General features: G+C 45.4%; 2 long non-coding RNA genes across 2 annotated transcripts; one reads left to right on the top strand and one right to left on the bottom strand.

Annotated features, from left to right (window-relative positions):
- Positions 1-34,441: 34,441 nt before the first annotated feature.
- LOC141096727 (uncharacterized) lies at positions 34,442-35,282 on the bottom strand. The gene is made up of 2 exons (XR_012233764.1): positions 35,202-35,282; positions 34,442-35,123 (listed from the first exon to the last, which is right to left on the bottom strand). It is a non-coding gene; the product is annotated as an uncharacterized lncRNA (long non-coding RNA).
- Positions 35,283-38,803: 3,521 nt separating this feature from the next.
- On the top strand, positions 38,804-40,823 carry LOC141096726 (uncharacterized). The gene is made up of 2 exons (XR_012233763.1): positions 38,804-40,063; positions 40,142-40,823. It is a non-coding gene; the product is annotated as an uncharacterized lncRNA (long non-coding RNA).
- Positions 40,824-72,089: the final 31,266 nt, after the last annotated feature.

Raw genomic sequence — 72,089 nt, 5'->3', positions numbered from 1 at the left:
CTCTATGCCTTGGAGGTCCTAGCGTTTTGTCAGGGCGTGTTTTTAGTGCCGCCGATGGAATTATAACTGATAAGTGCATCCACCTGTCAACTGAAAATGCTGACAGGCTGACTCATAAAAATGAACAAGGGCTGGATTGGGCCAGACTTCTCTACACCACCGAATGACAACAGCGAATCATAACCTCCAATACAGTATCTTTTTTTGGGAGGTGTATTCCCATGCACCTCTTCACACCCACACATGGATATACACTTCCTGAATTTGGCTAGTTGGTGTTATCCTCCTCTTTCTCCTCATCCTCATCATCCACCACCACTAGATCACCATGGTGACCGTGGTCCGTGATGCATCAGCCAACTTATTGTGCAAAAGAGTGTTTTTGATGCCCTTTAAAAAATAGTTTACACAGTATGTTGATGTGTACCCCTTTAAACTGAGAAAACAATTTTAGGAGGCTATCCTCCACATTTCTTCCTTGGGGGATTGGAGTGTGTGCAAATTTTGGGCAAGCCTTGGATTCACTTCTTAGGCAAAATGTAGGTGACTTAAAAAATTATAACAATGGGAACTTTGGTTTCATGTGGCCATCCAGTACGTCGGTTCAAAGGGTTATTGGGGTGCTTGTAACTTTGGATCAAGGCAGGCCTTGCATTCAATGCATAGTCTAACAGTATGGCAGTACCAAATGAAAAAAATGGCAACTTTGGTTTCATGTGGCCATCCAGGACCTCTCTTCCAAGTGTTATTGGGGTGCGTGTAACTTTGGGGCAGGGCAGGCCTTGCATTCACTTCATGGGCAATCTTTATGGGAGTTCAAAAATCATAATAATGGGAACTTTGGTTTCATGTGGCCATCCAGTACATCGGTTCAAAGGGTTATTGGGGTGTGTGTAACATTGGGACAAATCCTTAATGGAATAAAATTCTTGGACTTATGTGCACTGCTTGACAAAGTATCACATCCAGGTTATATGAAGAGTTTAACCATTTAGGGAAATAAATGGTTAAACTCTTCATATAACCTGGATGTGATACTTTGTCAAGCAGTGCACATAAGTTCAAGAATTTTATTCTATTAAGGATTTATACTGGTGGTCACGGAGTGGACCTTTGGACGTGCAGCAAGCTGACAGTTGATCTATATGCCTTAATCTCTCCTGGAAAGGGTGAGTAAATTTCTTTTATTTCTTCCAATAGTTACCCGGATAAGACCCTATTGCGCTCTCTCTTTCCTATAGTCTGTACATAACATTGGGGCAAGGCAGACCTTGCATTCAATGCATAGGCAAACTGCATGGGAGTAAAACAAAAAAAGAATAATTGGAACTTTGGTTTCATGTGGCCATCCAGGACATCTGTTGCAAGTGTTATTGGGGTGCTTGTAACTTTGGTGCAGGGCAGGCCTTGCATTCAGTGCATAAGTAAACAGTATGGGAGTACCAAATGAATAATGTGATCTTGGTTTTCATGTGGCCATCTAGTGTGTTCAAAGGCTTATTGGGGTGCGTGTAACTTTGGTCCAGGGCAGGCCTTGCATTCAATGCTTTAGCTAACAGTATGGCAGTACCAAATAAAAAAAAAATAAAAAAATGTCAACTTTGGTTTCATGTGGCCATCCAGGAAGACTGTTCCAAGTGTTATTGGGGTGCATGTAACTTTGTTACAGGTCAGGCCTTGCATTCAATGCATAGGCTAACAGTATGGCAGTACCAAATGAAAAAATACAGGAACTTTGGTTTCATGTGGCCATCCAGGACATCTGTTCTAAGTGTTATTGGGGTGTGTATAACTTTTTGGGGCAAGGCAGACCTTGCATTAAATGCATAGGCAAACACTATGGGAGACCCATTTTTTTATAATGGGAACATTTTTTTCATTTTTTCACAAAGCTCTCCTGTACGTCTTGTCAAAGGGGTATTGGGGTGTGTCCTAATTTTTGGCAACCCAGCCACTCACTGCATAGGCAATAATAGTATAGGAGACCCACTGTTTAATAATGGGAACAACAAAATATAGCCGACTGATGGCTCTTTAAGAAGATTAATGCCGCCTGATGTCCCTATAACAATAAGCTTTGTGACTTTCAGAGTTCCTCCTTCATAAATGAAACAGTATGTGTCTGATGATGTGTCACACTCCAAACAGGTAAGGTTGTTAAATGTTAAAATGACATTTCCCAGTGAAAGTATTGGTTGAAAGCAATGCTATAGTTGAAAATCGCATCAAAAACGCTATGTGTAAACATGGCCAAAGTGGTGGAGGTACATTTCTTGGGGGGGGTTATTTATTTTGCCTTATATACAAATAATTACCCTGGAAAAGATGTTCCTTAACATATTTCCCAGGAAAATTCATTTTCATTTTTGCATGTTTTAGTGTGCGCCTGTAAATGTGGCGCAAGACTCTGACAACATTGTTCACAGTTGTGACCTGGGAGTCAGAAATGCTTCCAGGGGTATTCCCCATGATGTTTCCATGTCATTTGAGCACTATTCCCATCGATTTCAGACATTTTTAGACCCTAAAAGGACCTCAGGGGTGATCGCGGCAAAATTGCTTGGTTTTCCCAAAGACTTATATTTGGCTCATTGCTCGTGTCGAGCACCCCAGCATTCCAATTTGCTCGACCCGAGCATTTTAGTGCTTGCTCATCACTAGTTAGGAAGCCTTTGCAGGTATTTTATGTTAATTATTCTAATTCACTTAGATAATTACTTTTGGGTTTTCATTGGCTACAAGCCATAATCATCATTAACAGAAATAAACACTTGCAATACATCACTCTGTTTGTAATGACTCTATATAATATATGAGTTTCACTTTTTGTATTGAAGATCTGAAATAAATTAACTTTTTAATGATATGCTAATTTCGTGAGAAGCACCTGTATATACAGTGCCTTGCGAAAGTATTCGACCTCCTGGAAGTTTTCAACATTTTCCCATATATCATGCTTCAAACATACAGACACCAAATGTAAATTTTTGGTGAAGAATCAGCAACAAGTGGAACACAATTGTGAAGTTGAACAAATGTATTGGTTATTTTAAAGTTTGGTGGAAATTCAAAAACTGAAAAGTGAGGCGTGCAATATTATTCGGCCCTTTTAACTTAATACTTTGTTGCGCCATCTTTTGATGCGATTACAGCTGCAAGTTGCTTGGGGTGTGTCTCTATCAGTTTTGTACATCGAGAGACTGAAATTCTTGCCCTTTCTTCCTTGGCAAACAGCTTGAGCCCAGTGAGGTTTGATGGAGATCGTTTGTGAACAGCAGTTTTCAGCTCTTTCCGCAAATTCTCGATTGGATTCAGATCTCTACTTTGACTTTGCCATTCTAACACCTGGATATGTTTATTTGTGAACCATTCCATTGTAGATTTTGCTTTATGTTTGGGATCATTGTCTTGTTGGAAGACAAATCTTCGTCCCAGTCTCAGGTCTTTTGCAGACTCCAACAGGTTTTCTTCAAGAATGGTCCTGTATTTGGCTCCATCCAGCTTCCCATCAATTTTAGCCATCTTCCCTATCCCTACTGAAGAAAAGCAGGCCCAAATCATGATGCTGCCACCACCATGTTTGACAGTGGGGATGGTGTGTTCAGGGTGATGAGCTGTGTTGCCTTTATGCCAAACATATCGTTTGGCATTGTTGCCAAAAAGTATGATTTTGGTTTCATCTGACCAGAGTTCCTTCTTGGTGATCTCCCAGGTGGCTTGTTGCAAACTTTAAACAACACTTTTTATGGATAGCTTTGAGAAATGGTTTTCTTCTTGCCACTCTTCCATAAAGGCCAGATTTGTGCAGTGTATGACTGATTGTTGTCCTATGGACAGACTGTCCCACCTCAGCTGTAGATCTCTGCAGTTCATCCAGAATGATCATGGACATCTTGGCTGCATCTCTGATCAGTTTTCTCCTTGTTTGAGATGAAAGTTTAGAGGTACGGCTGGGTCTTGGTAGACTTGCAGTGGTATGATACTCCTTCCATGTCGATATGATAGTGCTCCTTGGGATGTTTAAAGTTTTGGAAATCATTTTGTATCCAACTCTGGCTTTAAACTTCTCCACAACAGAATCACGAACCTGCCTGTTGTGTTCCTTGGTCTTCATGATGCTCTCTGAGCTTCAAACAGAACCCTGAGACTATCACAGAACAGGTGCATTTATACGGAGGCTTGATTAAACACAGGTGGATTATATTTATCATCATTTGTCATTTAGGACAACATTGGATCATTCAGAGATCCACAATGAACTTCTGGAGTGAGTTTGCTGCACTGAAAGTAAAGGGGACGAATGATATTGCATGCCCCACTTTTTTTTTACATTTGGTATCTTTATGTTTGAAACATGATATGTGGGAAAAGGTTGAAAAGTTCCAGGTAGCCGAATACTTTTGCAAGGCACTGTATGTATATATCTGTAGCTTTGTTGCCATAGAAGGGGAGGGCAGACACATTTCTTGCACAGGGTCTCCAAGCTGTCCATGTCCACCCCTGAGAGAAGTGTTGTAATGCATTTTAATCTATGGTACAACATACCTTCAATCATAATGACTTCCTACCAACCACACAAAAAGGTCACCTTAGAAAAATACAAACTTTATTATTTTCAAAAAAGACTGTGCAGAAAGTTAGGTATGTTACAGTTTGGAGTAGGTTAAACATTCCTCAATAATCAAAAATATATAATGCCCAAGATTTAAAAATTGAAAAACTATAAATAAGAATGAAGTGCAAGTATTAAATAAATATCAAATATTAAAATATGTACTAGTGAGTGGCACATAGAGGTACTAATCCTAGGAGATTAGATTAGTGATGGGCGAACCTTAACTGTAAAGTTCGGGGTCCGTACCGCACACCCAGTGTTCGTGCAAGGACCCTGAACATGGCCTTCTCCAGGAAGTCCTTGTTACTGTTTGGGTCATCTGTGCGAGAAACACCGGCTGCTCTGGTCTGCAGTAAGTGAGTTACCTCCAGTCAGAAAGCTGCAGTACTGTGCTGTCAGATGACAGCATGTGAGCCAACAGCTGGTTGCAAAATGTTTACCGCCTGTCACAGGCGTTGGATGATGAGAATATTCATCATCCAGTGCCTGTGCTTTAAATAAATAAATAAGATATGGGGTCTCTTCTATTTTTGATAACCAGGGTAGATGAAACCAACAGCTGTGGGCTGAAATCTTCAGCTGTCAGCTTTATCATGGCTGGTTATCGAGAATAGAGGGTCCCATGCCGTTTTTTAATTATTTAAATAAATAATTAAAAAAACGGTGTGGGGTCCTCCCCCATTTTTGACAACCAACCAAGCTAAAGCAGACAGCTAGGGGCTGGTATTCTCAGACTGGTAAAAGGCCATGGATATTGACTCTACCCAGCCTAAAATAGCAAAAAAAATAGCAAAAATAGTAGCCTGCGGCCGCCTCAGAAATGGCGCATTTATTAGATGCGCCAATTCTGGCAATTTGTCTGGCCCTTCCACCTTGTCCTGGTGTGTTGGCAAGTGGGGTAATAGGTTTGTGTTTGATGTCAGCTGTTTTATGGCTGCTGACATCAAGCCCAGGGGTTAGTAATGGAGAGGCATCTATAAGACACCCTAATTACTAATCCCATAGTTAGATTCTAAAAAAAAGCCCAGCCAGAAAAAAAGTGATTTAATTAAAGTAAATATACTGACACCTTTATTTGAAGTGAAAATAGAAAAGCAAAGTTATACCTAATCCATTGATGTACATGTCCCCTGTAAAAGACAAAAAATAATAAAACACCATATTCCTCACCTGTTCAACAAGAAGATAATCCACTGAAGCCCATGTCCCCTTGTAGTGCAGTGGGGTTGGTGCATTGTGACAAATAGGCAGAGACCACAGAAAAGTTCACAGCAAATGTGTTTAAATGTCCAAACAACTCACACAGTGCACAGCACACGGTATCCTCCGGATCGCAGCCGGGATGTCACAACATGAGATCGTACATGAGATCAGTTGGCGAGGGTGACTGAACCACCATATCATGCTGCGGGGTTCCAAGCATTCTCTGCTCTTGGCTCTGTGTTACCTCACATAGACCGGCCGCGGCAGAGCCACCGGCTCTGCTACTTGCTAACACTGACGTGCCCAAACCCTATACTGCAGGGTTTTTAACTGAAATCTGTGGCCATGGGCCATTTGTAAGACCCGGCTTGGAGGAAGCGGACAGCCCCACTACCATGCTGTAGTCCACTTCAAAAATAAAAGCCCTTCCCAGACTTTCCTGAACTTTGCCTTGGCCAAATAACCTGACAAGGTCCACATTTACTTTTACTTTGCCTTGTGACTCACAGGCGTACTGCTGTGAATACAAGGCACTCCAGTGGGTCTAATAGGACTCCGTCCACATCCTGGGGGATGCATATCGACCCTCGCATATGATTACACTCACTGCCTCATATACCCCCCTGTTCAAACTTGTGGGGTTGAACACTTGTCACCATACAGGGGGCCCGTAACAGAACATCCGCACTTTTCCTGTGACTTCCCCACCCGATGTTCAATGATGAAATTAAAATTTGGCAGGGATAAAAACCGTCTGGTGACCGAAGCATTCCTTTCCTTTGTATTCCTCATCCACACCAAGGGTGAATGATATGTCACCAAGCGAAACGGTTGACCGAGTAAATAATAGTGTAAGGACTCCAAGGTCCACTTAATGGCAAGGCACTCCTTCTCCACTAAGCTATAATTTTTCTCGGCCAGAGTGAGTTTCCTACTTAGGTAGGTAACTGGATGTTCCTCCCCTTTCACCTTCTGCGACAAGACGACTCCTAGGTTCACATTGGAGGCATCCATCTGTATGAATAAATGATTCTGGAAGTTGGGGCTAATGAGGATGGGCTGTCCGCACAGCACCACCATCATGGATTGTTATGCTTCCTCTGCCTGGGGGTTCCACTGAGCCATGACTGATTTCTTTCCCTTGAGATCAGTTAGGGATGTCCGCCTTGAAAAATAAGGTATTAACTTCCGGTAATACCCCACGATGCCTAGAAACGCTCTCACCTGTTTGGTGGTAACAGGTCGGGACCAGTTCTGAATAGCCTTGATTATATTTATTTGGAGTTTGATAACCCCACAGCCGATCATGTATCAGGCTTCCTCGAGCTCTACCGCACATTTCTTGGGATTTGCCATCAAACCCGCAGTTCTGAGGGATTCTACTACCACTTACACCTTTGTCACATGATGTCATCCAAGTACACTGATGCATGGGTTTCCAGCACTATGTACATCAGCCTCTGGAACATGGCTGGGACCCCATGTAGTCCAAAGGTCAGGACGACATAGTGATACAGACCCTCCAGTGTTATGAAGGCGGTCTTTTCCTTTGCTGACTCCGTAAGAGGCTCCTGCCAATAACCCATGGTCTTAAGCTTGTTAAATTACTGGGCCTGACCCAGTCGCTCGATCAGCTTGTCCACCTGGGGCATTGGGTACAGGTCGAACTTCGAGAACTCATTTAATTTATGGAAGTCATTACAGAATCATAATGATCCGTCTGGCTTCAGGATTAGCACAATTGGGCTAACCTAGTCTCTCCGTGATTCCTTGATTACTTTTGTTGAAGCATTTGTTTTACCTCACTTGTGATGGCTCGTCTCTGGGCCTCGGGCACATGGTATGGTTTCATTCGTACCCTTATGTGAGGCTCGATGACAATGTCATGCTGGATGACAGATGTACGACCAAATAATCCCGAGAATACATCCGTATTCTCCTGTACCAATTTCCGCACCTCTCGCTGCTGCTTTTTCAAGAGGATGTCTCCTATCTTTACCTCTCCCTCAGCCTCTGACCAGACTGATGTTGGAGGGTCCCCAGATAACATTTCGGGAGTCACCTCCGTAAGCATACACTCCCGGTCCTTCCATGCTTTCAATAAATTAACGTGATACAACTGTTCGGGTTTCCTTTTCCTGGGCTGGTAAACTTGGTGGTTTACTTCCTCCACTATTTCCTGAACTTCGCATGGCCCTTACCACTTGGCCATAAGCTTGATTTCAGTGGTGCGCACCAAAAACAATACCCAAACTCCTGCTTTAAAGGAGCGGGCCATGGCCTTTTTGTTATGTACGCAGCCCTGTGCTGCCTGAGCCCCCACCAAATGCTCTTTTACAGTAGGCATGACTGCTGCAATTCTGTCCTGCATATTGGCCACGTGCTCAATGACACTCTTATGTGACGTAGGTTCCTGCTCCCACATCTCTTTGGCTACGTCCAGCAGACCCCTAGTTAGCTCAAAGGGTGAAAATCCCATGGAAACCTGTGGTACCTTGCGAATGGCGAACATCAAGTAGGGCAACAACATATCCCAATCTCTTCCATCATTGGAGACTACTTTCTTCAACATGGATTTGAAGGTTTTGTTGAAGCGCTCATTAGTTTGTCGGTCTGAGGGTGGTACACTGACATGCGAAACTGTTTAGATTGAGGAACCTGCTCAGTTCCTTCATGATCTTGGACATGAAAAAAGTCCCCTATTCAGTGAGGATCACTTTCGGTAGCCCAAAGCAACAGAACATGGCAAACAACTCCCGGGCAATAAGCTTAGCCGAGGTGTGCCGAATAGTGATGATCGAGTATCCTCGTTGCTTGGGTCTCCCCGAGCATGCTTGGGTGGTCTCTGAGTATTTTGGCGTGCTCGGAGATTTAGTTTTTGTCGCCTCAGTTACATTATTTGTGACTGCTAGATAGCTTGAATACATGTGTGCCTACAAGTCGCAAATCATGCAGCTGAGATGAGGAAAACTAAATCTCCAAGCATGCCAAAATACTCGGAGACCACCCGAGCATGCTTGGGGAGACCCAAGCAACGATGCTACTTGCTCATCTCTAGTGCTGAAGCGGAATGGCCTCCGGGTACTGGATGACATAGTCTTCGACTACTAATATGTGTTGGTGGCCCAGGGCAGATTTTACTATTGGCCCAACCAGATCCATCGCAAGACATTCAAAAGGTACCTCTATAATGGGCAGAGGCACCAATGGACTTCAGTAATTCACAGTGGGTGAGGTTAGTTGGAACTCCAGACATGCATCACAATAACTCTGGACCTCAGCGTAGACCGCAGGCCAATAAAAAGCCGCAGTATGCATTCCTGCATCTTTTTGGCCCCCAAATCCCTCCCGGCATATGGGTGTGAGCCATGTCGAGGACTGCCCGACTTTAGGATTAGGGCACCACCAGTTGTTCTACCACCTCATCCCAGATTTTATCAACCCTTTATCAACTCCTGGTTAATTGCCATACGTGGAAACACCGTCTCCGCACTCAGTTGCTGTGCCACCGCATTTACATCAATTGCTCTTTCCTGTGCCTGGGTCAGAGTGGGATCCTGGAGCTCTGCTGTCCGGAACTTACCAGGGGACAATTCCAGTTTGGGGATCGGTGGGGTCTCCTGGACCTCTCCTGCCAATACCTCTAGGGGGAACCTATCGGGGTTACACTCTGTCCCTAGGTTGGCAACCCCTACGGCAGGTATCCCTGACTCAGGATCTTCGGGTTCCGCACCTGGAATAAGATTTACTCTGGGAGGGTTAACCCTGGTCTACCACAGCGACCAGAACCAGGGAAAGTCTCTTCCCAATACAGTTCCATGTGAAAGTGTCTTCACCACTCCCACCACGTGTTTTTTTTTCTCCACATGTTGTGGAAAATATAACATCCGCTGTCGGGTACTCTCAGAGTTCCCCATGTATACATATCACCCCTCACCTTCCATCCATAGGGGTTGTCCCCGGCAGCAAGAGACCCATGAACCAGAGTCACTAAGCTCCCCGAGTCCAAGAGAGCCTCCATTTGGTGCCCGTTGATAAGTACCTGGCACAGTTGGGGTTCGCTGCTGTCAGTGCCTGTAGTTGTGGTGCAGATGTGCTGGGCGTACATAGTCACTCAGCATGTATACCCGCAGTCCATGGGTTCAGCTGTTAGGGGGCAGTTGGCATCCACATGTCTGGGCCCTTGGCACTGACAATACTTAATAACTGTGGCACAACAGGACCTTGGGGCCGATTTAGGGGAAGCGGGACTTTTGCTACCCTCACTCTGGGTTTCCCCCTCAGTACGGGCTTGGTTCAGATTATCCCCAACATAGGGTTGTGGACCTTTCCCAGGGTTGGCAGGGTGCATCATGAGAGCCAAAGTGAAGCAGGGTCCCATATAAAGTCCTGAGTGGCCGTATACCACTCAACTAGTCCAACCACCTGGTCCAGAGTGTCTGGGTCCCCTTGTCCCACCCAACACTGTATAGCTGCTGGCTAAGTGCTCACCAGACAGCAAACCACCACACTCTCTACCATCTGGAAAGGAGTTAAGGTCTCTGTCTGGAACCATTTTTTTACCAGCTGCAGCAAGTCATGCCTGAGACCTGGCGGGACAAGACTCCACAGAAGACCAATGGAATACCCGTTGTGCACGTGCATATGTGTTAACCCACAGTCATGCAAAGATCTCACCTTTGAATTTCCCATAGTCCAGGGTTATGATTCGGTCACTGAGGAGGATTGCGGGAAATTAGCTAAGCAACCAGGAAACCAGAAAGGTTGGCAACTTAGTGGATTGCAGACCCCTAAACCTAACAACACAACTAGCAATAGCCGTGGGACGTGCCTAAGGTTCCACTAGATGCCTCGGCACAGCCAAAGAGTTAACTAAGCCTAAAGCAAGATAGGGGAAAGATAAACTGCTCCAGAGTAGAACCCCAAAGAATTAGATAGCCCCCAAACATATATTGCCGGTGAGACAAGATGAGGCACAAACGCAGGCAGAAAATAGAGTGAGCAAATGATGGGACCCAAGCGGTCTAGATAGGACAGGACAGAAAAGATACTGTCTGCAATCACACAAAAACCCTAAAAAATCCAACACGTCTGATATGCAAAAACCTGAGGCCACACGATCTCTCCCCCGCAAGATCAGCATTCTGGTGTGGACTGGAAGCAAAGCAAAAGATACTAATATAACAGGGGATTAGCAATACTGAACAGAATGACATAAGCTGTGACATATGAGCGGGGTCCAGCACAAATCCCAGCAGGGAATAATGCTGAAGCCACACAGCAACGCAAAAAGCAGATAAAGGCAAAAACTATATCAAATGCAAAAGATTCCAGCAAACAAAAAACTTATCTGAATGATGCAAGACCAAGGAGGGAAAAAGCAGACTTCACAATGCACAGGAAGACAAACAAATCACCAGCAGCAACTGAGGGAAGCTTGCTCACTTAAATCCTCCCAGTCAGTAACCCCTGACTTCCAATCATCGTCTTCAGGTGATAGACTTCTGTCAATACGACCAGCTCCACTACCCGTGGCAACCACTAGAGGGAGCCCCGACTCAGAAGTCAGATCAAGAGAGTTCACAACAGTCCAGGGCATCGTCCCAACTGAGGTCCAGGTAGACTTTCTGGGCATCTCCCGTCAGGAAGGGGGCCACCACTTCAGCCCACTGGGAATACGCCAAGCTCTCCCGCTCTGCAGTGCGCTCAAAGATGGTGAGAAATGCCTCCATGTCGTCCTCAGGACCCATCTTCCTCAGCACTGACCAGACTCTGTACCGTGCCTCCAAACGGACCATTGTCATTGGGAAAACATCTCACGCAGAGCCGCAATCTGCTGCAGACTCAAATTGTTGGTTTGCTGCTGTGGTGGAGAATGCAGGCAGTGTGAACTGAGGCATGCCCCAAAGCATGCAGCATTCTTTGGAGTATGCCTAATTTCACGCTGCCTGCATTCTCCACCATATGTAATGCAGTGGGGTTGGTGCAATGTGACAGATGGTAACATAGTAACATAGTTAGCAAGGCCAAAGAAATACATTTGTCCATCTAGTTAAGCCTATATTCCGTCAGAATAAATCCCCAGATCTATGTCCTTATAAAGAACCTAATAACTGTAACATACAATAATATTATGCTCCAGGAAGACATCCAGGCCTCGCTTGAACCCCTCGACTGAGTTCCCCATCACCACCTCCTCAGGCAAGAAATTCCAGATTCTCACTGCCCTAACAGTAAAGAATCCTCTTCTATGTTTGTGGAAAAACCTTCTCTCCTCCAGACGCAGAGAATGCCCTCTTGTGACCATCACATTCCTTGGTATAAACAGATCCTCGGAGAGATATTTGTATTGTCCACTTTTACACTTATACATGGTTATTAGATTGCCCCTCAGTCATCTTTTTTGTAGACTAAATAATCCTAATTTTGCTAATCTCTCTGGGTATTGTAGTTCTCCCATCCCCTTTATTAAATTTGTTACCCTTTTATGTAGTTGCTCTAATTCTATTATGTCTTTTCTGAGCACCCGTTCCCAAAACTCTACACAGTACTCCATGTGCGGTCTAACCAGGGATTTGTACAGAGGCAGTATAATGCTCTCATCATGTGTATCCAGACCTCTTTTAATGCACCCCATGATCCTGTTTGCCTTGGCACTGCCTGGCACTGGTTGCTCCAGGTAAGTTTATCATTAACTAGGATTCCCCAGTCCTTCTCCATGTCAGATTTACCCAGTTGTTTCCCGTTCAGTGTGTAATGGTGATATTGATTCCTTCTTCCTATGTGTATAACCTTACATTTATCATTGTTAAACCGCATTTCCAACTTTCGGCCCAAGTTTCCAACTTATCCAGATGCATCTATAGCATAATACTATCTTCTCTGGTATTGACTGCTTTACATAGTTTTGTATCATCTGTAAATATCAATATTTTACTGTGTAAACCTTCTATCAAATTTTTATATATTGAAGAGAGTAAGTCCCAACACCGACCCCTATGGTACTCCACTAGTCACTGCGACCCAGCTAGAGAAGATGCCATTTATAACCACCTTCTGCTTTCTATCACTAAGCCAGTTATTTACCCATTTACACACGTTTTCCCCCAGACCCAGCATTCTCATTTTGTGTACCAACCTCTTGTGTGGCACAGTATCATTCGCTTTGGAAGAATCAAGATATACCAAGTCCAATGACTCACATTGGTCCAGTCTATAGCTTACCTCTTCAAAAAAACGATTAGATTAGATTGGTTTGACAGGAGCGATTCCTCATAAACCCATGCTGATATGGCATTAAACATCTATTCTCATTGAGATTATCCAGAATAACATCCCTCAGAAACCCTTCAAATATTTTACTAACAATAGAGGTTAGACTTACTGGCCTATAATTTAAAGGTTCACTTTTAGAGCCCTTTTTGAATATTGATACCACATTCGCTATGCACCAGTCCTGTGGAACAGACCCCGTCGCTATAGAGTCACTAAATATAAGAAATAATGATTTGTCTATTACATTACTTAGTTCTCTTAGTACTCAAGGGTGTATGTCATCAGGACCCGGAGATTTATCTATTTAATCTTATTTAGCCGGTTTTGCACCTCTTCTTGTGTTAGATTGGTGACTCTTAATATAGGGTTTAGTTTTCTGGCATTTCACCTAGCATTTTATTTTCCACCGTGAATATTGTGGAGAAGAAGGAGTTTAATAAATTAGATTTTTCCTCGTCATCTACAACCATTCTTTCCTCACAATTTTTTAAGGGGCCTATGCTTTCACTTTTGATTCTTTTACTATTGATATGGCTGAAGAACAGTTTTTGATTAGTTTTACTCTCCTTAGCAATGTGCTTCTCTGTTTTCTTTTCAGCAGCTTTAATTAGTTTTTTCTAGATAAAGTATTTTTCTCCCTATAGTTTTTTAGAGCTTCAACGGTGCCATCCTGATTTAGTAGTTTAAATGCTTTTCTTTTACTGTTAATTGCCCCTCTTTCTTCTTTGTTTAGCCACATTGGGTTTTTCCTATTTCTTGTCTTTTATTCCCACAAGGTATAAACCACTTACAATGCCTATTTAGGAAGTTCTTAAACATTTCCCATTTATAATCTGTATTCTTATTTCTGAGGACATTGTCCCAGTCAACCAGATGAAGAGCATCTCTAAGCTGGTCAAAATTTGTCTTCCTAAAGCTCAGTGTTTTTGTGACTCCCTGACAATCACCCTAGCGATAGACAAGTGAAACTGTACAATATTGTGGTCGCTATTTCATAGATGCCCAACGACCTGCAGATTTGTTATTCTGTAAGGTCTATTAGATAGTATTAGGTCTAAAAGTGCTGCTCCTCTGGTTGGATTCTGCACCAATTGTGAAAGATAATTATTCTTGGCTATTAGCAGAAACCTGTTGCCCTTACGGGTTTCGCAGGTCTCTGTTTCCCAGTTAATATCTGAGTAATTAAAGTCCCCCATAACAAGGACCTCATTATGGGTTGCAGCTTCATATATCTGCTTTAGTAATAGGCTGTCCATGATTTCTGTTACATTTGGGGGTTTGTAACAGACCCCAATGAGAATTTTGATACTACACTGTGTGCATAATTATTAGGCAAGTTGTATTTGAGCGGATTCTTTTTATTATTGAATAACAACTATGTTCTCAATCAACCCAAAAGACTCATAGATATCAAAGCTTAATATTTTTGGAAATTGGAGTGGGTTTTTTGGGGATTTGGCTATCTTAGGAGGATATCTGTTTGTGCAGGTAACGATTACTGAGCAGATTTATTAGGCAACTTAATAAAAACCAAATATATACCCATCTCACTTGTTTATTTTCAACAGGTAAACCAATAGAGCGACACAAAATTTAGAAATAAACATTTCTGACATTCAAAACCAAAACAAAAAACATCAGTGACCAATATAGCCACCTTACTTTACGATGACACTCAAAAGCCTTCCATCCATAGATTCTGTCAGTTGCTTGATCTCTTTAGGATCAACATTGTGTGCCGCAGCCACCACAGCCTCCCAGACACTGCTCGGAGACGTGTACCTTTTTCTCTCCCTGTAGATCTCACATTTTATGAGGGACCACAGGTTCTCTATGGGGTTGAGATCAGGTGAACAAGGGGGCCATGTCATTATTTTTCTTTTAGACCTTTACTGGCCAGCCACGCTGTGGAGTATTTGGATGCATGTGATGGAGCATTGTCCTGCATGAAAATCATGTTTTTCTTGAATGATACCGACTTCTTCCTGTACCACTGCTTGAAGAAGGTGTCTTCCAGAAATGCCAGTAGGTCTGGGAGTTGAGCTTCACTCCATCCTCAACCCGAAAAGGTCCCACAAGTTCATCTTTGATGATACCAGCCCATACCAGCACCCCACCTCCACCTTGTTGGTGTCCGAGTCGGAGTGGAACTCTCTGCCCTTTACTGATCCAACCTCGGGCCCATCCATCTGACCAATCAAGAGTCGCTCTCATTTCATCAGTCCATAAAACCTTAGAAAAATCAGTCTTAAGATATTTCTTGGCCCAGTCTTGACATTTTATCTTATGTTTCTTGTTGAAAGGTGGTCATTTTTCAACCTTCCTTACCTTGGCCAAGTCCCTGAGTATGGCACACCTTAAGCTTTTTGATACTCCAATAACATTGCCGCTCTGAAATATGGCAAAACTGGTGGCAAATGGCATCTTGGCAGCTTCACGCTTGATTTTCCTAAATTCATGGGGAGTTATTTTGTGCCTTTTTTTTATCAACACGCTTCTTGCGACCCTGTTGGATATTTGCCATGAAACACTTGATTGTTCGGTGATCATGCTTCAAAAGTTTGGCAATTTCAAGACTGCTGCATCCCTCTGCAAGACATCTCACAATTTTTGACTTTTCAGAGTCGGTCAAATCTCTCTTCTGACCCATTTTGCCAAAGGAAAGGAAGTTGCCTAATAATTAAGCACACCTTATATAGAGTTTTGATGTCATTAGACCACACCCCTCCTCATTACAGAGATGCAAATCACCTGATTTACATAATTGGCAGTTGGCTTTCAAGCCTATACAGCTTGGAGTAGGACAACATGTATAAAAAGGATGATGTGATCAAAATACTCATTTGACTAATAATTCAGCACCCAGTGTATTTTTCCCTTCATGTATTTCGACCCATAAGGACTCGACATCCTCATTTCCTTTGCTAATATCTTCCCTTAAAGTGGACTTTAGACAAGACTCTACATAAAGACAAACCCCTCCTCCTTTCCAATTTTTACAATCCTTTCTTAAAAGACTGTAACCCGGTAAGTTAACTGCCCATTTATAGCTTTTATCTAACCATGTCTTGGTTATTCCCACTATGGCATAGTTACCTGCTTATAGTTCTTCTATTTTGTTTGTCAGGCTTCTGGCATTTGCAAGTACAGTATGCAGTTTATACGATTTTGTTTTGTTCCAATCTCCTCCCTGTGGATGGTTTTAGAAATTTTCTTACCTCCCTTCCGAGTATGTTGTCTTGGGTCTTCTTTACTGCACCTCACATCTTTCATGTTTAAGTCTAATGTTTTTCTTTCCATCCTCTCTTCTTCTATTTTAACGCCCTCCTGATTAGTGTAGCGAGTCTTCTGGCGAATGTGTGTTTCCCAGGTTTGCTGAGGTGTAGACCGTCTCTGGACAGGAGTCCGTCGTACAGGTAATTCACACCGTGGTCCAGGAATGCGAATCCTTGTTGTCTGCACCATCATCTTAGCCAGTTATTCGCATCAAGGATCCTGTTCCATCTCCTGGTGCCATGCCCGTCTACAGGAATTTTTTCAACCTGTGCATCCAGTTCCTTTACTTTCTTCCCCAACTCTTCAAAGTCCTTGCAGATTGTTGGTAGGTCCTTCCTTGAGGTGTCATTGATGCCAACATGTATCATAAGAAATGGGTGGACGTCCTTGGTACTGATGAGCTATGGTATCCTATCGGTCACATCCTTGATCTTTGCACCTGGGAGGCAGCATACTTCTTTTGCGGTTATGTCCGGTCTGCAGATGGCTGCTTTTGTGCCTTTCAGTAGTGAGTCTCCCACCACTACCATTCTTCTTAGATTCTTGGCTGTAATTTTTTTTGTTTTCACTTCTGGGTATTGCTTTGTGCCCTTTTCTTGCTTGTTGGTCATGCCTGATCTTTAGGTGTGCCACCTTCATCTTCCACAAGGCTTTGATATCGGTTTCTCAGTTGTGTGTTTGGTGATGTCTCCATGGTCTGCTTGCTTCTTTTGGTCACATGCATCCACTCATCTAGTTTTGGAGGTTCTCTGACACTTTCTCCAACTTCTGTGACCAGTAGAGATGCTTCATTTTCTTTGATAAGTTTTAAAGTTGCAATCATTTCTTCTAGACCCAGCACCTTGTCTTCTAAAAGGGCCAGTAGGCTATACTTCCAGCAGGTGAAGTTGGATTGTTCTGGTCGATCTGTGAACATGTAGCACATGTTGCAGCTCACCATGTAGGTTGTCACATCTGCCATGTTGCTCCTAGATCCTGCTGACTTGCTGTGTGTCTTCCTGCTTGTGTAATCTACTGTGTGTATCCATCTTGTATAATCTGCTGTGTTTTTTCCTTCTTGGGTAATCTACTCAATCAGCCAAGCTTTTTTGCAGTAATGTCCTAGAGGCCTTACAGCGTGCAATTTGGCGATGCTTCCCAAGCAGCTGGTGCCGGCTGTACCCAACGATCTTCTTGCTGAGTGAGACTCTTCGATTTTCCCAGAAGGCACCTGTAATATGCAAATTATCCTCATCAAGCTTCAATCCCTGGTTTGATAGGCAGGGACCACAGGAAAGCTCAGAGCAAACGTGTTTAATATCCAAACAACTCATACAGTGGACAGCACACAGTATCCTCCGGATCACAGCGTCACAACAGTCCGCAACGTGACTGGTTGCTGAAGGTGAATGCACCACCGTATCACACTGTGGAGTGCCAGGCGTTCGCTGCTCAATGCTCTGTGTTACCTCACACAGGCTGGATGCTGCAGAGCGACCTGCTCTGCTACTTGCAAACAAACACTGACACACCCAAACCCTAAACTGGAATCTGTGGCCATGGGCATCTTGGAAGACCTGGCTTGGAGGAAGCGGACTGCCCCACTACCATCCTGTAGTCCGCCTCAAAAATAAAAGTCCTTACTGGGTTTTCCTGAACATTGCTTTGGCCAAATAGCTTGACCAGGTCCACACTTATTTTTACTTTGCCTTGTGACTCACAGGCATCCTGCTGTGAATACAAGGCACTCCAGCGGGTCTAATAGGACTCCGTCAGCATCTTGGGGGATACATATCGATCCTCGCATATGAACACACTCACTGCCTTACACCCCTTTAAAAGACAAAAATAATAAAACACCATATTTCTTACCTGATTAAAATAACAATATACATTATTCTTACTTCACTTATTTTAGTCCCTCACCTACTTTAATGTCACCTTAGCCACTGCAGTTCTGTGGTCCCCCATGCCGGACTTGTGCTGAGGCCAGTGATTGGTTCATGGACTTACATGTGGGAACATGTGTCATTGAAATTGAAATCGTGAGTCACCTCACCCCTCCAATATGACAGTGTTACACCCGGTCCCCGTCATGGCGCTGCGCCCAGGTCTGCCACTGTTATACCAGGCCCCCATCCTGGCGCTGCGTCCAGGCCTGCCGCTGCTCTCCATTCTTGGCACACACCTCAAGCCTCACACGCTGCCCTTAGGCAGCAGCCGGTCTCCTCTGGATCTCATGCTGCTGTTCAGCGTTCTGGTCTCCCTGCTGCCTCCTCCTCCTGGTGTCCTGTGAGGAGATCTGTAGCTAAGGCTATTAGGGCACGCCCGCTTGCGCTCTTGCCTTCTTAAAGGGGCGGCGTGCATTATTCAAAAAGTGCAATTAACCAATGGCAGCACACTGGCTGCTATTTCTGGCCTCTCCTCCAGAGGGAGAGCACCGGAGCAACGAGTATCTATCATTGCTACATCCGGTTCTCATGCTAACCTGTCTGCGCTGCGTCTGCAGTCTCTGTGCATTGTCTAATGCTCTCTGTCTCCACAGCATATCAGTATCCTGTGTTACCTGGTTATATCTGCAACCATCTGGGCCTAAGCCCTCCCATTCCGCCTACAGCCATCCGAGTCCAAGGACTGGTTGAAGGTTTCTGGAACCGACTCCTTAACAACTACCCGGATCCAGGACCCAGCTCATTACGGACTCTGATGTAACTTTTGCTATCATTTTTGGTCCCGCTGGGACAGCTGCCACGTGTTCGGGGTCTAACTGGAGGTAGCACCTGTGTCCTCCGTGTATTCCATTCTGGCCCTGCCTGAGGGGCTTTACTACGGGTACCCGGGGCTCACCAGTCACGCCCCCTTCGGAGCCCCTCGGACCGTGGTCCCGAGGTTCCACTTAAAAAATAAAAATGAATGTGAACTTTACCATCTCTGCCTCCACTTCCATTCGTTACAGACACCATGAGTCCAATCACTGGCTTCAGCACTAGAACGAAGTGCTTTAAAAACTGAAGATTGACACTGACAAGGGAGCTGCAACAGCGGTGGAAGGCCAAAGGAGAGCTTAGGACAGGTGAATATACTGAATTTTATTCCTTTTAACACCTTCCCGCCCCATCTTTTATTATGCTTTGAGATTTGCAGAGACATCGGAGCATAATAAATATCTTTCCACAACAATTAGGGCACTTATAATGTTGACTCACCTTGAATCTAATCTAATGGTCAATTATAGGGAATTTGCCTGAAAGGAATTTTAGTAAATTTTCTCATTTCTTGATCGTATCCTCTGGACTGATATACTGTATTGTGATGGTTAGTGTTGAGCATTCCGATACCGCAAGTATCGGGTATCGGCCGATACTTGCTGTATCGGAATTCCGATACCGACTTCCGATATTTTTTCAATATCGGAAGTCGGCATCGGAATCGGAAGTTCAAAGTTGATTGACAGCCGAAATGACGTCATCATGATGCGCGGTGTGTGCGCATCATGATGCGCTGTCATTTTGGGCCTTCCGGGGGTCTCTGCCGGCCTGCCGGGGGGCTGTGTGGACTGCCCGGGGTCTGTACCGGCCTGCCGGGGGGCTGTGCCGGCCTGCCGGTGGTCTGTGCACCCTGTGGGGGTCTGTACCGGCCTGACGGGGGGCTGTGCCGGCCTGCCGGTGGTCTGTGCACCCTGTGGGGGTCTGTACCGGCCTGCCGGGGGGCTGTGCCGGCCTGCCGGTGGTCTGTGCACCCTGTGGGGGTCTGTACCGGCCTGCCGGGGGGCTGTGCTGATGTCCGGGGGTCTGTGCAAGCATCGTCCGATGGGACTATAAGTCCCATCTGGCGATGCCTGCTACCATGACAGTGATTGACACATTAGCCAACGATGGGACAGTAGTAGTCCCATCATCCGGCTAATGTGTTAAATGTTAAAAAAAAAAAAAATACTACATACATACTACATACATACTACATGCATGCTACATGCTACATACATACTACATATATACTACATGCATGCTACATACATACTACATGCATGCTACATACATACTACATGCTACATACATACTACATACATACCACATATATACTACATACATACTACATGCTACATACATACTACATACATACTACATGCATGCTACATACATAACACATATATACTACATGCATGCTACATGCTACATACATACTACATATATACTACATACATGCTACATACATACTACATACATACTACATACATAACACATATATACTACATGCATGCTACATACATACTACATGCTACATACATACCACATACATACTACATACATACTACATGAATGCTACATACATACCACATACATACTACATACATACTACATGCATGCTACATACATACTACATGCTACATACATACTACATATATACTACATGCATGCTACATACATACTACATACATACTACATGCATGCTACATACATACTACATGCTACATACATACCACATACATAGTACATATATACTACATGCATGCTACATACATACTGCATGCTACATGCATGCTACATACATACTACATACATACTACATGCTACATACATAACACATATATACTACATACATACTACATACAATACATTCATACAATACATACATAGACATACAGTACATATAACATAGAGTAACATACTTACCAATACTTGTCACATTGTTCCCCGAAGCCATTGTCTTTTACGGAATAAATATTAACATAACAAACCACAAAAATACTCACCCACGATCCGAAGCAGTCCACGAGTGTGTCCCACGACGATCTTGGGTAGAGAACTGCAGCATCAGCTGATGCTGCCGTTCTCTACGGGCTGCAGGAATCCAATGACGGAAGGTAGGTATCCTTCCGCACTGTATTCCTCCGCCACTTAAAAAAAAAAAGTCCCTAGTCTCACTTTATGCCATTGCTGCGTGGGAAATTAAGTGGCGGAGGAATACAGTGCGGAAGGATACCTACCTTCCTTCATTGGATTCCTGCAGCCCGTAGAGAACGGCAGCATCAGCTGATGCTGCAGTTCTCTACCCAAGATCGTCATGGGACACACTCGTGGACTGCTTCGGATCGTGGGTGAGTATTTTTGTGGTTTGTTATGTTAATATTTATTCCGTAAAAGACAATGGCTTTGGGGAACAATGTGACAAGTATTGGTAAGTATGTTACTCTATGTTATATGTACTGTATGTCTATGTATGTATTGTATGAATGTATTGTATGTAGTATGTATGTAGTATATATGTGGTATGTATGTAGCATGTAGTATGTATGTAGTATGTATGTAGCATGCATGTAGCATGCAGTATGTATGTAGTATGTATGTGGTATGTATGTAGCATGTATGTAGCATGCATGTAGTATGTATGTAGTATGTATGTAGCATGCATGTAGTATATATGTAGTATGCATGTAGTATGTATGTAGTATGTATGTAGCATGTAGTATGTATGTAGCATGCATGTAGTATATATGTGTTATGTATGTAGCATGTAGCATGCATGTAGCATGCATGTAGTATGTATGTAGTATGTATGTAGTATGTATGTAGTATGTATGTAGCATGCATGTAGTATGCATGTAGTATGTATGTAGTATATATGTGGTATGTATGTAGCATGTAGTATGTATGTAGCATGCAGTATGTATGTAGCATGCAGTATGTATGTAGCATGCAGTATGTATGTAGCATGCAGTATGTATGTAGCATGCATGTAGTATATATGTAGTATGTATGTAGCATGCAGTATGTATGTAGCATGCATGTAGTATATATGTAGTATGTATGTAGCATGTAGTATGTATGTAGCGTGCAGTATGTATGTAGCATGCATGTAGTATATATGTAGCATATATGTAGTATATATGTAGCATGTAGTATATATGTAGTATGCATGTTGCATGCATGTAGTATATATGTAGTATGTATGTTGCATGTAGTATATATGTAGTATGCATGTTGCATGCATGTAGTATATATGTAGTATGTATGTTGCATGTAGTATATATGTAGTATGAATGTAGCATGTATGTAGTATGTAGTATGAATGTAGCATGTATGTAGCATGTAATTTTTTTTTTTTTTTTACATTCAACACATTAGCCGGATGATGGGACTACTACTGTCCCATCATTGGCTAATGTGTCAATCACTGTCATAGTAGCAGGCATCGCCCGATGGGACTTGTAGTCCCATCGGACGATGCCTGCACAGACCCCCCAAAGCCTGCACAGACCACCGGCAGGCCGGCACAGCCCCCCGGCAGGCCGGCACTGCCCACCGGAGCCTGCACAGACCACCGGCAGGCCGGCACAGCCCCCCGGCAGGCCGGCACAGCCCACTGGAGCCTGCACAGACCACCGGCAGGCCGGCACAGCCCCCCGGCAGGCTGGCACAGCCCACCGGAGCCTGCACAGACCCCCCGGCAGGCCGGCACAGCCCCCCGGCAGGCCGGCACAGACCACCGGAGCCTGCACAGACCCCCTGGCAGGCCGGCACAGCCCCCCGAAAGGCCCGTACAGACCCCAGAGAGGCTGTACAAGGCAAAAACAGGGTTTTTCTTATTCCGATACCGGAAGTCCCATAGACTTGAATGGGACTTCCGGTATCGGAATCGGCGATACCGATACTTTTTTTTAAGATCGGCCGATCCATTCCGATCCGATACTTTGAAGTATCGGACGGTATCGCTCAACTCTAGTGATGGTATGTCATTGTCATTGAAGAGAGAGCATCAACAGTGCCCTAGTATTTGGACTATATATCAGAAACTCAATTAAACTATATTAAATTAGTCAATCTAGCAAACCATAATTAATTTGAGTGGAATGAAATTCTGCTCAAATTTGACTAAAATCCATATGCTCCAGAATGTAGATTTTTGACCTCTCTGGCCATCTCCACATTCCATACCAAAATAAAAAGCATTCAATTTGCGGAGAATACATTTGTGGCAAATTTCCTGGTAAAATCTGCACAATTTGGTGAATTTTAATGGTGTCAGATCCAATTTTCTCTAGTTAAAGTCTAATCCAACAACCTTGCCTACTGTCAGCACACACTATATGATATAGTCACTTGCTTTACTGGGATCATTTTATAAATACTGTTGAACAATTTTTCTATACAAAGGATTTTTTCAGATCACTGCATAGCTTGTTCAATAGTTCAATGTACTTTATACTTCAAATACGTCACATTAACTGAAAGTTGATTTATGAAGTGCCTAGAGCAAATGTTAGACTCTGTTTCAAAATGTTAATACAGCAAGAAAAACAAGTTTTTTTCCGCTATTTAATGCAACATTTCTTCTGTTAAAGACAAAACATTATTTGTTTAGCCTTCATCTGATTAATGCGCTGATCACCAGCTTGACAATAATATTATTACTGCAGCAAACATGTTCACCTAGGTTAATAGATTATATAGAGATAATCATTTATCACAATCCTGTGAAACCTTGAATTAAAATATATAGAAAGAAACTGTTTTCTACATTGTTTCTGGTCATGTTTTTCGATTTTTCATACATTAAATTTAATCCTCTATAAGTTTGATATGTAAAACACACTCATTTCTGATTTAGGTAAACATTTTTATCACAGGGTTAAGGTACCGTCACACTTAACTATGCACCAGTGATCCCGACAATGATATGACGCGGTCAGGATCGCTGGTGCATCGCTAAGTGGTCGCTAGTGAGCTGCCAAACAGGCAGATCTCACCAGCGACATAGCAACGTTCGGTGGTCACTACTTACCTGTCAGACGAGGCGATCCTGACATCCTCCCGCCCTCATCCACGCGTCGCTCGTCGCCACAGCAGGAAGCTGACGACGAGAAATGGCCCAGGCCGTTCTCGCGCGATCACCGATAATCAGCTGGGGAGCCGGTCGGAGGTAAGTATCAGACATAGCGATATCGCTAGCGATATCGATGCTGCATCACAAAACCAGTGACGTTATAGTGATATTGCTAGCGATATCGCTTAGTGTGACGGGGCCTTTAGACTTTATTTTAGAAAGGCCCAAATAATTTGTTTTATGGAGGCTGCTTGACTTGAGTTTATGTCCACAAACTAGAAAAATGACTTCAGTAACTTGGCCAGTTACAATTTACATGCTACATTTTTGACAAAGACAGATTGATGCTGAGAAAACATCATTTCATGGGCGCATGCAAAAGCCAATTTGGTTCCATACTGCTAACTGCTGTTACCATTATGTACCTTTTTTAAACTGTTTCAGAAATTATTATTATTACAATCACAATTTTTTTTGGTAAAAGGTAAATCAACTAGGGGGTTTTGAGAGCCTAAATATTTTTCAAAATGTTAACTATGGCAGGGTTCCCCAACTCCAGTCCTCAAGGCCCACCAACAGGTCATGTTTTCAGGAGTTCCCTTGTATTCTACAGGTGTTGCAATTATCACCTGTGCAATAATAAGGAAATCTTGAAAACATGACCTGTTGGTGGGCCTTGAGGACTGGAGTTGGGGAAACCTGAACTATGGTATTGTAAACCTTGTTAGGCTATCTTTTGCTGCCCATCTAACTTTAATCCATGTGTTTCCTGGTGTGAGAACTTAAACCAGAACAAATATAATAGGGAAAACAAATATTTGATACACTGTTGATCTTGCAAGTTTTCCCACCTACAAATAATTGAAAAGTCTGTAATTTTTATCATAGTTGTATTTCAAATGTGACAGAATGTTAAAAAAATCACATTGTTTGATTTTTACATACTTAATTTGAATTTTATTGCATGGAATAAGTGTTTGATACAATAGAAAAACAGAACTTAATATTTGATACAGAAACTTTGTTTGCCATTATAGAAGTCATATGTTTCCTGTAGTTTTTGAACCCCGTTTGCACACACTGCAGCAAGGATTTTGGCCCAATCCTCCATACAGATCACCAACATATTTTTGAGGTTTTGGGACTGCTGCTGGGTAACATTGAGTTTCAGCACCCTCCAAAGATTTTCCATTGGGTTCAGGACTGGAGACTGAATAGGCCTCTCCAGAACTTTTAAATGCTTCTTATGGAGCTATCCCTTAGTTGCCCTGGCTGTGTGTTTTAAGTCATTATCATGGTGGAAGCCAAAAAACCACTTCAATCCTCTTACTGAGGGAAGGAGGTTGTTGGCCAAAATCTCACAATGCATTACCCCATCCATCTTCCCTTCAATACAGTGCACTCACTCTGTCCTCTTTGCAGAAAATCACCCTCAAAGTATGATGCTTCCTCCACCATGCTTCATGGTTAGGACAGTGTTCTTGGGGCTGTTCTCATCCTTCTACTTCCTCCAAGCATGCCGAGTGTAGTTGATACCAAAAAGTTCTTGTCAGGAACACCACACTGAACTTGCTCACTGAGCCAGTGCACGTGTCCTGAGTAAAACAAACTGTGCTCAGAGATACCTGTGGAGCGGGCAGCAGCAGAGAAGTTGTGTACTTCAGAACAGCAGGACCTGAAGCACGTGACTGCTGGGGGCGTGGCCTAAACCTCAAAGAGCTAGGAGCTGCAGGAAAACTAGCATGGTAACTACGGGACAAAGTTACCAAGGGGCATAGACAGGGATGAAAAATCCTCTGTTAGGACGGAAGTCTATATCTCTGTGGAGGGGAAATGGCCCTGGTTTGATTAAAAACGCCTGCAGCTAACAGGTGGAGTGCTCAGAGAGAAGGTAAATGAATACAAATTTGAAAAACTGACTGACACATCCAAGCATAAGCATAGTGTTAACAGGTGCTTAACCTAGAGTCACCAACTCATATACATTCAAGCTAAAAAGCACACTGTAGCACCAAACATGCAAACATGAAAAATGAATAATGAATTGCACTACTGCATTAGAAGTATGAAAAATAGAGAAAGTTTAGCGCATAAAATGGTCAAGTTATGTGTACCTGGAAGCCACGTTAAGGCATTTCTCGTTTTCCAGGTCCCTATTCTATGCCAATCCTTACTAAGACTGTAGTAAGACCATCTTTCTTATTCAAAAAGAAGGATCCTGCTGCCACAGGTGACACAGAAGGCCTGATATGCCCTTTGCGGAGACTCTCAGCTATGTACTCCTTCATGGGTTGGCGCTCAGGCCCGGACAAATTGAACAATCGAGCCTTAGGTAACTTGGCTCGGGGTACTTACTCAATGGCACAATCGTAGGGTCTATGTGGTGGCAGCGCCTCAGCCTCACTTTTGGAAAAAACATCTTCAAAATCATTCAGGTACTCCGGAATACCTTCCAGACCGACAGATGACACAGATATGGTTTTAACAGAGTTAACAAGATGTCACAGGTTACAACATTTATCCTTGCATCCCCATTGAGTGATCTCCCCTGTTACCCAATCAATGGTGGGATTATGGCGTTGAAGCCAAGGCATTCCCAGTACTAGTCCTGCAGGCAAGTTATCTAACACAAGACAGCTTAATTTTTCCACATGAGTGGGACCCACTTTTAGAGAAAAAAGTTCAGACCTGAAACAGATACCGTCCTGGGTAAGAGGGGATGAGTCAATTGCCACAAGTTTAACAGGATCCTGAAGCCTGACTGTCCCTATCTTATTAAGAGTCATAATTCGGGTATCAATCAGGTTCACAGCAGAACCACAGTCAACAAAAGCAGTAGTCTGAACCGGGCCATTACCAAGTTCCAGTTCCACCTGCAGCACAATTTTTGTATGTGAGGAAAATTGTACCTGAAGGTCTGGGTAGCCTCCTCGACTACTACCCAGACCTTGTCGCTTCCCGCCATCTTGGAGGATGATGGACAGGAGGGGCAGTCCTTCTTCCAATGTTCAGATTCCCCACAATAGAAGCACAACTGCTTCTCCCGGTGGCGTCTTCTTTCCTTCTCCTCACAGGTGACAGCACTCACCTCCATAGCCACAGGAAGAGTCCGGGTCTCAGCTCCACTAGAGAATAATGGTGTTTCAAGTTGCATAACCTCTCTTGCCTGCAGTCTGCGATCCATGCGAACCGCTTGGGTCATGGCATCCTCCAGGGAGTCAGATGGAGGATGAAGTGCCAAGGCATTCTTCAGACGTTCACACAGGCCTCTACGGCCCAGCCCCTGAAGGCGGAATCACTCCAAGAGATCTCGGCTGCCCAATGTCTGAATTCAGAACAGAACCACTCTTCCGAGTGCTTCCCCGGACAGACACTCATCACCTTGTCCTCAGTCAAACGCACTTTATCAGGCTCATTGTAAATAAGCCCTAAGGCCTCACAAAACGCATCCACAGTCATTCTCTCAGGGGCAGTAGAGGAAAGCAAAAATGCCCAGGTTTGTGAGGACCCCCTAAGCAGGGACATAACCACCTCCACCCTCTGTTTCTCATCCCCAGGGAGTGGGGTCTCAAGGAGAAAAAAAGCTTACAGCCCTCCTTAAATGATCTAAATTCATTTTTGTTACCAGCAAATGTATCTGGCAATTTAACCGGGGATTCGGGTGGGACTAAAATGACATCTCTATTCCCCACCTGGTGAAAGCCTGCGGAAAGCACCCCCTGAACCGAGTCTGCAACCTGCCATTGGGACTGGGCCAGAGCTTGGTGTTCCAAACTTAGCTTCTGCAGCGACAGAGTCAAGCATTTCACCTGCTCAGATAAAGCACACATTGGGTCCATGCTGCAGAAGTGAGGAGAGAAAAAAAAGTTCACGGTCAGTTATAATGTCAGGAACACCGCACTGAACTTGCTCACTGAGCCAGTGTGCGTGTCCTGAAAAAAGATTTAAATTTTGTTCCCACCAACAAATATGATTGTTTTGGCTGGACCAAAGATATTAATTTATTCTGAAGAAAGCTGAAATGGAAAATTTTTTTTGCATGCAATGATCAGATTGAATGTGAAAAATTGGTACTAAAAGAGGACGAACTAGAAGGCTATAGGGCCTTGGTGGGTCTATTGGAGGAAAATATCGTAGGGGAGGGAAGGGGTCATTTCTAGAGTTGAGCGACTTTGCCTTTTTTTGGGTCGAGTCGGGTTTCATTAAACCCGACTTTCGCAAAAGTCGGGTGGAACAAAATCGGCCGATTTTTGTGAAAAGTCGAAGGCCGACTGAAACACGAAACCCAATGCAAGTCAATGGGGAAGCAAAGTAGGCAGGGAGTGGAGGCCAGGAAACACACCTACAGTGCCCTTTTGAATGGCAAAAACATAAAATCTTATTACTAGAGTTGAGCGATACCGTCCGATACTTCAAAGTATCGGATCGGAATGGATCGGCCGATCTTAAAAAAAAAGTATCGGTATCGCCGATTCCGATACCGGAAGTCCCATTCAAGTCTATGGGACTGCCGGTATCGGAATAAGAAAAACCCTGTTTTTGCCTTGTACAGCCTCTCTGGGGTCTGTACGGGCCTTTCGGGGGGCTGTGCCGGCCTGCCAGGGGGTCTGTGCAGGCTCCGGTGGTCTGTGCCGGCCTGCCGGGGGGCTGTGCTGGCCTGCCGGTGGTCTGTGCAGGCTCCGGTGGGCTGTGCCGGCGTGCCGGGGGGCTGTGCCGGCGTGCCGGGGGGCTGTGCCGGCTCCGGGGGGCTGTGGCGGCCTGCCGGTGGTCTGTGCAGGCTCCAGGGGGCTGTGCCGGCCTGCCGGTGGTCTGTGCAGGCTCCGGGGGGCTGTGCAGGCATCGTCCGATGGGACTACAAGTCCCATCGGGCGATGCCTGCTACCATGACAGTGATTGACACATTAGCCAATGATGGGACAGTAGTAGTCCCATCATCCGGCTAATGTGTTGAATGTAAAAAAAAAATAAAAAAAAAATTACATGCTACATACATACAACATGCATACTACATGTAACATACATACTACATATATACTACATGCAACATGCATACTACATACATGCTACATTCATACTACATACTACATACATGCTACATTCATACTACATATATACTACATGCAACATACATACTACATATATACTACATGCATGCAACATGCATACTACATATATGCTACATACATACTACATATATACTACATGCATGCTACATACATACTACATGCATGCTACATACATACTGCATGCTACATACATACTGCATGCTACATACATACCACATATATACTACATGCATGCTACATGCTACATACATACCACATACATACTACATACATACTACATGCATGCTACATGCATGCTACATGCATAACACATATACTACATGCATGCTACATACATACTACATGCTACATACATACCACATACATACTACATACATACTACATGCATGCTACATGCATGCTACATGCTACATATATACTACATGCATGCTACATACATACTACATGCTACATACATACTACATGCATGCTACATACATACTACATGCTACATACATACTACATGCATGCTACATACATACCACATACATACTACATACATACTACATGCATGCTACATACATACTACATGCTACATACATACTGCATGCTACATACATACTACATACTACATACATACTACATACATACTACATATATACTACATGCATGCTACATACATACTGCATGCTACATGCATGCTACATACATACTACATACATACTACATGCTACATACATACCACATATATACTACATACATACTACATACATACTACATACAATACATTCATACAATACATACATAGACATACAGTACATATAACATAGAGTAACATACTTACCAATACTTGTCACATTGTTCCCCGAAGCCATTGTCTTTTATGGAATAAATATTAACATAACAAACCACAAAAATACTCACCCACGATCCGAAGCAGTCCACGAGTGTGTCCCACGACGATCTTGGGTAGATAACTGCAGCATCAGCTGATGCTGCCATTCTCTACGGGCTGCAGGAATCCAATGACGGAAGGTAGGTATCCTTCCGCACTGTATTCCTCCGCCACTTAAAAAAAAAAAAAAAAAGTCCCTAGTCTCACTTTATGCCATTGCTGTGTGGGAATTTCCCACGCAGCAATGGCATAAAGTGAGACTAGGGACTTTTTTTTTTTTAAGTGGCGGAGGAATACAGTGCGGAAGGATACCTACCTTCCGTCATTGGATTCCTGCAGCCCGTAGAGAACGGCAGCATCAGCTGATGCTGCAGTTCTCTACCCAAGATCGTCGTGGGACACACTCGTGGACTGCTTTGGATCGTGGGTGAGTATTTTTGTGGTTTGTTATGTTAATATTTATTCCGTAAAAGACAATGGCTTCGGGGAACAATGTGACAAGTATTGGTAAGTATGTTACTCTATGTTATATGTACTGTATGTCTATGTATGTATTGTATGAATGTATTGTATGTAGCATGTATGTAGTATGTATGTAGTATATATGTGGTATGTATGTAGCATGTAGTATGTATGTAGTATGTATGTAGCATGCATGTAGCATATATGTAGTATGTATGTAGCATGTAGTATGTAGTATGTATGTAGTATGTATGTAGCATGCAGTATGTATGTAGCATGCATGTAGTATATATGTAGTATGTATGTAGCATGTAGTATGTATGTAGCATGCATGTAGTATGTATGTAGCATGCATGTAGTATGTAGTATGTATGTAGCATGCATGTAGTATATATGTGTTATGTATGTAGCATGCATGTAGCATGCATGTAGTATGTATGTAGTATGTATGTAGCATGTAGCATGCATGTAGTATGTATGTAGTATACAGTATATGTGGTATGTATGTAGCATGTAGTATGTATGTAGCATGCATGTAGTATATATGTAGTATGTATGTAGCATGTAGTATGTATGTAGCATGCATGTAGTATATATGTGATATGTATGTAGCATGTATGTAGTATGTATGTAGTATTTTTTTTTTTTTTTAACATTTAACACATTAGCCGGATGATGGGACTACTACTGTCCCATCATTGGCTAATGTGTCAATCACTGTCATGGTAGCAGGCATCGCCAGATGGGACTTTTAGTCCCATCGGACGATGCTTGCACAGACCCCCGGACATCAGCACAGCCCCCCGGCAGGCCGGCACAGCCCCCCGGCAGGCCGGTACAGACCCCCACAGGGTGCACAGACCACCGGCAGGCCGGCACAGCCCCCCGGCAGGCCGGTACAGACCCCGGGCAGTCCACACAGCCCCCCGGCAGGCCGGCAGAGACCCCTGGAAGGCCCGAAATGACGGCGCATCGTGATGCGCACACACCGCGCATCATGATGACGTCATTTCGTCTGTCAATCAACTTTGAACTTCCGATTCCGATGCCGACTTCCGATATTGAAAAAATATCGGAAGTCGGTATCGGAATTCCGATACTTGCGGTATCGGAATGCTCAACACTACTTATTACTGAAGCTTTTCAACCTTAGTTTACTTCATAATACTAGTTACGCACTGAAAAATGGGGGTTATTTGGCGAAATTTGTGGGGGGGTAGGGCTGGCTCCAGGTTTTCATGTGCCCTGGGCTAAAGAGCGCCCCTTTAACACATACCACAACTCATGATGCTCCGATACGGCAGAGAAATAGCGGTATAGTACAATGAAAAATACTTCACTTTTTACATCTCATGACTGATATCCATTTTAAATTCTCCAATAGCTCCAAAAACGGACAGTATCTTACTCCATACAGTACTATGGCCACCGCATAGTGCGCTATACAGAGTAATGAGGCCCATATATTTCACCATACATAATCATTGGTCCCATATAATGTTTGAAACAGTATATGATGAGCTCCACATAATGCTGCAGTATATGTTGGTCCCCATGGATGAAGCTGCACTGTCTTATGGGCCCAAATAATGCTCTATATATAATGGGCCCCATTTCTAATGCTCTAGTGTATAATGGGCCCTGTAAATGCTGCTCCAGTGTCTGATGTCCACCTTTGGAATGCTCCAGTGTATGGTGGGCCCCATATATCATTCTCCAGAGTATAGTGCTCCCCAAAAATTGCTGTCCCAACATTGAAAACAATTAAATAAGTCTCCTCAAATAAGTCTCCTCGCTAGGGAATCCCTGTACTAGTCTGGGTGTACAGACGTGATGTCATTGCACTCTCTGGTCAGAATTTCACTGTCAGGAAACGCGGAAGACGTCATGGCGGTGGAGCAGAGAGAGGTAAGTATTTCAACTTTGCAAGTGCTGTGATCCAGAGCAAGCAGGGGGGGCCCACTCATTGGCGACGGCACTGGCACAGGGCCCCTCATAGTACGGCGGTCTATCTGATGGCGGGTAGGCCGAACCTGCACTTTCAGCTGCACATTCCTTTTTGTCACCGTGTAAGGTGGTACAGTATATGGGAAGGGTAACCTGAGTTTCATCTGGGTCACATTCAGGCTGTGTAGAGTGCGAGGGGAATGTAGTGGTCTGGGTCAGAATCATGTAGCAGTGGCTGGGCCTCAGTGCACTTGTGGCGCCCCCTGGAGTACAGTCACCACAGTGGCATTACCTTCCTCCTAGGGAGTGTGATGTCATGCTTGGGAGCAACGAAGGAGCAGTTAAACCAACACACAACACATTTCCCACTCCAGGCCAGCAGGGAGACCTCTGAACGTGACTGCTGAGGAGCTGCTGTCTGTGGTCGGGAGGAGGTAAGTTAGGGCAGTCTGTGAAGGGAAGGGGAAGTGTGTGGATGTGAGAAGGGGAGGAGGAGGATGAGCAGAGTTAAGGCTCACTCCTAGCTTGAGCGCATGGTCGGGATTCAGGTCTCCGAGTTTGTAGGGACACTGATGTTCCTGCAGCAGAAACCGGAGGAAGTAGCAGCTGTAAATGCTCTGTGCCCAACTAAGGCTCGGAGGCCCCAGCAGCAACGTGTGGGAGCCAGAAGGAAAAGGCTACGGCTGCCTGCCATATGAGAAAGTTCCAAGAGAGTCAACAGGGGGAACTTCATTGAACTCAGCACTGCGAGTACCTCAGATAAGCGCTAGAACGGAGGCCACACTACCTATCTGCAGAGAGAGAATTCCAAATTGGCTTCCAGGCTGACCAACTCCTTCTCCATCTGTACTCTGGGTTCTGGACGGCACTTACCAAGTGCAGGTAAAGGAACTGCACGACTGTGTCCTCTTTCTCCTGCGCCTGGCGCACGGCTCTGCTATATCCTGCACTGCACACCATCTACCAACTCTTTCATGTGCCCTGCGACAATGGCCATACCTGTGCAGGGCTTCTACATCTTAGCTGCACCACAACTTCTGTCCCAGAGAAGCGCCACTGCAGCGCTGGTCAATCTACTCAGAAACCACAGGTGGCGTCACGTATCATTTACCTATAAACGTAATTCACCCCTTTGTATGGACGCCCAGGGCCACGGAACAGGTCACCACCACTGTGACACATCCCAGGGAGACACCGTCCCAGTATCGATTAACCCCACTGCCCTGCCTGGCCACCCACACTCCATGTCAGATTCATCTTGGACTGGGGAATTCACGATTTGACTTGATAACCCATTCATGGTATGATAGAAAGAGCTACATGGACTAATGTGAAGTGTGGCCTGCTGCATCATTCACTTTGGGTGGGGGTGCAGGAGACAAGGAAAGGTGTTCTTCCTGACCAGGAGCCAGCACTTGACGACTCAGTGCTTGCATTTTTTGAAACTTCAGAAGAGGAGGGCATATTTACTGGAGTCTGTTTCGGCAATGTAAGCCCAAACCAGTTCCTCATGCTCCGGCTTTAAAAACGGTTAACCTACTCCCAGAAAAGGTAACCTTCCAGGCGTTCCGTAGACAGACCATGACGCAGGCTCAACACCTCCTGCCTTAGCTGCTATTGTGCTTTTGCCACTACCAGCAGATGCACCACCACCATCAGCACCAGCTGGCCCCCCCACGTCCACGGCCTCTTCCACCAAACTTCCAAATTTAGCACAAAATAGACACAAAATAACATCACATATATTGTACTGTATCAGAAGCGTACAGCTCTATTCAGTCAAAGGATAATTGTCAAATATAAAATAGATATGACAGGCTCAAACCCCAACTTAGGTGCTCTGGGAAAAAACAAGACTAAAGTATAGGAGTAACCCCGGCACACTAATAACATGAAAGTAAAGTCTTCTCAACGACAGTCTTTAATTGTTGTGATTTTATTGATTGTGAAAAAAAGGGTGGTGTTACAATCCAAAAAAGGGTGGTGTTACAATCCAACGTTTCAGCTCTACTTCTCGAGCTTTCATCAGGGATATGACTACAATATATACAATAAAAGAACAAAAATCAATAAATAAACTTTATAAAGTATTATAAAACCAAAAATCTAGTGATAGGTGATACATAAGGTGGGGACAGTGTCATACATCCTTTGTGAAGGTGTGTATGGATCTATAATGATGTGAGGCCAGTGAGTATGTATTGTGGTGTGATACGGTGAACATGTGAGAGGTTGAACAGAGGAATAGAGTGAAGGTGTAAGGAGTTGAAAAGCATGAATGTGTAGGTAGTGTTGAGAAAGGGCATTAGGGGACAGTGAAGTGGAGTGGGAATAAAAGTGAGGTCATCTAAGGAGGCAGTGTGTAAGGGGTGCTCTTGGAAATGTTAAGGCATAAGGTATAAATACCTAGATCCTTGGTTTTGAGGTGTGTGTATAAGTGGTATAGGTTTGCCTTTGTAATCCAGCTGCTGGAACGGTACCTATAGTAACCACTGAGAAAGGGTATAGGTTAAGGAATAGCAAGGTATATAGAAAGAAAAGATATAAAAGACAGTTTTAGGGGTCACATACCGATGTGTAGGGTCAGCACGTGACTCCCGTCCTAAGGACAAAAAAGCAGGTCAATAAGCTGAGATGGAGAAAGGAAACCCAGTCTATGAAGACTGTAGGGCACCATTACCTTGTGTCCTAAATCTAGTCAGGTGTGGAGGAGGCCGGAAGTGCATGTGGCTTAGTGCAGTGATGTTAAATACTGTCAAGCACTTCCTGATTGGGTGGGGAAGGGGCGGGAATGGGGGGAAGGGCCATCGCCATCTTAGTGAGGTCAAAAATGTCTGAATGAATGTACTGAGCATGTGCAGGGCGGGGATAGAGAATGAGCATGTTTTGACTTGACAGGAAGTGATGGTGGCAGTCGCCATCTTGGTGAGGTCAAAAAATGTCAGAATGAATGTACTGAGCATGTGCAGGACGGGGATAGAGAATGAACATGTTTTGACTTGACAGGAAGTGATGTTGGCAGTCGCCATCTTGGTGAGGTCAAAAATGTCAGAATGAATGTACTGAGCAGGTGCGAGCCATCCAGGAAGTGAAGTAAAAAAGGGAGGGTTGTGAGGAAATGTCACATGCATACAGGCGGCCATTTTAACGGTGGGACTGTGCTGAATTCATGCACGGTGATAATTTCAGTGCTGGTTGTGCCTATCAGGTTTCAGAGAAACTTCCTTTTCCTGCCTAAAAACAAAGAAAGGTAATTAGAGCAAGGTTTACATACAAAGAGTAAAATGGCGTTCATATTAACACACTTATGTCAGAAATATCTCCTATAAACCAAAAAACCTTGTGTAGGAAAAGAACTTATTTGGTAGTGATTTTAAACTCCTGATGAAAAACAAAAATAATTCACTATGAAGTGGAATTTAGAAGGGATTAATAATACATTTCAGATTCTCTATTGAGACCGTGTGGATGGAGGGTATTTAGGTGATATATCCAATACGCTTCACGCTCTTTGAGCGTTTGGATTCTATTACCCCCTCGTCTGGGTACAGGGATTTGTTCGATAACCTGAAATTTCAGTTGGCTTACAGAGTGTCTATTTTCCACAAAATGGGCAGGAATTGGTAAAAGTGTGTTCTCACACCGGATGGTTGATTTATGTTTGGAGATGCGGTCTTTCACATGCTGGGTGGTTTCCCCAACGTATCCTAGGCCGCATGGGCATTTGATTAAATAGACGACAAAATTTGAGTTGCAGGTAAAATAGCCATTGATCTTGTACCGTTTGCCGGACCTCGGATGGGTGAATGAATCGCCTTTACTAACATTCGTGCATTGTGCGCAACCCAAACAAGGGAAGGTTCCGTTGCGCACCGTGCTAAATGTCTTCTGCCTGAATGTCTTGAAGTGGGAGCCCACGTCGGCTCTAACCAAAGTGTTTTTTAGGTTCTGAACCCGATTATGGCAGATGAGAGGAGGATTTTGGAAATTTTCAATCCCCGGGTAAGCCTTTTCTAGTAGGGGCCAGTGTTCAAGGACTGCTTTTTTGATCAGAGGAGAGAACGGGTGATAGGTGTTGATGAACTTAACCCTATTCTCTACATCACAGTCACGTTGGGTAATTCTGGTTTGTTGTTCAGCGTTAATTTTGGGGTATCCTCTTGTTTGAAACTTTTCAGTCATCTCGTCATGTCTCATTTGCCTGATATCAGGTGTTGAGACTATGCGGTCAATTCTGTCATGTTGGGATTTAGGTAGAGCTATCTTCACGTGTCTTGGGTGACAACTGGACCAGTGTAGTAGACTATTACGGTCTGTAGGTTTGACGTAAAGGTCACTTGTAAGGGTGCCAGAGTCAGTTTTAGAGATCATGGTGTCAAGGAAACTGACAGACTGTGTGTTGGAATGTGAGGTAAAGGTTAGGTTCGGTATACTCTGGTTGAGGTCATGTACAAAATCTGTGAGGCTATTGGTGTCACCTGTCCATACACAAAAGATGTCGTCTATGTATCTGAGCCAGGTAAGAGCATGTTTTCTATATAGATGATGTGTGTAGACAAAGTCAGCCTCAAATTTACACATGAAGATGTTAGCGTACGGGGGGGCTACATTCGCCCCCATTGCGGTACCCCGTGCCTGAAGGTAGAATTGGTCCTCAAAGAGGAAATAGTTGTTGTTGAGGACCAATTTGAGTGTATCGGTACAGAACAATTTCTGGGGTTCGCTAAGAGAGGATTGTAAATCTAGGAACCATCTGACAGCCTCGATGCCAAGATCGTGATCTATACTAGTATATAGGCTGTTGACGTCTAGGCTGGCTAATAAACAAAAGGAAGGAATGTCATGGAGGGTTCTAACGTGGTTCAGAAAATCACCGGTGTCTTTGAGATAAGATGGAATTTTTGGTACTAGTGGAGTGAGGATCTTTTCCAAGGTTATTGACAGGGGTGAGAGGATAGAGTCGGTAGATGCCACTATGGGTCTACCGGGGGGCTTTTCCAAATTTTTATGTATTTTGGGGAGTATATAAATGACTGGAGTTATGGGACTTTGTTTGTGCAAATACTCTGCCAGTTTAGAATCAATTGTACCCAAATTTAAGTGGAAGTTGATCAAATTGTCTATCTTTCTCTCTATGGAGTAGATAGGATTCGTGGGGATGGGTCTGTATGTCGTGACGTCAGAGAGTTGTCTCTGGATTTCAGACAGATAGTATTTCTTATCCAGTACTACAATGGAGCCACCTTTATCAGCAGGCTTTATGACAATGTCCTTGTTGTTTTTAAGACTTTTCAGTGCTAATGATTCTTCTCTATTAAGGTTATGCTTAAGGTGGTATTTACCATGTTTGTTTTCATCTATATACTTATCCACAGAAGCATTAACGAGTGAAATATACGTCTCGACAGGATGATAGAGGCGAGGTGGTTGAAACGTGCTCGGGATCTTGAGTCCGAGATCTTTAAGAATAAACGTCTCTTGGGTGCTGGTTCCCGAGGAGAAAGGTACCTGGTTGGTGTTTATGTCTCCGCCATCTTTGTCAAAATGTACCTTAAGTCTCAAAGAGCGGTAAAAACGATTTAACTCTTGGTGTACGAGGAACGGATCAAAGGAGGGAGTGGGACAGAATGAGAGGCCCCTCTGGAGAACTCGGATCTCGGCAGGTGAGAGACAATAGGTAGAGATGTTGAAGACAAGATTGTTCTTACCTGAGATCGAGTATTGGGGCGTGTATCCCTCTGGGGGTCCTCGTCTGTTTTTTCTTCTTCCTCCTCATGACCTCAACCAGAGTATACCGAACCTAACCTTTACCTCACATTCCAACACACAGTCTGTCAGTTTCCTTGACACCATGATCTCTAAAACTGACTCTGGCACCCTTACAAGTGACCTTTACGTCAAACCTACAGACCGTAATAGTCTACTACACTGGTCCAGTTGTCACCCAAGACACGTGAAGATAGCTCTACCTAAATCCCAACATGACAGAATTGACCGCATAGTCTCAACACCTGATATCAGGCAAATGAGACATGACGAGATGACTGAAAAGTTTCAAACAAGAGGATACCCCAAAATTAACGCTGAACAACAAACCAGAATTACCCAACGTGACTGTGATGTAGAGAATAGGGTTAAGTTCATCAACACCTATCACCCGTTCTCTCCTCTGATCAAAAAAGCAGTCCTTGAACACTGGCCCCTACTAGAAAAGGCTTACCCGGGGATTGAAAATTTCCAAAATCCTCCTCTCATCTGCCATAATCGGGTTCAGAACCTAAAAAACACTTTGGTTAGAGCCGACGTGGGCTCCCACTTCAAGACATTCAGGCAGAAGACATTTAGCACGGTGCGCAACGGAACCTTCCCTTGTTTGGGTTGCGCACAATGCACGAATGTTAGTAAAGGCGATTCATTCACCCATCCGAGGTCCGGCAAACGGTACAAGATCAATGGCTATTTTACCTGCAACTCAAATTTTGTCGTCTATTTAATCAAATGCCCATGCGGCCTAGGATACGTTGGGGAAACCACCCAGCATGTGAAAGACCGCATCTCCAAACATAAATCAACCATCCGGTGTGAGAACACACTTTTACCAATTCCTGCCCATTTTGTGGAAAATAGACACTCTGTAAGCCAACTGAAATTTCAGGTTATCGAACAAATCCCTGTACCCAGACGAGGGGGTAATAGAATCCAAACGCTCAAAGAGCGTGAAGCGTATTGGATATATCACCTAAATACCCTCCATCCACACGGTCTCAATAGAGAATCTGAAATGTATTATTAATCCCTTCTAAATTCCACTTCATAGTGAATTATTTTTGTTTTTCATCAGGAGTTTAAAATCACTACCAAATAAGTTCTTTTCCTACACAAGGTTTTTTGGTTTATAGGAGATATTTCTGACATAAGTGTGTTAATATGAACGCCATTTTACTCTTTGTATGTAAACCTTGCTCTAATTACCTTTCTTTGTTTTTAGGCAGGAAAAGGAAGTTTCTCTGAAACCTGATAGGCACAACCAGCACTGAAATTATCACCGTGCATGAATTCAGCACAGTCCCACCGTTAAAATGGCCGCCTGTATGCATGTGACATTTCCTCACAACCCTCCCTTTTTTACTTCACTTCCTGGATGGCTCGCACCTGCTCAGTACATTCATTCTGACATTTTTGACCTCACCAAGATGGCGACTGCCAACATCACTTCCTGTCAAGTCAAAACATGTTCATTCTCTATCCCCGCCCTGCACATGCTCAGTACATTCATTCTGACATTTTTTGACCTCACCAAGATGGCGACTGCCACCATCACTTCCTGTCAAGTCAAAACATGCTCATTCTCTATCCCCGCCCTGCACATGCTCAGTACATTCATTCAGACATTTTTGACCTCACTAAGATGGCGATGGCCCTTCCCCCCATTCCCGCCCCTTCCCCACCCAATCAGGAAGTGCTTGACAGTATTTAACATCACTGCACTAAGCCACATGCACTTCCGGCCTCCTCCACACCTGACTAGATTTAGGACACAAGGTAATGGTGCCCTACAGTCTTCATAGACTGGGTTTCCTTTCTCCATCTCAGCTTATTGACCTGCTTTTTTGTCCTTAGGACGGGAGTCACGTGCTGACCCTACACATCGGTATGTGACCCCTAAAACTGTCTTTTATATCTTTTCTTTCTATATACCTTGCTATTCCTTAACCTATACCCTTTCTCAGTGGTTACTATAGGTACCGTTCCAGCAGCTGGATTACAAAGGCAAACCTATACCACTTATACACACACCTCAAAACCAAGGATCTAGGTATTTATACCTTATGCCTTAACATTTCCAAGAGCACCCCTTACACACTGCCTCCTTAGATGACCTCACTTTTATTCCCACTCCACTTCACTGTCCCCTAATGCCCTTTCTCAACACTACCTACACATTCATGCTTTTCAACTCCTTACACCTTCACTCTATTCCTCTGTTCAACCTCTCACATGTTCACCGTATCACACCACAATACATACTCACTGGCCTCACATCATTATAGATCCATACACACCTTCACAAAGGATGTATGACACTGTCCCCACCTTATGTATCACCTATCACTAGATTTTTGGTTTTATAATACTTTATAAAGTTTATTTATTGATTTTTGTTCTTTTATTGTATATATTGTAGTCATATCCCTGATGAAAGCTCGAGAAGTAGAGCTGAAACGTTGGATTGTAACACCACCCTTTTTTGGATTGTAACACCACCCTTTTTTTCACAATCAATAAAATCACAACAATTAAAGACTGTCGTTGAGAAGACTTTACTTTCATGTTATTAGTGTGCCGGGGTTACTCCTATACTTTAAAGGATAATTGTCAATCTCCATATATATTCCATCAGTCACACAGAGACACTCCCAGGCTCAGTATGGATTAGACAAGAATATAAAAAGTAGACAAAGTGTACAGTATCATCAGATAGCACGTATATATAGCATAGGTTAAACATTAACAATGTACGTCTATATATCATGAGTAGTGTTGAGCCACCCCGCTAGAGTTTTGGTGTGTCGCACAGGAGGCAAGTTCGTTGAATGTTCGTCGAACCACACTGAAAACAATGGCAGGCAAACACAAACACATACTAACACATACAAAAGAATTACAAAACATCTTAAAAGGTGTCCCAAAGCCGACAAACTGCTCAGAAGCCAAAAATAACAAATGGAAAAGGGCAACTACATTTACAAAAGAGGTGGAGGAGGCACAGATCTAGGCTTGTCATGCCCTTATGAAGTCAAGAAAGTCTGGACTAAAAATGTAAAAACTAAACCCAAAAAAACAAAATCTGAAAACGAACACGATCATATACCGTCGTACTTCCCACCAATAAATTATGGCAACTGGCGATCGGGCGGCGTTATTCCCATGAACCTCCAAACAGCGTCCATGAAGCCAAAGTGTTTGCTTTCTGGGGGCAGTGTGATTGCAAAGCTGAACCTTAAAGGAATGTCCAAAAGGGCACCACCAGGAGTGGAGCCTGCGGCTTAATTGGACTCCACCCGGGAAACCACAACCATGCCACCTCAAAAAAAGATGCACACATTGAAAGCTTTGTCGATTGTGTGTGTGTGTGGTGTGGTATGTCCATTTGTAGTTGTGCTAGCGATTTGTCAGTTTTATTCCATTAACGAACGAGACTCCGGCATGCCCATGCGGTACGCGTAAAGCTTACTAGAGGGATACGCGAGGCTCTGGCACGCGCGATCGAGCAATAACAGGGATATCATGGCCTACCATGTCCGGGGCAACATGCGCGCTACACTGAAAGGACCATCTTTTGTCGCTTACAGGTGCAGATAACCCGCTGAACACCGTTAGTGATGGGGATCTGGGATTCCAATAATTAGCCGTGAACGATGATTTCCCAGTAAGTGCAGGTCAACAGCAATTCCTGATTTAGGCCTAACCGCCATTCCAGAAAAAATGCAAAACATTACGTGTCCAAACCACAGGTGCTGTAGCTTGCTTAACAGCTCTGCAGCCATTCTCAGGCCCAGTATGGATTCTACAAGATTCAAGAAAGTTGATAAAGGGAACAGTTTCACAGGATAACACGTATATATGTTGCATAGTTTACACATTAAAAACCTATGTGTATCGATCAGGAGGCAGGCTCAGACGGTCTCAGGCCCAGTATGGATTAGACCAGATTGTACAAAGTTGAGATAGGGTACATTATCACTGGATAGCAGGTATACAGTATAGAGCATAGTTTAAACATTTAAAATCTCTGTGTTCTCTGCATGGATTACACAACAATCTAAAAACTAGAAAAAAGGAAATGTATTTCAAGCGTACACCATGATACACTTTTGGTGGTATTTTTAAATCTTCATTTATATTCTGTCTCAGTAAGACAGCCCAGACTCTCTGCAATAGGAAATTATATGCATACAATTATTTACCTAAAGTCTAGTGATTGCAGACATCAACGAATTACTATTCACGGGAACAACTTCTGTCACAATTCTCAGAGGCGATGCTGACCCTCAATTAATTAGTGTGTGGACACAGCAAAAACCTTTCTTTGTGAAGAAATTGTTGCTGTATCGCAGTACCATTGATCCCATCGCCGTTACTCATATCCATCCAATTTTGATCACAGGGAGAGATGTAAACATGGTGCTCACTGCCTATCATGATCTGTCACGTAACTTTGAAGTGCAAAATACAGAAGCCACAGGCCGTAGGCGATTCAATTGGATTGGCATGAGAGGGAGGGCACATTTAAAAATGTGCACTGGAATGTCACACGTCTGTGGGTAGGAAAACTGTTAAAGCTGATGAGAAACCACCACTGCATCTCATTGTGAGCCGACGTCCATAAGAAATGGAAGCCACTGATCATCTGAAGCTGGATCCCGGCCAGCGGGACAGGGCATAGCTACGTCTTAACCATCATCTATCAGTTCACCAAATTTGAAGTGCCAGTCCCAAGGATGGATTTGACAGCCCAGACTACACAGCCGAGGAGCAGGGAGAGGTAAACATTGCAAATGCTGGGGCCTTGCCCAAGCAAGGGGGGCCCACTCGTGGGCGTCGGCACTGGCACTGGGCCCCTCATAGTACGGCGGTGTGTCTGATGGCAGGTGTGTACCACCAACGCCAGAGACACTTGATTGCACTATGAGGGACCCTGTGCCAGTGCCCGCGCCCACGAGTCGGCCCACCCACCTGTCCAGGGCAATGGCACTCGCACGGTTGCATGTGCTCGGTGGTGACCCCGGCCATTGGGGGGAGGAGGGTGCCCAGTTAGGGAGGTTTACAAAATGGCATATGTTGATGTGGGACATTCACCTGCTGCTAAAGGCGAAATTGGTCAAGTCCCAGGAACAGGCGGACCAAAGAAAACAATTTTTCTGGCAACCTATGTGTCATCAGGGTAAGGTGGGACAAAATCCTTGGAAACCCATGCATGGTTCACTTTAATGAAGGTTAGATCATCCACATTTTGGGTTGACAGACAGGTCCATTTTTCTGTCAGTATTGATCCAGCAGCACTGAAGACTCTTTCCGATAGCACACTTGCAGCTGGGCATGCGAGCTCCTGTAAGGCATATTGTGCCAATTCAGGCCAGGTGTCCAGTTTAGCTGCCCAATAGTCAAATGGGAATTACCTGTGAGGGAGAACATCGATATGGGAGGAAAAGTAGTTTGCAACCATACTTGACAAGTGCTGTCTCCTGTCACTTTCCATCGATGCTGTATTACCAGTCGTGTGAGCAGGACTTGAAAAATCAGTCCACAACATGGTCATGAAACCCCTGTCTCCAACGCCGCTTCTGATGTGTGCACCACCAACACCGCTTCCAAGTTGCCCCCAGCCCCTACGGCTCGTGTGAGAACCATCACCGCTGCTGTGTGCTGGGAATGCCTCAACCAACCGGTTTACCAGAGTAGCTTGTTTGTTAGCCAATATTAGGTCAAGGTTCTCCTGTGGCATGATGTTTTGGAATTTGCCTTTATAGCATGGATCCAGGATGCTGGCCAACCAATAGTCATCATCGTTCATCATTTTGGCAATGCGGGGGTCCCTTTTTAGGATCTGCAAGGCATAATCTGACATGTGGGCCAATGTTCCCGGTGTTAATGATGCACTGCGAGTGCTGGTTGGAGGAGCACTTTCTGGCAAATCCACATCCCTCCAGTCATGCACAAACCCTGTATCAGACCTTGCAAAGCCAACATTTTCTCTTGCCCCACGAGAAGCATCCTCCTCCCCTAAATAATCATCCCCATCATCATTCTCCTCCTCTTCCTCTTCTTCCTCCACTGCGTCCACGACAGTTCCCTGACCAGACAATGGCTGACTGTCATCAAGGCTTCCCTCTTCCTCATCAACCTCAGCTGCAGACGCCTGCTCCTTAATGTGCGTCAAAATTTGCATGAGCAGAAGCATAAGTGGGATGCTCATGCTTATGATGGCATCGTCTGCGCTTACCAGCCGTGTGCATTCCTCAAAACACTGAAGGACTTTACAGAGGTCTTTCAGCTTCGACCACTGCACACCTGTCAACTCCATGTCTGCCCTCAAAGTGCCTGCCCGTGTATCCGCCCACAAATGCATTACGGCCTGCCTTTGTTCGCACAGCCGCTCAACCATGTGCAGGGTGGAGTTCCACCTTGTTGCAATGTCGATTATTAGGCGGTGCTTGGGAAGGTGGAGCAATCGCTGCAGCTTCTGCATACGACTGGAGTGTACCGGCGACCGGCAGATGTGCGAGCACAGTCTTCGAACCTTAAGGAGCAGGCCTGTTAAATCCGGATAATTAGTGAGGAAGCACTGCACCACCAGGTTCAAGGTGTGAGCCAAGCAAGGTTTGTGTCTGAGTTTTGAAAGGGCTATGGCTGCCACAAAATTCCGGCCGTTATCACTAACTACCTCGCCTTCCTCAAGATGTAGACTGCCCAGCCATGACTTAGTTTGTCGCTGAAAGTAGTCGGCCAGTACCTCTGCGGTGTGTCTGTCGCCCAAACACATCATCTGCAACACAGCCTGCTGACGCTTTCCACTAGCTGGTCAATAGGTGGACACCTCGTTTGCAACACTGTCAACTGCGGATGCAGTGCTCGTGCGACTGCGCTCTGTGGACCAGCTTTCGCTTCTGGAGGAGGAGGAGGAGGAGGGTCGAATGCCTACAGCCAGCTGTTTCCTATACCATGGGCTAGGCAGCATTGTGCCACCACTGCTGTCCCCTGTGGACCCTGTATCCACCACATTAACCCAGTGTGCAGTGATGGACACTAGAGTTGAGCGACTTTTGTTTTTTTAGGGTCGCGTTTCGTTTCGTGAAACCCGACTTTTCCAAAAGTCGGGTCGAGCAAGATCGTCCGATTATAGGGAAAAGTCGGGGTCGTCCCGAAACACGAAACCCAATGTAAGTCAATGGGGAATAAAAGTCGGTAGTGAGAGGAGGACAGGAAACACACCTACAGTGCCCATTTGAATGCCAAAAGCATCAATTCTTCTTACTTAAGCTTGTCAACCTTAATTAACTTCATAATACAAGTTACGCACTGAAAAATGGGGGTTATTTGGCTAAAGTTGTGGGGGGGTAGGGCTGGCTCCAGGTTTTCATGTGCCCTGGGCGAAAGAGCGCCCCTTTAACACATAATACCACAACTCATCATGCTCCGATACGGCAGAGAAATAGCGGTATAGTACAATGAAAAATACTTCACTTTTTACATCTCATGACGAGGCCCATCTATTTCTCCATACAGAATCATTGGTCCCATATAATGTTTGAAACAGTATATGATGATCTCCACATAATGCTACAGTATATGTTGGTCCCCATGGATGAAGCTCCACTGTCTTATGGGCCCAAATAATGCTCCAAACATAATGGGCCCCATTTCTAATGCTCTAGTGTATAATGGGCCCTGTAAATGCTGCTCCAGTGTCTGATGTCCACCTTTGGAATGTTCCAGTGTATGGTGGGCCCCATCTATCATTCTCCAGAGTATAGTGCTCCCCAAAAATTGCTGTCCCAACATTGAAAACAATCAAATAAGTCTCCTCGCTAGGAAATCCCTGTACTTGTGTGGACTCCTCGTCGTCCCCATCTTCCATCTCACTGCACAGTATTTCAACTTTGCAAGTGCTGTGATCCTGAGCAAGCAGGGGGGGGCCCACTCGTTGGCGACGGCACTGGCACAGGGCCCCTGATAGTACGGTGGTGTGTCTGATGGCGGGTGGGCCGAACCTGCACTTTCATCTGCAGCTTCCTCTTTGTCACCGTGTAAGATGGAACTGTATATGGGAAGGGTAACCTGAGTTTCATCAGGCTCAGATTCAGGCCGTGTAGCGTGCGAGGGGAATGTAGTGGTCTGGGTCAATGTACCAGCAGATTCATCGAGCAGTGGCTGGGCATCAGTGCACTTGTGTCGCCCCCAGGAGTACGGTCGCCACAGTGGCATTACCTTCTTCCTAGGGAGTGTGATGTCATGCTTGGGAGCAACGAACGATCTCTCTAGCAGGTTAACTGATTGGGCGGCGTTATTCCCACGAGTCATGACCCTCCAAACAGCGTTCATGAAGGCAAAGTGTTTGTTTTACGTGGGCAGTATGGTTGCAAAGCTGAACCTTAAAGGAATGTCCAGAAGGGCACCACCAGGAGTGAATCCTACGGTTAAATTCGACTCCACCTGGGAAACCTCAACCATGCCAGCTACAGAACAGATGCACACATTGCAAGCTTAATTCCGTTAACGAACGAGACTCCGTCATGCCCCGCGGTCCGAGTCCGGCTTACTAGAGGGACACGTGAGGCTCTGGCACATGAGATTGGCCAATAACTGGTGTGTCATGCCATTACATGTCCGTGGCTGCATGTGCGCTACACTGAAAAGGCCAGCGTTTGTCGCTTACAGGTGTAGATAACCCGCTGAACAACGTTAGTGATGGGGATCACTGATGACAATTATTACCCGCGAACAATGATTTCCCAGTAAGTGCAGGTCAACCGCAGTTCCGGAATTAGGCCTAACCGTCATTCCTGAAAAAATGAAAAACTTACGTCTGCAAACCACAGGTGCTGTAGCTTGCTTAACAGCTTGCCAGCCGTTCTCACGCCCAGTATGGATTGCAAGTGATTGCACAAAGGTTTAGAAAGGGTACTGTATCCCCGGATAACATGTATGGATAGCGTACACATTCAAAATATATGTCTATACATCAGGAGGCAGGCTCAGACGGTGTCAGGCCCAGTATGGATTGCACGTGATTGCACAAAGGTTAGAAAGGGTACCGTATCCCCGGATAACATGTATGGATAGCGTACACATTCAAAATATATGTCTATACATTAGGAGGCAGGCTCAGACGGTGTTAGGCCCAGTATGGATTGCACGTGATTGCACAAAGGTTAGAAAGGGTACCGTATCCCCGGATAACATGTATGGATAGCGTACACATTCAAAATATACACTCACTGGCCACTTTATTAGGTACACCATGCTAGTAAGGGGTTGGACCCCCTTTTGCCTTCAGAACTGCCTCAATTCTTCGTGGCAGAGATTCAACAAGGTGCTGGAAGCATTCCTCAGAGATTTTGGACCATATTGACATGATGGCATCACACAGTTGGCGCAGATTTGTCGGCTGCACATCCCTGATGCGAATCTCCCGTTCCACCTCATCCCAAAGATGCTCTATTGGATTGAGATCTGGTGACTGAGGAGGCCATTTGAGTACAGTGAACTCATTGTCATGTTCAAGAAACCAATCTGAGATGATTCGAGCTTTATGACATGGCGCATTATCCTGCTGAAAGTAGCCATCAGATGTTGGGTACATTGTGGTCATAAAGGGATGGACATGGTCAGCAACAATACTCAGGTAGGATGTGGCGTTGCAACGATGCTCAATTGGTACCAAGGGGCCCAAAGAGTGCCAAGAAAAAATTCCCCACACCATGACACCACTACCACCAGCCTGAACCGTTGATACAAGGCAGGATGGATCCATGCTTTCATGTTGTTTACGCCAAATTCTGACCCTACCATCCGAATGTCGCAGCAGAAATCGAGACTCATCAGACCAGGCAACGTTTTTCCAATCTTCTACTGTCCAATTTCGATGAGCTTGTGCAAATTGTAGCCTCAGTTTCCTGTTCTTAGCTGAGAGGAGTGGTACCCAGTGTGGTCTTCTGATGCTGTAGCCCATCTGCCTCAAAGTTCGACGCACTGTGCGTTCAGAGATGCTCTTCTGCCTACCTTGGTTGTAACGGGTGGCAATTTGAGTCACTGTTGCCTTTCTATCAGCTCGAACCAGTCTGCCCATTCTCCTCTGACCTCTGGCATCAACAAGGCATTTCCGGCCACAGAACTGCCGCTCACTGGTTTTTTTTTCTTTTTCGGACCATTCTCTGTAAACCCTAGAGATGGTTGTGCGTGAAAATCCCAGTAGATCAGCAGTTTCTGAAATTCTCAGACCAGCCCTTCTGGCACCAACAATCATGCCACGTTCAAAGGCACTCAAATCACCTTTCTTCCCCATACTGATGCTCGGTTTGAACTGCAGGAGATTGTCTTGACCATGTTTACATGCCTAAATGCACTGAGTTGCCGCCATGTGATTGGCTGATTAGAAATTAAGTCTTAACACACAGTTGGACAGGTGTACCTAATAAAGTGGCCAGTGAGTGTATGTCTGTACATCAGGAGGCAGGCTCAGACGGTGTCAGGCACAGTATGGATTTGACAGCCCAGATTACACAGCGGAGGAGCAGGGAGAGGTAAAGATTGCAAATGCTGGGGCCCTGCCCAAGCAAAGGGGGCCCACTCGTGGGCGTCGGTACTGGCACTGGGCCCCTCATAGTACGGCGGTGTGTCTGACGGTGGGTGTGCACCACCACCGTCAGAGACACTTGATTGCACTATGAGGGACCCTGTGCCAGTGCCCGCACCCAAGAGTCGGCCTACCCACCTGTCCAGGGCAACGGCACTCGCACGGTGTCGTGCGCTAGGTGGTGACCCCGGCCATGGGGGGGGAGGCAGCACAGTTAGGGAGTTTTAGAAAGTGGCATATGTTGATGTTGGACATTCAGCTGATGCAAAAGGCGAAATAGGTGAAGTCCCAGGAAGAGGTGGACCAAAGCAAGCCATTTTTCTGTCACCCTATGTGTCATCAGGGGAAGGTGGGACAAAATCCTTGGAAACCCATGCATGGTTCATTTTAATGAAGGTTAGATCATCCACATTTTGGGTTGACAGATGGGTCCTTTTTTCTGTCAGGATTGATCCAGCTGCACTGAAGACTCTTTCCGATAGCACACTTGCAGCTGGGCAAGCGAGCTCCTGTAAGGCATATTGGGCCAATTCTGGCCAGGTGTCCAGTTTAGCGGCCCAATAGTCAAAGGGGAATGACCTGTGTGGGAGAACATCAATATGGGAGGAAAAGTAGTTTGTAACCATAGTTGACAACTGCTGTCTCCTGTCACTTTCCATCGATGCAGAATTACCAGTTGTGTGAGCGGTATTTGAAAAATCAGTCCACAACATTGTCATGAAACCCCTGTCTCCAACGCCACTTCTGCCGTGTGCACCACGAACACCTCTGCCAAGCTGCCCCCGGCCCGTACGGCTCGTGTGAGAACCATCACCGCTGCTGTGTGCTGGGAATGCCTCAAGCAACCGATTTACCAGAGTTGCTTGTTTATTAGCCAATATTAGGTCAAGGTTCTCCTGTGGCATGATGTTTTGTAATTTGCCTTTATAGCGTGGATCCAGGATGCTGGCCAACCAGTAGTCGTCATCGTTCATCATTTTGGCAATGCGTGGGTCCCTTTTTAGGATCTGCAAGGCATAATCTGACATGTGGGCCAATGTTCCCGGTGTCAATGATGCACTGCGAGTGCTGGGTGGAGGAGCACTTTCTGGCAAATCCACATCCCTCCAGTCATGCACAAACCCTGTACCAGACCTTGCCACGCCAACATTTTCACTTGCCCCACGAGATGCATCCTCCTCCCCTAAGTAATCATCCCCATCATCATCCTCCTCCTCCTCCTCTTCTTCCTCCACCTCGTCCAGGAGAGGTCCCTGAGCAGACAATGGCTGAATGTCATCAAGGATTCCCTCCTCCTCTTCCTCCTCATCAACATTGGCTGCAGACGCCTGCTCCTTAAGGTGCGTCAAAGTTTGCATGAGCAGACGCATAAGTGGGATGCTCATGCTTAGGATGGCGTCGTCTGCGCTTACCAGCTGTGTGCATTCCTCAAAACACTGAAGGACTTTACAGAGGTCTTTCAGCTTCGACCACTACACACCTGTCAACTCCATGTCTGCTCTCAAAGTGCCTGGCCGTGTATCCTCCCACAAATGCATTATGGCCTGCCTCTGCTCGCACAGCCGCTCCACCATGTGCAGGGTGGAGTTCCACCTTGTTGCAATGTCGATAATGAGGCGGTGGTTGGGAAGGTGGAGCAATCGCTGCAGCTTCTGCATACGAACGGAGTGTACAGGCGACCGGCGGATGTGCGCGCACAGTCTTCGCACCTTCTGGAGCAGGGCTGTTAACTCCAGATAATTTTTGAGGAAGCACTGCACCACCAGGTTCAAGGTGTGAGCCAAGCAAGGTATGTGGCTGAGTTTTGAAAGGGCTATGGCTGCCACAAAACTACGGCCGTTATCACTAACTACCTTGCCTGCCTCAAGATGTACACTGCCCAGCCATGACTCAGTTTGTCGCTTCAAGTACTCGGCCAGCACCTCGGCGGTGTGCCTGTTGCCCAAACACATCATCTGCAACACAGCCTGCTGACGCTTTCCACTAGCTGCTCGATAGGGGGAAACATCGTGTGCAACAGTGGCAGCTGCAGATGGAGTGCTCGTACGACTGCGCTCTGTGGACGAGCTTTCGCTTCTGGAGGAGGAGGAGGGTCGAACGCCTACATCCAACTGTTTCCTATACCGTGGGCTAGGCAGCACTGTCCCACCACCGCTGTCCCCTGTGGACCCTGCATCCACCACATTAACCCAGTGCGCAGTGATGGACACGTAACGGCCCTGGCCATGCCGACTGGACCATGCATCAGTTGTGAGGTGCACCTTTCCGCTCACTGACTGCTTGAGTGCATGGACAATGCGGTCTTTCACATGATGGTGGAGGGCTGGGATGGCTTTGCGAGAGAAGAAGTGGCGACTGGGTAGGTCATAGCGTGGTACTGCATAGGCCATGAGTTCGCGGAAAGCTGTGCTTTCCACCACCCGAAAGGGCATCATCTCAAGCGATATTAGTTTGGCAATGTGGGCGTTCAAACCCAGTGTACGCGGATGAGAGACTGAGTACTTTCTTGACCTACTCATAGTGTCTGGGAGGGTGAGCTGGACTTGAGAGCTGCATATGGTGGAAGTAGCGGTGGACAGGGCGGACTGAGAGAGGGTTGATGATGGTGATGGAGTTGGTGTTCTTTCTGATGGCCTAGAATCAGTCTTTCGTTGATATAACAGTGGGATTCCCTGACTGCTGTGGTCTTGCAACGACACCTCAACATTTGCTGCTGTGCTAACAGGTGGGCTTACAGTGGGGGAAACAATGTAGCGTTGCTGACTACCTTCGTTGTGATCAGTTGCACATGTGGCACTTGAGGTTTGGTGTTGTGTCCACGCTTGCAAGTGCATGCTGGTTAAATGTCTAAGCATGCAACTGGTATTCAAATTTTTCAGATTTTTCCCTCGGCTAAAGGTCTTTGCGCACTTCTTACAGATAACCTTGGCCTGATCATGAGGATTTTGGTCAAAAAAGTGCCACACTGCACTCTTCCTACTTTGGCAGACATTTTGCGGCCTAGCACGCTGTGATCTTTTGACCCTCTGGACAAGCTGTCCAGCAACTCTTTTGATGTTTGGAACCTGTCTTTGGAGTGCTCCGGGCCTGCCAGATAACAGCTGTTGCGATGTCGATGTCTGCTGTGGATGCTCCTCATCTGAGCTATTGGAAGCAGCACCCTCTTCCCCCAATGGATGCCAACCTGGGTCAACAACTGGGTCATCCATCACCTCCTCTTCTATGTCATGTGCACCTTCCTCTGTGTCACCGTGTATGGTGGTATAGTGTGCGGGAAGGGGCACCTGAGTCTCATCAGGGTCAGAATCTGGCTCTGTACACTGCGAGGACAATGTAGTGCTCTGAGTGAATGTACCAGCAGAATCATCCATCAGCGGCTGTGCATCAGTGCACTCCATGTCAGATTCATCTTGGCCTGGGTAATTCACCATTTGACTTGATAATCCAGGCATGGTATGTGAAAACAGCTCCATGGAGTAATCAGTAGTATGGCCTGCGTCATCCTTCAATCTTGGTTGGGGTGAAGGACACAAGGAAAGGTGTGGTTCATGAACATGAGCCTCCAATGATGACTCAGTGCTTTTACTTTTTACAACTGAAGAAGAGGAGGCGATAGAGCTGGAGGCTGAGCCAGCAATGTAAGACAAAACTTTTTCCTGATGCTCTGGCTTTAAAAGCGGTTTGCCAACTCCTAGAAAACTAAGCGTTCGAGGCCTTATGTAGCCAGACGATGATGCAGGCTCAACACCTCCTGCATTCGGTCCTATTTTGCTCTTGCCACTAACATCAGATCCACCACCAACACCATCATTACCAGCTGCCAACCCCCGCCCAATTCCACGGCCTCTTCCACCAGCCTTCCTCATTTTTGGTAGAAATGTAGACAAAATCCAACAAACTATATAGTAATGTAAAACAAGGTACAAGGTGTCTATAGGACAGGGGAGATTTTGAATTTCTGCACACACTTGTGGACACTGGACACTTTTGGATTGTGTGAGGCCCACTGATATCTGAGCGCTATGTGACAGGCTCGATGGCACAGCTGTGACAAAAGTGACGATAGGATAAGGGAGATTTTGAATTTCTGCACACACTTGTGGACACTGGACACTTTTGGATTGTGTGAGGCCCACTGATATCTGAGCGCTATGTGACAGGCTCGATGGCACAGCTGTGACCAAAGTGACGTGAGGATAAGGGAGATTTTGAATTTCTGCAGACACTTGTGGACACTGGACACTTTTGGATTGTGTGAGTCCCAATGAACATCTGAGCGCTATGTGACAGGCTCGATGGCACAGCTGTGACCAAAGTGACTAGAGGATAAGGGAGATTTTGAATTTCTGCACACACTTGTGGACACTGGACACTTTTGGATTGTGTGAGGCCCACTGATATCTGAGCGCTATGTGACAGGCTCGATGGCACAGCTCTGACCAAAGTGACTAGAGGATAAGGGAGATTTTGAATTTCTGCAGACACTTGTGGACACTGGACACTTTTGGATTGTGTGAGGCCCACTGATATCTGAGCGCTATGTGACAGGCTCGATGGCACAGCTGTGACAAAAGTGACGAGAGGATAAGGGAGATTTTGAATTTCTGCAGACACTTGTGGACACTGGACACTTTTGGATTGTGTGAGGCCCACTGATATCTGAGCGCTATGTGACAGGCTCGATGGCACAGCTGTGACAAAAGTGACGAGAGGATAAGGGAGATTTTGAATTTCTGCAGACACTTGTGGACACTGGACACTTTTGGATTGTGTGAGGCCCACTGATATCTGAGCGCTATGTGACATGCTCGATGGCACAGCTGTGACAAAAGTGACGAGAGGATAAGGGAGATTTTGAATTTCTGCAGACACTTGTGGACACTGGACACTTTTGGATTGTGTGAGGCCCACTGATATCTGAGCGCTATGTGACAGGCTCGATGGCACAGCTGTGACAAAAGTGACGAGAGGATAAGGGAGATTTTGAATTTCTGCAGACTCTTGTGGACACTGGACACTTTTGGATTGTGTGATGCCCAGTGAATATCTGAGCGCTATGTGACAGGCTCGATGGCACAGCTGTGACCAAAGTGACTAGAGGATAAGGGAGATTTTGAATTTCTGCAGACACTTGTGGACACTGGACTTTTGGATTGTGTGAGGCCCACTGATATCTGAGCGCTATGTGACAGGCTCGATGGCACAGCTGTGACCAAAGTGACTAGAGGATAAGGGAGATTTTGAATTTCTGCAGACACTTGTGGACACTGGACACTTTTGGATTGTGTGAGGCCCAATGAATATCTGAGCGCTATGTGACAGGCTCGATGGCACAGCTGTGACCAAAGTGACTAGAGGATAAGGGAGATTTTGAATTTCTGCACACACTTGTGGACACTGGACACTTTTGGATTGTGTGAGGCCCACTGATATCTGAGCGCTATGTGACAGGCTCGATGGCACAGCTGTGACAAATGTGACTAGAGGATAAGGGAGATTTTGAATTTCTGCACACACTTGTGGACACTGGACACTTTTGGATTGTGTGAGGCCCAATGAATATCTGAGCGCTATGTGACAGGCTCGATGGCACAGCTGTGACCAAAGTGACTAGAGGATAAGGGAGATTTTGAATTTCTGCACACACTTGTGGACACTGGACACTTTTGGATTGTGTGAGGCCCAATGAATATCTGAGCGCTATGTGACAGGCTCGATGGCACAGCTGTGACCAAAGTGACTAGAGGATAAGGGAGATTTTGAATTTCTGCACACACTTGTGGACACTGGACACTTTTGGATTGTGTGAGGCCCACTGATATCTGAGCGCTATGTGACAGGCTTGATGGCACAGCTGTGACAAAAGTGACGAGAGGATAAGGGAGATTTTGAATTTCTGCAGACACTTGTGGACACTGGACACTTTTGGATTGTGTGAGGCCCACTGATATCTGAGCGCTATGTGACAGGCTCGATGGCACAGCTGTGACAAAAGTGACGAGAGGATAAGGGAGATTTTGAATTTCTGCAGACACTTGTGGACACTGGACACTTTTGGATTGTGTGAGGCCCACTGATATCTGAGCGCTATGTGACAGGCTCGATGGCACAGCTGTGACAAAAGTGACGAGAGGATAAGGGAGATTTTGAATTTCTGCAGACACTTGTGGACACTGGACACTTTTGGATTGTGTGAGGCCCACTGATATCTGAGCGCTATGTCACAGGCTCGATGGCACAGCTGTGACAAAAGTGACTAGAGGATAAGGGAGATTGGATTGCTTTTAAAAAAGCAGTTTGCAGAGCAGTGGGTAAACAGCAATGCCAGCCTGTCAGGAAGCCTTAAAAGGCAGCCCAACAACCAACACCACTGATACACCACAATATAGCCTCCCCTTGCACTGCGCACACAGTGACTGGTGTGTTGTGCAGGCCAAATCGATAGCAGCAGAAGCAGTTTTTTTTTCTTCTCAGCAGGACAAAAAAAAAATTGGGATTGCTTTTAAAAAAGCAGTTTGCGGAGCAGTGGGTAAACAGCAATGCAGGAATGTCAGGAAGCCTTAGAAGGCAGCCCAACAACCAACACCACTGATACACCACTATATAGCCTCCCCTTGCACTGCACACACAGTGACTGGTGTGTTGTACAGGCAAAATCGCTAGCAGCAGAAGCAGTTTTTTTTTCTTCTTCCCTGCCTAACGCTCTCCCTACAGAATCAGCAGCAACCTCTCCCTATGCTAAGATCGGCAGAAGTAAGATGGCGGTCGGCGTGCACGCCCTTTTATACCCCCTGTGACGCCCACCAAAGCAAGCCAATCACTTGCATGCCCTTCTGAAAGATGGTGGTGACCCGTGCCTATGTCATCACGTTGCCCACAGTGTCCGTGGATCCTGATTGGCTGAAAAAGAGCACAAAACAAACTTTTGAAACGCGACTTTGGCGCGTAAGTCGCCGACCTCGTGGCCGACCTCATCCTAGGGTCGGGTTTCGTTTCATGAAACCCGACTTTGCCAAAAGTCGGGGACTTTTGAAATTTTTCGACCCGTTTCGCTCAACTCTACTGGACACATAACGGCCCTGGCCATTGCTACTGGACCATGCATCAGTTGTGAGGTGTACCTTTCCACTCACTGACATCTTGAGTGCATGGACAATGCGGTCTTTCACATGAAGGTGGAGAGCTGGGATGGCTTTGCGAGAAAAGAAGTGGCGACTGAGTAGTTCATAGCGTGGAACTGCGTAGGCCATTAGTTCGCGTAAAGCTGCGCTTTCAACCAACCGATAGGGCATCATCTCTAATGAGATTAGTTTGGCAATGTGGGTGTTCAATGCCAGTGTACGCGGATGAGAGGATGAGTACTTTTTTGTCCTACTCATAGTCTCTGGTAGGGTGAGCTGGACTTGAGATCTGTATATGGTGGAAGTAGCGGTGGACATGGCGGACTGAGAGAGGGTTGATGATGGTGATGGAGTTGGTGTTCTTTCTGATGGCCTAGATTCAGTCTTTTGTTGCAATAACAGTGTGATTCCCTGAATGATTTGCCCTTGCGACGACAACTCAACATTTGCTGCTGGTGGTGTGCTATCCGGTGGACTTACAGTGGGGGAAACAATGTTGCATTGCTGACTACCTTCTTTGGGAGCAGTAGCACATGTGGTATGTGAGTTTTAGTAATCCATCCATGCTTGCAAGTGCATGCTGGTTAAATGTCTTAGCATGCAACTGGAATTCAAATTTCTCAGATTTTTCCCTCAGCTAAAGGTCTTTGCGCACTTCTTACAGATTACCTTTGCCTGATCATTAGGATTTTGTTCAAAAAAGTGCCACACTGCACTCTTCCTACTAGGGAAGACAGTTTGAGGCCTTGCACGCTGTGCTTTTTTGACCGTCTGGCCAAGCTGTCCTGCAATTTTTTGGGTTTTTGCAACCCATTTTTGGACTGCTCCGGGCCTGCCAGATAACAACTGTTGCGATGTCGATGCCCGCTGCAGATGCTCCTCCTCTTCTTCTGAGCTATTGGCAGCGGCACACTCTACCCTCAATGGATGCCAATCTGGGTCAACAACTGGGTCATCCATCACCTCCTCTTCAATGTCATGTGCACCTTCCTGTGTGTCACTGTGTATGGTGGTATAGTATGCGGGAGGGGGCAACTGAGTTTCATCAGGGTCAGATTCTGGCTCAGTACACTGCGAGGACAATGTATTGCTCTGAGTGAATGTAATAGCAGATAAATCTAGCAGTGACTGTGCATCAGTGCACTCCATGTCAGATTCATCTTGGCCTGGGTAATTCACGATTTGACTTGATAACACAGGCATGGTATGTGAAAACAGCTCCATGTAGTAATCTGTAGTGTGGCCTACCGCATCCTTCAATTTTGGTAGGGGTGAAGGACAAGGAAAGGTGTGGTTCATGACCATGAGCCTCCAATGATGACTCAGTGCTTTTATTTTTTTAAACTTCAGAAGAGGAGGCGATAGAGCTGGAGGCTGAATCAGCAATGTAAGCCAAATCTTGTTCTTGAAGCTCCGGCTTTAGAAGCGGTTCACCTACTCCCAGAAAAGGGAGCCTTTGAGGCCTGGTGGAGCCAGACGATGACGCAGCCTCAACACCTCCAGTATTAGGTGCTATTTTGCTTTTGCCACTACCAGCAGATCCACCACCAACACCAACACCATCATTACCAGCTGCCAACCCCCGCCCACTTCCACGGACTCTTCCACCACACTTCCTCATTTTTTGGAAAAATTTACCCAAATTTACACCAACTCTCTGGTACTGTAAAACAAGGTACAAGGTGTATATAGTACTGGGGAGAATTGGAATGTCTCTACACTTCAGGACACTGTGGGATTCAGTCAGGCCCTGTTTTTTTAACCCTAGAACGCATACCCATAGAAATCTACACATTCACGCACCTGGGGCCTTTTAGACCTGTTTAAAATTATCATGGAATAACTCAAATAAAAATACTTTTCAAAGTTTATTGCAAAGTAAGGATGCATTCCCACTAGCGCTGGGGTCCGCCAGGACGGGATTCCGTAATGGATCTGACCTCCTGGTGACCCCAGCTAAGGCGGGCGGATGCATTCCTGGGGCCTTGTAGGCCTGCCAGGTTACTTGTTTTCTATTTTCTGTAAAATTACTTTAGTTAGAATTTTGAAACTCTAGGTATTCCTCAGGTATATAGTTGTTAGTAATTTCCAGTTGTTCATATATTTTTATGTTATAGGCATTTCGGTATAACAACCTTTTTTTGGGACTACTCCATATTCACGCACCTGGGGCCTTTTAGGCCTGTGTGCAAATAACATGGAATAACTCAAATAAAAATACTTTTCAAAATTTATTTTACAATTGCAAAGTAAGGATGCATTCCCACTAGCGCTGGGGTCCACCAGGAGGTGATCCGTAATGGATCCGTAATCCGTAGAGCAAGTGTTTTTACTATGTCGGAACATAGGTCTTTCTGTACTGGAGCATCAGCTTCTTTGCTACAGTAAATCAGACCATTCATCCCATAATAGCTTGCTGAATCGCACATCCAGAAAATTTTTATGCCATACTTAGCTGGCTTACTGGGCATATACTGAATGAATTTGCAACGTCCCCTAAAGGCAAGCAGTTGCTCGTCCACTGTCACATTATCACTGGAATGGCAAAGCTTTGTACAGTTCTTGATAAAAAGATTCCAGATATAGCTAATAGGGGCTAATTTATCGGTTGCCAACCTCACAGGGCGAGTTCTCTTTTCATCAAAACGAGGGCATCTCCGAATACCCTCAAATCTATTGATGGACATAGTAGCTTTGTAGTGTGGATCTGCAAATGGGTTCTGAAATAACTCTCTGATTGGAACATCGCATGATTTTGTCGACCCTGCCAGAAGAGTAAGGCCAATATAAGCATATGGTTCCTCTTTAGTTATATTTTTCCATGTTTTTTTTCTTCCTGACACGATACGTTTTCCTTCTACGTTAGTACACAAAACTACCTCATCTGCAATATCATCCGAAACAAATTTACAGAAAACATCTCTTTTGGACATGAATTGGGGAATTCAGACAGCTCCTTGAGCAACTCTAATAATGTTATGTGATGGGGTGCGTGCAGGAGCCGCAGCAGTACTGTTCCAAAAAATATTCGTTTTAGATGTTCTATTTGAACGTTCTGCTGTATCCACTACTTCTTCATCATCTGAAGAATCGCTGGACGATGAAGTTGATACATTAGCTGGTGGCATGTACTCTTCATCAGACAAAGAAATTTTACTTTCTTCATCACTATTGAAAACAATCACCTCGATTTCATGGTCAGTCAATCCCCTGGAAGTAGACTGTGCCATTGTAATTTTAGACGTCTGTAAACTAAAAAGAAAAAAAAAAAGATTACAATCAGGCTTGTGCACTGTAAACAGTATGTGATAAGACTCTTTGTTAGGGTCCCAGCACACCAAGCCATATAAAGCAGGTAAAGTGCAGCCCCCCTCCCCTTACCTCCAACAGATCACTTTCTTGTAGTGCAGTAGAAGCCTCTGGTTTTGGAGCTCAGAAAGTTTCTATTTCCAGACAAAAGAAAGCTGACTTCTTCCTCCAAAGTCTCTCCAGCAATTAGGACAAAAAGACCTGCGATGAGGTCAGAGACACATGACTTTGTGAGGGAGCCTCCCTTCCAAGATCACATGACCATGTTGTCATGCAGAACCCACACTCTTCCCAGCAATAGCAGAGTCATAAAAGATCTTCCCCAGCAACAATACAGACAAAAAGACTGAGTATCACATGTAAACCTAGTACAGGCCTAAAAGGCCCCAGGTGCGTGAATATGGGGTAATCCCAAAAAAAGTTTGCTATACCGAAATGTCTGTAACATAAAAATATATGAATAACTGGAAATTACTAACAACTATATACCTGAGGATTACCTAGATTTTCAAAATTCTAACTAAAGTACTTTTACAGAAAATAGAAAACAAGTAACCTGGCAGGCCTGCGAGGCCCCAGGTATGCGTTCTAGGGTTAACACCGCAATATGACAGGCAGATTCTCTATGCTGTTAGAAAGGTGTATAGAGGACTGTGTAGAATTGGAATGTCTCTACACTTCAGGACACTGTAGGATTCAGTCAGGCCCTGTTTATTTAACACCGCAATATGACAGGCAGATTCTCTATGCTGTTAGAAAGGTGTATAGAGTACTGTGTAGAATTGGAATGTCTCTACACTTCAGGACACTGTGGGATTCAGTCAGGTCCTGTTTATTTAACACCGCAATATGACAGGCAGATTATCTATGCTGTTAGAAAGGTGTATAGAAGACTGTGTAGAATTGGAATGTCTCTACACTTCAGGACACTGTGGGATTCAGTCAGGCCCTGTTTATTTAACACTACAATATGACAGGCAGATTCTCTATGCTGTTAGAAGGGTGTATAGAGGACTGTGGAGAATTGGAATGTCTCTACACTTCAGGACACTGTGGGATTCAGTCAGGCCCTGTTTATTTAACACCGCAATATGACAGGCAGATTCTCTATGCTGTTAGAAAGGTGTATAGAGGAGTGTGTAGAATTGGAATGTCTCTACACTTCAGGACACTGTAGGATTCAGTCAGGCCCTGTTTATTTAACACCGCAATATGACAGGCAGATTCTCTATGCTGTTAGAAGGGTGTATAGAGGACTGTGGAGAATTGGAATGTCTCTACACTTCAGAACACTGTGGGATTCAGTCAGGCCCTGTTTATTTAACACCACAATATGACAGGCAGATTCTCTATGCTGTTAGAAAGGTGTATAGAGGACTGTGGAGAATTGGAATGTCTCTACACTTCAGGACACTGTGGGATTCAGTCAGGCCCTGTTTATTTAACACCGCAATGTGGCCGGCAGAAATTGCCTAGTGTATGACAAACTACAAGGTGTATATAGAATTGGGCAGAACTGGAATCTCCCTACAGTGTAGGTCTGTAAGAACGGAACAACTCCTCGACTTATCCTTACAGAGTCACACACAGATAGCTTCACTGTAGCCGTGATAACAGCCGTTACACGGTACTGAGAGAGGAGCGTGCACGTACACCGCTGTCCAGTGTATGTAAAATTGTCAAGCTCCGTGTTTTAGTATACGGACTGACACACGCTGTCTCTCTATAGTTTTGAATGTAATCAAACAGCAAATATACTAAACTGTTGGAATACCAGACAAAACTATAAGGTGGAGGTCTGTAAGAATGGAACAACTCCTCGACTTATCCTTACAGAGTCACACACAGATAGCTTCACTGTGGCCGTGATAACAGCTGTTACATCTAAGCCCTGAAAAATGGTATACAGAGCCACATGGCCATGCTCCAGAATAGCGCATAACCTGTGCACTTAAATGCATAGCAGCTGTACCATACCAAAGTTAGGGGGAGCCTGTGGAAAATGCCCAACGCGTGTCGCTACCACAAATGTAGCTTCGTCAGGGGCTGAAAGACTAGTCTGACCAACATACAATATATATAATGCTCATAATACACAATAAGAAACAGCTGCGGTATGTACCTGCATGGTAGCGTGTAGAGAGGCGGAGCGCAATAATCAGTAACACACGAGTTTGCATTTCAAATGTAACATCCGGCGGAAGAAGGTCACCCACATCAGAAACAAGACACCGCGCCTGCGTCTCAGACACTCCTGGCGTCCCTTCCGGCGGAAGAAGGTCACTCAGATCGCCATATCTAAAGTGGGGCGGCGCATCCGCACAACAGGTACACCGTACCATGGTGTCCCTTCTGGCGGAAGGAGGTCACTGAAACCACCCTGTCCAGAGTGGAATGGTGCGCCTGCGTGACAAACATTGAATACTGAGAGCCCACATACCTTCAAAAAGAAGGTCATTTCAGCCAGTTCTCCTAGGGCTGTGTATAAAGTGTTGTATTTGCTAAAGGAATCACATTACTACACATGAGTCCATCTAGGACAGTGAGAGTATCCAATCACTAATTTACCATAAATAAGTCCATGCACACTACCAGGTTATTGCGCATAAGTCTTTGCACACATAGAGTATCTCAAAAAAAGAGAAAATCTCTCACGTCATAGAAAAGAATAACATAATTTAAACCAAGGTGGAATAAAACGCTTGCTCAACAAATATTCCATATTAAGGACCATGAAAAATGGTCACTTCAACCATTTCTACTGCGGACACTGCACAACCTGAGAATTAATGCGTCGCTGCACATGCACCCAAACAAATGGTGAAGATTTCACACTATGCACAATATACCAAAAGATTTAAATAAATCCACGCATAAGACCAGTTCATTACGCATGCGTCTTACAAAACTAAGGTGTTTATTGAAAATATTGAACAGCGAACCGCACAAAGCAGATGCCGATATAGAATTAATGCATATATGCTATATGGAATAGAGCTCATAAAAAATGTGCGACATGTTATTTCTTAAAGTACCTGATAGTTATGCGTACAATTAATAAACCACCTTAATAAAAATCATGCATCAGAGAAATTGTCTTAATTGTCTTAATGTCTTCTAATTGTAGCTTATAGAAGTCATTATATAGAGAAGTCATAAGGCATAATACACAATTCATAATCAAAAGCTGCAGTTTTGGATATACAGCGACAAATATCACAAATCAGATAATGGACAATCAGACCGGATGATAATTACGGCCTGCCAAGCCAAAATACACAATAGTCCTATCTTAGAAGATGATATTGTTAATTTAAAAACAAAGTATGTATTATTATTATTATCTGATTTGTGATATTTGTAGCTGTATATCCAAAACTGCAGCTTTTGATTATGAATTGTGTATTATGCCTTATGACTTCTCTATATAATGACTTCTATAAGCTACAATTAGAAGACATTAAGACAATTAAGACAATTTCTCTGATGCATGATTTTTATTAAGGTGGTTTATTAATTGTACGCATAACTATCAGGTACTTTAAGAAATAACATGTCGCACATTTTTTATGAGCTCTATTCCATATAGCATATATGCATTAATTCTATATCGGCATCTGCTTTGTGCGGTTCGCTGTTCAATATTTTCAATAAACACCTTAGTTTTGTAAGATGCATGTGTAATGAACTGGTCTTATGCGTGGATTTATTTAAATCTTTTGGTATATTGTGCATAGTGTGAAATCTTCACCATTTGTTTGGGTGCATGTGCAGCGACTAGAGTTGAGCGAAATGGGTCGAAAAATTTCAAAAGTCGCCGACTTTTGGCAAAGTCGGTTTTCATGAAACGAAACCCGACCCTAGGATGAGGTCGGCCACGAGGTCGGCGACTTACGCGCCAAAGTCGCGTTTCAAAAGTTTGTTTTGCGCTCTTTTTCAGCCAATCAGGATCCACGGACACTGTGGGCAACGTGATGACATAGGCAGGGGTCACCACCATCTTTCAGAAGGGCATGCAAGTGATTGGCTTGCTTTGGTGGGCGTCACAGGGGGTATAAAAGGGCGTGCACGCCGACCGCCATCTTACTTCTGCCGATCTCAGTATAGGGAGAGGTTGCTGCTGATTCTGTAGGGAGAGCGTTAGGCAGGGAAGAAGACAAAAAAACTGCTTCTGCTGCTAGCGATTTGGCCTGCACAACACACCAGTCACTGTGTGTGCAGTGCAAGGGGAGGCTATATAGTGGTGTATCAGTGGTGTTGGTTGTTGGGCTGCCTTCTAAGGCTTCCTGACATTCCTGCATTGCTGTTTACCCACTGCTCCGCAAACTGCTTTTTTAAAAGCAATCCCAATTTTTTTTTTTTGTCCTGCTGAGAAGAAAAAAAAACTGCTTCTGCTGCTAGCGATTTGGCCTGTACAACACACCAGTCACTGTGTGTGCAGTGCAAGGGGAGGCTATATAGTTGTGTATGAGTGGTGTTGGTTGTTGGGCTGCCTTCTAAGGCTTCCTGACATTCCTGCATTGCTGTTTACCCACTGCTCCGCAAACTGCTTTTTTAAAAGCAATCCAATCTCCCTTATCCTCTCGTCACTTTTGTCACAGCTGTGCCATCGAGCCTGTGACATAGCGCTCAGATATCAGTGGGCCTCACACAATCCAAAAGTGTCCAGTGTCCACAAGTGTCTGCAGAAATTCAAAATCTCCCTTATCCTCTTGTCACTTTGGTCACAGCTGTGCCATCGAGCCTGTCACATAGCGCTCAGATATCAGTGGGCCTCACACAATCCAAAAGTGTCCAGTGTCCACAAGTGTCTGCAGAAATTCAAAATCTCCCTTATCCTCTCGTCACTTTTGTCACAGCTGTGCCATCGAGCCTGTCACATAGCGCTCAGATATCAGTGGGCCTCACACAATCCAAAAGTGTCCAGTGTCCACAAGTTTCTGCAGAAATTCAAAATCTCCCTTATCCTCTCGTCACTTTTGTCACAGCTGTGCCATCGAGCCTGTGACATAACGCTCAGATATCAGTGGGCCTCACACAATCCAAAAGTGTCGAGTGTCCACAAGTGTCTGCAGAAATTCAAAATCTCCCCTGTCCTATAGACACCTTGTACCTTGTTTTACATTACTATATAGTTTGTTGGATTTTGTCTACATTTCTACCAAAAATGAGGAAGGCTGGTGGAAGAGGCCGTGGAATTGGGCGGGGGTTGGCAGCTGGTAATGATGGTGTTGGTGGTGGATCTGATGGTAGTGGCAAGAGCAAAATAGGACCGAATGCAGGAGGTGTTGAGCCTGCGTCATCATCTGGCTACATAAGGCCTCGAACGCTTAGTTTTCTAGGAGTTGGCAAACCGCTTTTAAAGCCAGAGCATCAGGAAAAAGTTTTGTCTTACATTGCTGACTCAGCCTCCAGCTCTATCGCCTCCTCTTCTTCAGTTGTAAAAAGTAAAAGCACTGAGTCGTCATTGGAGGCTCATGTTCATGAACCACACCTTTCCTTGTGTCCTTCACCCCAACCAAGATTGAAGGATGACGCAGGCCATACTACTGATTACTCCATGGAGCTGTTTTCACATACCATGCCTGGATTATCAAGTCAAATGGTGAATTACCCAGGCCAAGATGAATCTGACATGGAGTGCACTGATGCACAGCCGCTGATGGATGATTCTGCTGGTACATTCACTCAGAGCACTACATTGTCCTCGCAGTGTACAGAGCCAGATTCTGACCCTGATGAGACTCAGGAGCCCCTTCCCGCACACTATACCACCATACACGGTGACACAGAGGAAGGTGCACATGACATAGAAGAGGAGGTGATGGATGACCCAGTTGTTGACCCAGATTGGCATCCATTGGGGGAAGAGGGTGCTGCTTCCAATAGCTCAGATGAGGAGCATCCACAGGAGACATCGACATCGCAACAGCTGTTATCTGGCAGGCCCGGAGCACTCCAAAGACAGGTTCCAAACATCAAAAGAGTTGCTGGACAGCTTGTCCAGAGGGTCAAAAGATCACAGCGTGCTAGGCCGCAAAATGTCTGCCAAAGTAGGAAGAGTGCAGTGTGGCACTTTTTTGACCAAAATCCTCATGATCAGGCCAAGGTTATCTGTAAGAAGTGCGCAAAGACCTTTAGCCGAGGGAAAAATCTGAAAAATTTGAATACCAGTTGCATGCTTAGACATTTAACCAGCATGCACTTGCAAGCGTGGACACAACACCAAACCTCAAGTGCCACATGTGCAACTGATCACAACGAAGGTAGACAGCAACGCTACATTGTTTCCCCCACTGTAAGCCCACCGGTTAGCACAGCAGCAAATGTTGAGGTGTCGTTGCAAGGCTACAGCAGTCAGGGAATCCCACTGTTATATCAACGAAAGACTGATTCTAGGCCATCAGAAAGAACACCAACTCCATCACCATCATCAACCCTCTCTCAGTCCGCCCTGTCCACCGCTACTTCCACCATATGCAGCTCTCAAGTCCAGCTCACCCTCCCAGACACTATGAGTAGGTCAAGAAAGTACTCAGTCTCTCATCCGCGTACACTGGGTTTGAACGCCCACATTGCCAAACTAATCTCGTTTGAGATGATGCCCTTTCGGTTGGTGGAAAGCACAGCTTTCCGCGAACTCATGGCCTATGCAGTACCACGCTATAACCTACCCAGTCGCCACTTCTTCTCTCGCAAAGCCATCCCAGCCCTCCACCATCATGTGAAAGACCGCATTGTCCATGCACTCAAGCAGTCAGTGAGTGGAAAGGTGCACCTCACAACTGATGCATGGTCCAGTCGGCATGGCCAGGGCCGTTACGTGTCCATCACTGCGCACTGGGTTAATGTGGTGGATGCAGGGTCCACAGGGGACAGCGGTGGTGGGACAGTGCTGCCTAGCCCACGGTATAGGAAACAGTTGGATGTAGGCGTTCGACCCTCCTCCTCCTCCTCCTCCAGAAGCGAAAGCTCGTCCACAGAGCGCAGTCGTACGAGCACTCCATTTGCAGCTGCCACTGTTGCACACAATGTGTCCCCCTATTGAGCAGCTAGTGGAAAGCGTCAGCAGGCTGTGTTGCAGATGATGTGTTTGGGCAACAGAAACACCGCCGAGGTGCTGGCCGAGTACTTGAAGCGACAAACTGAGTCATGGCTGGGCAGTGTACATCTTGAGGCAGGCAAGGTAGTTAGTGATAACGGCCGTAATTTTGTGGCAGCCATAGCCCTTTCAAAACTCAGCCATATACCTTGCTTGGCTCACACCTTGAACCTGGTGGTGCAGTGCTTCCTCAAAAATTATCCGGAGTTAACAGCCCTGCTCCCGAAGGTGCGAAGACTGTGCGCACACATCCGCCGGTCGCCTGTACACTCCGTTCGTATGCAGAAGCTGCAGCGATTGCTCCACCTTCCCAACCACCGCCTCATTATCGACATTGCAACAAGGTGGAACTCCACCCTGCACATGGTGGAGCGGCTGTGCGAGCAGAGGCAGGCCATAATGCATTTGTGGGAGGATACACGGCCAGGCACTTTGAGAGCAGACATGGAGTTGACAGGTGTGCAGTGGTCGAAGCTGAAAGATCTCTGTAAAGTCCTTCAGTGTTTTGAGGAATGCACACGGCTGGTAAGCGCAGACGACGCCATCCTAAGCATGAGCATCCCACTTATGCGTCTGCTCATGCAAACTTTGACGCAGGCGTCTGCAGCCAATGTTGATGAGGAGGAAGAGGAGGAGGGAATCCTTGATGACATTCAGCCATTGTCTGCTCAGGGACCTCTCCTGGACGAGGTGGAGGAAGAAGAGGAGGAGGAGGAGGATGATGGGGATGATTACTTAGGGGAGGAGGATGCATCTCGTGGGGCAAGTGAAAATGTTGGCGTGGCATGGTCTGGAACAGGGTTTGTGCGTAACTGGAGGGATGTGGATTTGCCAGAAAGTGCTCCTCCACCCAGCACTCGCAGTGCATCATTGACACCGGGAACATTGGCCCACATGTCAGATTATGCCTTGCAGATCCTAAAAAGGGACCCACGCATTGCCAAAATGATGAACGATGACGACTACTGGTTGGCCAGCATCCTGGATCCACGCTATAAAGGCAAATTACAAAACATCATGCCACAGGATAACCTTGACCTAATATTGGCTAATAAACAAGCAACTCTGGTAAATCGGTTGCTTGAGGCATTCCCAGCACACAGCAGTGGTGATGGTTCTCACACGAGCCGTACGGGCCGGGGGCAGCTTGGCAGAGGTGTTCGTGGTGCACACGGCAGAAGTGGCGTTGGAGACAGGGGTTTCATGACAATGTTGTGGACTGATTTTTCAAATACCGCTCACACAACTGGTAATACTGCATCGATGGAAAGTGACAGGAGACAGCAGTTGTCAACTATGGTTACAAACTACTTTTCCTCCCATATCGATGTTCTCCCACACAGGTCATTCCCCTTTGACTATTGGGCCGCTAAACTGGACACCTGGCCTGAATTGGCCCAATATGCCTTACAGGAGCTCGCTTGCCCAGCTGCAAGTGTGCTATCGGAAAGAGTCTTCAGTGCAGCTGGATCAATCCTGACAGAAAAAAGGACCCGTCTGTCAACCCAAAATGTGGATGATCTAACCTTCATTAAAATGAACCATGCATGGGTTTCCAAGTATTTTGTCCCACCTTCCCCTGATGACACATAGGGTGACAGAAAAATGGCTTGCTTTGGTCCACCTCTTCCTGGGACTTCACCTATTTCGCCTTTTGCATCAGCTGAATGTCCAACATCAACATATGCCACTTTCTAAAACTCCCTAACTGTGCTGCCTCCCCCCCCATGGCCGGGGTCACCACCTAGCACACGACACCGTGCGAGTGCCGTTGCCCTGGACAGGTGGGTAGGCCGACTCTTGGGTGCGGGCACTGGCACAGGGTCCCTCATAGTGCAATCAAGTGTCTCTGACGGTGGTGGTGCACACCCGCCGTCAGACACACCGCCGTTCTATGAGGGGCCCAGTGCCAGTACCGACGCCCACGATTGGGCCCCCCTTGCTTGGGCAGGGCCCCAGCATTTGCAATATTTACCTCTCCCTGCTCCTCCGCTGTGTAATCTGGGCCGTCAAATCCATACTGTGCCTGACACCATCTGAGCCTGCCTCCTGATGTACAGACATATATTTTGAATGTGTACGCTATCCATACATGTTATCCGGGGATACGGTACCCTTTCTAACCTTTGTGCAATCACGTGCAATCCATACTGGGCCTAACACCGTCTGAGCCTGCCTCCTGATGTATAGACATATATTTTGAATGTGTACGCTATCCATACATGTTATCCGGGGATACGGTACCCTTTCTAACCTTTGTGCAATCACGTGCAATCCATACTGGGCCTAACACCGTCTGAGCCTGCCTCCTGATGTACAGACATATATTTTGAATGTGTACGCTATCCATACATGTTATCCGGGGATACGGTACCCTTTCTAACCTTTGTGCAATCACGTGCAATCCATACTGGGCCTAACACCGTCTGAGCCTGCCTCCTGATGTACAGACATATATTTTGAATGTGTACGCTATCCATACATGTTATCCGGGGATACGGTACCCTTTCTAACCTTTGTGCAATCACGTGCAATCCATACTGGGCCTAACACCGTCTGAGCCTGCCTCCTGATGTATAGACATATATTTTGAATGTGTACGCTATCCATACATGTTATCCGGGGATACGGTACCCTTTCTAACCTTTGTGCAATCACGTGCAATCCATTCTGGGCCTAACACCGTCTGAGCCTGCCTCCTGATGTATAGACATATATTTTGAATGTGTACGCTATCCATACATGTTATCCGGGGATACGGTACCCTTTCTAACGTTTGTGCAATCACGTGCAATCCATACTGGGCCTAACACCGTCTGAGCCTGCCTCCTGATGTATAGACATGTATTTTGAATGTGTACGCTATCCATACATGTTATCCGGGGATACGGTACCCTTTCTAATCTTTGTGCAATCACGTGCAATCCATACTGGGCGTGAGAACGGCTGGCGAGCTGTTAAGCAAGCTACAGCACCTGTGGTTTGCACACGTAAGTTTTTCATTTTTTCAGGAATGACGGTTAGGCCTAATTCCGGAACTGCGGTTGACCTGCACTTACTGGGAAATCATTGTTCGCGGGTAATAATTGTCATCAGTGATCCCCATCACTAACGTTGTTCAGCGGGTTATCTGCACCTGTAAGCGACAAACGCTGGCCTTTTCAGTGTAGCGCACATGCAGCCACGGACATGTAATGGCATGACACACCAGTTATTGGCCAATCTCATGTGCCAGAGCCTCACGTGTCCCTCTAGTAAGCCGGACTCGGACCGCGGGGCATGACGGAGTCTCGTTCGTTAACGGAATTAAGCTTGCAATGTGTGCATCTGTTCTGTAGCTGGCATGGTTGAGGTTTCCCTGGTGGAGTCGAATTTAACCGTAGGCTCCACTCCTGGTGGTGCCCTTCTGGACATTCCTTTAAGGTTCAGCTTTGCAACCATACTGCCCACGTAAAACAAACACTTTGCCTTCATGAACGCTGTTTGGAGGGTCATGACTCGTGGGAATAACGCCGCCCAATCAGTTAACCTGCTAGAGAGATCGTTCGTTGCTCTCAAGCATGACATCACACTCCCTAGGAAGAAGGTAATGCCACTGTGGCGACCGTACTCCTGGGGGCGACACAAGTGCACTGATGCCCAGCCACTGCTCGATGAATCTGCTGGTACATTGACCCAGACCACTACATTCCCCTCGCACGCTACTCGGCCTGAATCTGACCCTGATGAAACTCAGGTTACCCTTCCCATATACAGTTCCATCTTACACGGTGACAAAGAGGAAGCTGCAGATGAAAGTGCAGGTTCGGCCCACCTGCCATCAGACACACCACCGTACTATCAGGGGCCCTGTGCCAGTGCCGTCGCCAACGAGTGGGCCCCCCCCTGCTTGCTCAGGATCACAGCACTTGCAAAGTTGAAATACTGTGCAGTGAGATGGAAGATGGGGACGACGAGGAGTCCAGACAAGTACAGGGATTCCCGAGCGAGGAGACTTATTTGATTGTTTTCAATGTTGGGACAGCAATTTTTGGGGAGCACTATACTCTGGAGAATGATAGATGGTGCCCACCATACACTGGAACATTCCAAAGGTGGACATCAGACACTGGAGCAGCATTTGCAGGGCCCATTATACACTAGAGCAGTAGAAATGGGGCCCATTATGTTTGGAGCATTATTTGGGCCCATAAGACAGTGGAGCTTCATCCATGGGACCAACATATACTGTAGCATTATGTGGAGCTCATCATATACTATTTCAAACATTATATGGGACCAATGATTCTGTATGGAGAAATAGATGGGCCTCGTCATGAGATGTAAAAAGTGAAGTATTTTTCATTGTACTATACCGCTATTTCTCTGCCGTATCGGAGCATGATGAGTTGTGGTATGTGTTAAAGGGGAGCTCTTTCACCCAGGGCACATGAAAACCTGGAGCCAGCCCTACCCCCCCACAACTTTAGCCAAATAACCCCCATTTTTCAGTGCGTAACTTGTATTATGAAGTTAATTAAGGTTGACAAGCTTAAGTAAGAAGAATTGATGCTTTTGGCATTCAAATGGGCACTGTAGGTGTGTTTCTTGTCCTCTCACTGCCGACTTTTATTCCCCATTGACTTACATTGGGTTTCGAGTTTCGGGACGACCCCGACTTTTCCCTATAATCGGACGATCTTGCTCGACCCGACTTTTCCAAAAGTCGGGTTTCACGAAACGAAACGCGGCCCTAAAATACCAAAAGTCGCTCAACTCTAGTAGCGACGCATTAATTCTCAGGTTGTGCAGTGTCCGCAGTAGAAATGGTTGAAGTGACCGTTTTTCATGGTCCTTAATATGGAATATTTGTTGAGCAAGCATTTTATTCCACCTTGGTTTAAATTATGTTATTCTTTTCTATGACGTGAGAGATTTTCTCTTTTTTTGAGATACTCTATGTGTGCAAAGACTTATGCGCAATAACCTGGTAGTGTGCATGGACCTATTTATGGTAAATTAGTGATTGGATACTCTCACTGTCCTAGATGGACTCATGTGTAGTAATGTGATTCCTTTAGCAAATACAACATTTTATACACAGCCCTAGGAGAACTGGCTGAAATGACCTTCTTTTTGAAGGTATGTGGGCCCTCAGTATTGAATGTTTGTCATGCAGGCGCACCACTCCACTCTGGACAGGGCGGTTTCAGTGACCTCCTTCCGCCGGAAGGGACACCATGGTACGGTGTACCTGTTGTGCGGATGCGCCGCCCCACTTTAGATATGGCGATCTGAGTGACCTTCTTCCGCCGGAAGGGATGCCGGGAGTGTCTGAGGCGCAGTGTCTTGTTTCTGATGTGGGTGACCTTCTTACACCGGATGTTACATTCGAAATGCAAACTCGTGTGTTACTGATTATTGCGCTCCGCCTCTCTACACGCTACCATGCAGGTACATACCGCAGCTGTTTCTTATTGTGTATTATGAGCATTATATATATTGTATGTTGGTCAGACCAGTCTTTCAGCCCCTGACGAAGCTACCTTTGTGGTAGCGACACGCGTTGGGCATTTTCCACAGGCTCCCCCTAACTTTGGTATGGTACGGCTGCTATGCATTTAAGCGCACAGGTTATGCGCTATTCTGGAGCATGGCCATGTGGCTCTGTATACCATTTTTCAGGGCTTAGATGTACCT

The sequence above is a fragment of the Dendrobates tinctorius genome, unplaced genomic scaffold (assembly GCF_039654945.1).
Source record: "Dendrobates tinctorius isolate UK_male_01 unplaced genomic scaffold, ASM3965494v1 ptg000079l, whole genome shotgun sequence".
NCBI lineage: Eukaryota > Metazoa > Chordata > Amphibia > Anura > Dendrobatidae > Dendrobates > Dendrobates tinctorius.
Note: the sequence above shows the minus strand (reverse complement) of the source record. Positions and strands in the feature narration are given on the sequence as shown.